Source organism: Prionailurus viverrinus, chromosome B3 (genome assembly GCF_022837055.1).
Source record: "Prionailurus viverrinus isolate Anna chromosome B3, UM_Priviv_1.0, whole genome shotgun sequence".
NCBI classification, from domain to species: Eukaryota; Metazoa; Chordata; class Mammalia; order Carnivora; family Felidae; genus Prionailurus; species Prionailurus viverrinus.
This window is the reverse complement of record NC_062566.1, coordinates 125,828,069-125,900,157: the sequence shown is the minus strand read 5'-3', so window position 1 is coordinate 125,900,157 and position 72,089 is coordinate 125,828,069. Positions and strand designations below refer to the sequence as shown.

The 72,089-nt window shown below is 36.1% G+C and overlaps 1 long non-coding RNA gene across 1 annotated transcript; it reads left to right on the top strand.

The window, feature by feature from the left end:
• The first annotated feature begins 43,842 nt into the window (after positions 1-43,842).
• On the top strand, positions 43,843-67,708 carry LOC125168440 (uncharacterized). Its single transcript, XR_007153138.1, has 3 exons — positions 43,843-43,871; positions 48,251-48,367; positions 67,607-67,708. It is a non-coding gene; the product is annotated as an uncharacterized LOC125168440 (long non-coding RNA).
• Positions 67,709-72,089: the final 4,381 nt, after the last annotated feature.

The window sequence follows — 72,089 nt, the reverse complement described above, 5'->3', positions numbered from 1 at the left end:
ATTATTCATGTTAGACCCCAAATACAAGTTTAAACAGTCTTTGTAATTTTGAGATTTAAATGAACTATTTATAATACAATCCTGCAGAAAATAGTCCATGTCTCTGAATCGAGATACCAGAGCAGACTTATGGTTGCCAAAAAATGACAGTTTTGGACATTCCACATGTCTGAATGATGGCTTCATCTGACTTCACAACATCTGCTTTTGGTAAAGGTCTTGTAGTCTTGTAGCACATTGCAGATATTTCAGGGAAGAGAGAGAATTCTTTGTCAAAACAGAATTATCTGGAATTTTGCTGTAAATTATGTTTAGGAGCCCAACCCTTTTGTGTATATAGTTATTAAGAGATTAATTATTAACTCAAAAATAATATTCTTCTATGTGCTGGCCTCCAAAATCCCTGATCTCAGCGGACTCACAGGTTAAGTGTGGCATTTCACAAGTAAACGGATAACTGGAATACTATGCTGCAATAGATAAGATAGAGCAATACACAAGATATCATGGAAGCAGAGAAAGAGAGTTCCCAGTCTAGATTTGGAGGCTTAATACATAGTCAAAAAAGTAATCTAAAATCAAGGAGCATAAACAGAAATGGACTAAAAGAAACCAAGCAACGGGCCTTTGGCAGCATCTAGTTCAGCCACATTTTGTATGCAAGAACACTGATGTGTAGAAAGGTAACACGTCAAGTAATCTAATATAGAAATTGATGAAGCTCAGAACTTTAATACCAACTTAGTTTTCCTTGTACTTCAGTGTACTTAGCAGTCAGTTACCTGAAGTTGTTCTGCCCAGGCCTAATTTCTGGACAGGTGACTCCATATTGTGTTGATGACTGGTCCAATCATCATGGATCAGGTGAGTGTGGAATCATGTCGTAGAAAACAGCTAGAGCCCGTTTTGCAGTTGGTAGGTGTACTTAGATAATCGAATGAACACATAGCATTGTCTCAGCCACGGAAAGGATTCTGTTACCATATTTGCCTTGAGAACTTTTAGTCACCAAGTCAGAAATGTCTCTGTCATATACCAAGAGGGCAGAAGTCGGGAGGACTTGTAGGCAGGATTGTAGGACTTGACCAAAGAGGGATAGAAACCCTTGATCGAAGACTTTTACCACAGGGCAAAAAACTGTTCAGGGCAGTAAATTACTCCATGGGTTGCAGAGAAGGAAGGTTTTGCAGAAGCACATGGTGATGTGTCAAAGGAAAATTCAAGTCTCACTTCATGAAATTTGCCTCATATTTCATGGCAGAGGGGACCACAAACAGGGAAGAAAGAAAGAGAGAGAGGGAAGAAGGAAGGAAGGAAGGAAGGAAGGAAGGAAGGAAGGAAGGAAAGAAGGAAGGAAAAGAGAGAGAGAGAAGAGAAAGACATACCAGAACGGCATTGTAAGGCTCTAATATAATAGATCTCTGAAGTGGTAAAGTGGTAGACAGATGGTTAAAGCAAGTGAAAGCTTATCAGAACAAAGGTAGGTGGGGGACAGTATCAGCAATTAACCTCTGTGGCTAGGGACTCCAATTTTTCTACACACCTCAGAGAAAGCACCTGAGATAATTTATTATCCAGACTTCTGAGATTATTATGTATCATATTGAGAGCATATTCTGGCTGAATGAAGGTTATATAAGAATTCATGAAGTGCTACTTCATTTGTAAATGAAATATTGATGAGTATATATAACAAAAAAGTAGATGCCATTTCTTGCAATAATTACCAGGAAAAACAAGCAACATAAATACCTTTGTATATTTTGCTGTTCTTTGCATGAGAAGATACCTGCAAGACATACTGCAAGATTCATGCTTGGAGTAATTTTTCTGAAAAAAAAAAAAAAAAACGAATGAAATGAAGGTACTCTTGAACAAAATTAGTAAGTAATGCACAAAGCCTGTTTTTTTTCTTGACTTTATTATTAGCATGTCATAATCTCAGCTACTGAGTGGTATTTCTAAAGAGAATATATTTCAGGTTGTAAACTTTACTATTTATTTCGGATAACATTACATAAACCTGATAATGATTTCAGGACTGATTATAGGACTCCATTTGCAAACTTGACTAGGTCTGTCATTTTATTAACAATGTCACTATTCCTTCACGTGATTACTATCTTATATTATATTATATTATATTATATTATATTATATTATATCAGTGTTACAAATAAAAATGAACAATTATTTAATATAATAATTTAAAGAAAAACAAACTATGGAGGTCTCATGAAAATGAAGACCATTTGGAGAATTAAAGCTTCCATAATCGTGGGAAAACTGGACAGTTATATGCAAAAGAATAGAACTAGACCACTGTCTTACACTGTACAAAAAAACTAAACTTAAAGTGGAATAAAGACTCAAATGTGAAACCTGAAACCTTAAACCCCCAGAAGAAAACAGGGTAGTAATTTCTTTGACATCAGGCATAGAAATGCTTTTTCTAGATATGTCTCACCAGGCAAAGGAAACAAAGCAACATTAAGTTATTGGGACTACATGAAAATAAAAAGCTTTTGCACAATGAAGGAAACCATCAACAAAATGGCAAGGCAACCAACTTACTGAATGGGAGAAGATACATGAAAACGATGTCTTTGATGAGGGGTTAATATCCAAAATATATACAGAATATATATGACTCAACATCAAAGAAACAAATAACCCAATTAAAAAATGGGCAGAGGACCTAAATAGACATTTTCCAAAGAAGGCATAGAGATGGCAACAGACACATGACAAGATGCCCAGCATCACTCATCATCAGGGAAATGCAAATCAAAACTACAGTGAGATGTCACCTCCTATCTGTCAGAATGGCTAAAATAAAAAAGACGAGAAATAACAAGTGTTGGCAAGGATGTGGAGAAAAAGGAACCTTCATGCACTGTTGGCAGAAATGCAAATTGGTGCGGCCATGTGGGAAACAGTATGAAAGTTCCTCAAAAAATCAAAAATATAATTATCATTTAATACAATAATTCTACTACTGGGTATTTTCTGAAAGAAAGTGAAAACACTAATTTGAAAAGATATATGCACCCCAATGATTACTACAGCATTATTTACAATAGCCAATATATAGAAGTAACCCAAGTGTTATCCATAGATGAATAAAGAAATGTGTAATGGGTATATATATATAATGGATATATAATGTGGTATATCTATATATCTAGTATAGATATATAATGTGAGGTATCTATATATAGATATGTAATGTGAGATATATATAATGTGATATATATCACAATGTGATGTGATAGAAGTTATGTGATATATATATCACATTATATACATATGTGGTATTATATACATATACATTATATACATTATATACATATAATGTGGTGTGTGTGTGTGTATGTATATGTGTAGGTGTGTGTGTGTGTGTGTGTGTGTGTGTGTGTGTATTTATAATTATTCAGCCATAGAAAAGAATGAGATCTTGCCATTTACAACAACATGAGTGGACCTAAAATGTATGATGCCAAATGAAATAAGCCAGACAGAAAAAGACAAATACCATATGAGTTTACTCATATGTGGACTTTAAGAAACAAAATAAATGAAGAAAAAAGACAAAAAAAACCCAGACTCTTAAATAGAGAACAGACTGATGTCTGCCAGAGGGGAGGTGGGTAGGGGTGATGGGTGAAATAGAGAAAGAGAATTAAGAGTACACTTATCCTGATGAGCACTGAGTGTGTAGGGAATTGTTGAATCCTTATATTATACACTTGAAACTAACACAGCACTATGTTAATTATACTTCAATAAAGTTCCCATAATTGATAATTATGGTTCAGTGCTTATGAACTCTGAAGTCAGCTTCCCTTTGTGCAAAACCTGTGGCATCTCTTCACAGTTCTGAGGATTTAGGCAGAAATTTCATCATATAATTTTTCAGTTTATTTTGCTATAGATAGAGCAAAATACAATGACCTACTTTGTGTGCTGATTAAATGAGATTTTTTTTTAAAGTACCAAGCAAAATACTGCTCATAGGAAAAAAAAAAAACAACAAGAAATCTTAGCTATCAATATTCTAAGATTAAATGTTAGGAGATAGGAGTTTCTAAATCCTAGCTTAATATTTACTAACCAGGAAATTCCACACATAGCAGGATTGCTTTGAGTTTCAAAGGTAATCTATAAATTCTTCGATGAAGTGTAGTTACTTTGAAATAATTCTGGGCTCACAGGTCGTAAGAAAGAAACTTTTAAATAACATCACCTGAATATCCAAATTAAAGAGGTGAAATGCCATACAAGAGTTGTTTCACTGGCATATTGGGGCTGGGCAAAATATGGTCAATTGAATATATGAATAATTCAAATTTATCACAAACATACTTTATTTTTCTTCCATTCATATTGTGGAGAAAAATTTTAGTCTTCGGTTATTTCAATAAAAACAGCCAACTAAGTACTACTGAAAGACTCTTGAGTGATTTTGTGATCTTATAGGGCACCTATAGGTTTCCCCCCGAAACCTGCATGCAAGAGGCACACCATTGCAACTAGAGATTTGTTATTAAATTGATGCACAGCTGAGATACAGGCAAATACATCTGAAGTAACAGAATCGTTAAGAATACTGAAGAAATCTCACTGAGTCCATTAATATATTCAGAGAAAATAACTTGTCAATCAGAAAAAAAAAAGAGAGAGAGAGAGATTGGTCAGGAAAGTGAGCCTTCAAGCATGATTTGCAGAGGCAAGTATCTGTAACATCAATTCAAGCACAATTCAGAGGTTCTTTAAGAAAGAAAATATTCACCAAAGTATTTGTGGTGCTATTGGTAAACCATTCCAGGAGAGAGGTAGACTACCTCAAGGTAATTCTATTAACATAGGTAACACATTCCTTTCAGTGTAGGAAATTCTAATTATAATAGAATCAGCATCAGAACAGGGGCATTTAAAGGATTAGCATAAGAAGGGTCCTAAGTAAAATTTAGTTCCATTTATAGAAATTCCTATTGTTTAAATATAGATGCCTTTCATTTCAAAATTATCTGGTCCTTACACTAATTAATAAATTATGATTTGGCTTCATATTTCAGTTTTGTGAACTATTGGTTTTTGTGTCCCTGAGGAAGGAATTGCTTCTTATTGTGTAGACCTATCAAGTTTCTGACCATGAAAATCTGAGCACCAGGTCTTGCCTGAGGTAAATCCCCCAACCCCCAAGGTAGGTATGCTGGCTCCTTCTGGAAACTTCCAGACCCCAATTAAGTTTCCATTAGACCATTCATGTAACTCTTGTCTTTATAGGAAATCTATTCTCAGAGACTAGTTGCTATTCAGTCTCTTGGTTTTAAAGCTTCTTAATAACCTGTTATTCCAAACCTCTACCAGCAGCTCAAGACTTTTTAGCTCTTGACTCATCTATCTGCACTGGGATATCTAAAAGCGTATCTAAATTAATCAGCTTAGAAGGGATCCACCCACCAACTGCATGAATGTCCTGTCTCTCCTGTATGCTTCCCCATTATGGTAAGTGGCACCATTTCATTTAATTGTTCAGGCTTAAAAGCCAGGAGTCTTGCTTTCTTACTCACCCCTGAACAAACTATCATAGCAATTGCTGTCAATTCCTCACTTCAAAACTGATTGCGTTGAATCTATTCACCTCACTACCACCCCGATCAGCTGTTATCCCCATAGTCTATGAACTAGTCTAATATCTTCCACCTTCCCTTTCTCTCATAGATGGGATGTTTGTACTCCCCCCCGCCCAAGCCACATTTATATGCTGAAATTCTAACCCCCAGTTGGATGTCAGGAGGTGGAACCTTTGGTAGGTAATTGGATCATGAGGACTGAGGTTTCATGAATAGAATTAGTGCCCTTATAAGACATTAGGGAGTTTCCTCTTTCTGTACTTGGGGAGGCAACAAGAAGAGGGCCATGTACAAATCAGAAAGAGGGCTCTCACCGTAACTCAATTTGGCCGCACCGTGCTCTCAGATTTTACAGCTTACAGAATGGTGCAAAGTACATTTTTGTTTGTTTTTGTTTGTTTAAGCAACCCAGTTTATTCTGTCTTAGCAGCCCAATCTAAGACTTGTCCCAGTGATTTTTTTTATACCCAGCCACCAGGGTTATTTTTTAAAATTATGAATCCCTTCATGCCATTATCAGACATCTAAGATTAAAATCCACACACTGAGGGGCGCCTGGGTGGCAATCGGTTAAGTGTCCAACTTCAGCTCGGGTCATGATGTCATAGTTCGTGGGTTTGAGCCCCGGGTCAGGCTGTGCTGACAGCCCGGAGCCTAGAGCCTGCTTTGGATTCTGTGTCTCCCTCTCTCTCTGCCTCTCCCCTATTCATGCTCTGTTTCTCTCTCTCTCTCTCAAAAATAAATATTAATAAAATAAAATAAAATAAAATAAAATAAAATAAAATAAAATAAAATAAAATAAAATAAAATAAAATCCACACACTGAATGCTGATTTATGAGGCAGTCCAAGATCTGCCCTCTGATGGCTTTTGCACCCCAGCATCTCCTCTTTCCCACCGGGTTCCAGACCCACTATGGTGTTCTCTCTTCCCTTAAAACAATTTTTTTTAATGTTTATTTATTTTTGAAAGAGAGAGGGAGAAAGAGCATGAGTGGGGGAGAGGCAGAGAGAGAGAGAGGGAGACGCAGAATCCGAAGCAGGCTTCACTCTCTGACCTGTCAGCACAGAGCCCAATGTGGGGCTCGAACTCATAAACCGTGAGATCATGACCTGAGCCAAAGTCAGACGCTTAACCTACTGAGCCACCCAGGCGCCTCTCTCTTTCCTTTTTAATTCTCAGTTCTTGCATTTTTTGTTAAGTAGCCGGTACGCCCATCATGGGGCTCGAACTCACCACCCCAAGATCAACAGTCACACGCTCTACTGAGCCAGCCAGACAACCCTCATTCTTGCAGTTGTTAATTCTCTGCTTGGAATTCTTTCTTCCTAGGTCTTTCCCATGGTTCAGCTCTGACTGTGAAGTATCACCCCTCAGAGGGTCTTTCCCACTGTAACCCCACAGACATTCTTTTGCAAAACACCATGCTTTGTTTCCTTCATGATACATGCCACTTCCTCATAGAATCTCATCTGTTTCTATGAAAACAGGGTAGCTGTGGGACAGATTCTTGGTTGTTTTCCCCACACCAAGAACAGGTCCTCCTAAGGATTTATTAAAGGAATAGATTTCACAGGGAACAGAGGTCAGAGGACACTGGGAGAAAATATATTTTGGGGATGACATAGTCCAATTTATTTTTTATTTTTTATTTTTCAAAGTCCAGAACTGTGTTAGTGATTACATTTGCCTACGGGCTTTCAACTGGTTAACAATGAGAGCACAACTCACACAAAAGTTTTCTGACTTCTAGTTCATGGTACATTTAACATATCACACCACCTGTTCAATAGCCTTATTCCTCTAGAAATACACATAGAAGTCACAGAACTTTCACTAACTTTGCTTTGCATTTATAGCCCATCTATTCTTATACACAGTAGGGCTTTGAGATAGTGGACAAAATTTAAACATAAATAAAACAGCACTGTGTTGAGACATACACATAGATTTTCTGTGTAATTAAAGGGCCATAATATAGTGTGCCATTTATTAAAGAATAGAGTAATAATTGTTGTAAACAGTGTTTCTCCCATAGACTAATTAATACGTTTAAATCAGCATTTCCTACTCACACACAGACTGTAACCTGATTTCCTTAATGTGGTATTTTTATTCTGTCTTCAATGGATTACAATATATTTGAGGGAAAAACCCTACATTCCATTCCTTTTCTCACAAATCATTTGGCATCGTAGTTAATAAAATGCTCACCAGACGGTGGAATCCAACTGCCATGTTCCAGAGTTCATTTCATTTTTCAAGAGGTAACCTCTGAGAACAGAAATAGTTTCTCAAGAGACCTGGGAAGGGTCTGTAAAAGGATATCATTTATGCCCAGATCGCATCGGTGCATTCCACCCAAATAGTCAAACATGAGAACAGGATTTGGCCAGAAGATTAAAACATAGCAAAAATAGCATTCCTGTTCCTCTGTGTCTGTGACATAAATTAAGAGGCACCGTAAAACCAACATCCACTCTAGACATCCTCAGGTCTAATTTTGTTATTTTTCTCATTAGTGGTCCAAACTGTAGTTCATCCTGAAGTGATCATGTTTCCTTTGCAATCTACTTTTATTTTCTACTTTTAAGAAGTCCTTGTCAGAGCCTGGATTAATTAAGCTATGGAGTCCATTTTATAAATCTGGCTGTAGAAAAAGCCTGAGCCCTGGCTCCAGCAAAATGATCATCTCTCAGACACAGTCTAGGTTCACCGGCAGATCCCACGCTTCTGTAAATAATCTGTATGGTTTTCGGTTTGAATACTATTTTGACCAATAGATTTGACCATTGTCTACATTTCCACGGTTTTGTGGTTAATCAAATGTCTTGAGTTTAAGAGTCCTTGAGGCTATGAATTGTTCAGCTTTTAAAGACTCCCTTGCTCACCAAGCTGAATTCAATACAGCAGAGTTGGTACAGGGCAGAGCAAAAAAGGAGGTTAACCACACTTGACTATATCAGGTGTACATGTTTTGTCTGCATAATGCCAAAATACTGGTGCAAAGGAGAGACAAGAAGAACTTTTATTTATTTCCCTCTCTTGTTGTGCTGAAGTTATTACCTCCTTGTCCCCTCTCCAAACACACCCCTATTTATTGGGGCCTCATCAAGTTGTAAATGTCAATTCATTATAGCAGAAATAATATAGGCATTTCTGTAAATGATGTACTTTACCCTCTCCCCAGGTTGTTTTTGAAGGAAATCATGGAAAACTCATTGCAGCCTCGAAAAATGTCCAGATAATAAATGTTTCTCTTTATATAAGTACATGGTATTCCTTGTAGAAAAATAACAACACATATTTGCAGATCATCTGTTAAGTTTGCTCAAGTTATATTTTCCTCTTTATTAATAGAGTTCAGAGTTGTAAGAACATAAAAACCAAACCAACTTGAGGGAAGGCTTCTGAATGTTACCTCTGTCATTATAACTTTTGTTTAAATTCTTTAAGAAGTAAAATTAAATTCAATTGGAAAGTTATGTATATACATATATCTATATGTGTGTATATATATATGTTATACATATATATATGTATAACATATATACATACAGCATTTTTCTTCCATATTTATTCAAATGTATTTGGAGAATCTGGATGACATTTTACTGTGTCCATCAATGTGCCCACTTCTCATTACCATTGCTAACAGGAAAAAAAAAACAATCTGTTCTGATATTCATAACTTTCAACTGTCCCTGCTTTCTGAAATCTTACAGCACCTTGAACTGTGCATGGCATTATATTATCCTGTTAATTTTAGGGACAGGTCAAATCACACATCTTAAAGTATTAGATCATAAAGCATGTTTAATGCATGCTTAATTCATCTTTGTACCAAATCCCAACCATACTGCGCTGCTTAAGAAATCTTTTCTTAACACGTAAACACGTGAAACCAATGCACATGGGAGCGCCGCACAGTTGCGAAGGGCAGGTGAACAAGCTGTGTGTGTGGACTCATTCTATCTGCATCTTTTTGTTCACTCTATTTGCTATACAGCTCTTGGGCTTCAGAACATATTTTGAGATTTCCCATCTTCCAAGCTATCAGCAATTTTCCGAATGATATTTTCAGCTTTTTTAGGGACAGACAATGAAACCAAAAAATGAGTTCCATGGGGAAGCTAATGGTGGGTAGTTATTCAGAGTCATGTCTGTACAGCTCCCTTTTTTGTAGGGGAATGAATTTCAATGATTCATCTATTTTGAGTCATGTTCATGCAAGTGTATTTCCTGGGATGGATTAAATTGACTGAAAACTAATGTAAGCAGAGTGAAAAATTAACAGGGTTTTAAAATCATTTTATTTATTGGTAGTGGGTAGTAAATTCAGAAGTCAATTTTCTATCCATAAATCAGGACAGAAGTTTATTTTTTTCTGAGGTTTATGAGTACATAGCGTGAGATGCATATATTAATATATTCAGTAAAGATGCAGTTACATTAAGTAACTGTCAGATAATCTCTGATGATAATTTATTCCTTTGACATCAACTAATGGTCATCCCACAGTATGTAACACCATGAAAGTAGCTTTTAGTGAATAACTTTAACTGATAACAGTAGATGGAAAGGACATAGTTTAAATATGCATAAACACACATTCACACATATATGCACACACATACATGTATAACATATATGTCTTATATAACATATAGGATACAGAATATGAGATACAAAACTGTAGGTGCTTATAGCTGGTCAATAGGGAACAACTGTCATATTCTCTTAAAGTAAGGAAATATTCTTTAGTCATTGATCATGGGGGGTTGAGGAGGAAGAAAAATATCCTACGGTTAAAGAGACGGTGTTTTGTCTGACATGATCCACACAAAAAGTGAGTTGGGGGTGGCTGCATCTTAACAATTTTAATCAGAAAGAACAGTATGTTATATAATACCAATCAAGGTTATATGTAAAAATCCCTCAAATTAATATAAAAGCACAATCTGGTTCCAGAGAATGTTATCTGGCTCACTTATGATGTGCTGTGCTAATAACAGGTAGTGGTATTGGCTGTGTTGGGTGTTCAGCAGTGCTGAAAACCTACTGAAAATGTGTGCCAACCGAACTACAGAAGTATGGGGTCTTGTTTTGAAAGTTTCATTCATAATACAGGAGGTTCTAGATTATCAGGAGATCGCCATTGCATGGCAAAATTTTTCCATAGGCTGTAAAAGGAAACACGTAGACCAGGAAGTATAATCTACAGTGCTGTCTGAAGCAACGATACATAAAGTAAAAGAAAAAGGCAAGGCACTTATTAGTAAATCATGAGAGGCTAAAGTAGAGCAAATCTTTACCAGAACTGTGTGAGCTAAAAATATGACCACATAAGTAACTGAAAAATTTTTCGTAGCCATTAGCAAGTAAAAAAAAAAAAAGTGAATTTTAATAATACATTCTAACTACAAAGATCCAACATATTTTGAGATGTATTCAATACACAATTACTGAGGTATTTACACTGTTTTTCATACCAAGTCTTGCAAATTTGGTATGTAATTTACACTTGGACTACATTTCAATTTTGACTAGACAGTTTCAATTTCAGTAGACACATGGGGTTAATAGCTTTCCAAATGGGACTGCTCGGGTTAGACAGAACTTCCTATAGTTAGCAAGAACTCAAAGGAAGGAAAGCTGATGTCACTCATTCACTAAAAAAAATATCATGATGTTTGAGGAAACATATTGAGTTAGATAATTCCAGGAACAGCCTCATATTCATGCCAGCTTCTTCTCATTTGGGGAGGAAGATTTCAAATTGAAGAAGAAAAGATGGGGAGAGAGGTAAGAATATATCCCTGAAAATGCAAGCTGAATTGAGGTAAGGGATACATAAGGAACCCGGAAACAAGGAGATATTTAATTTTTATTTATTTTTGAGACAGAACGTGAGCAGGGGAGGGGCAGAGAGACAGAGAGGGAGAGACAGAACTGAAGCAGGTCCAGGCTCTGAGCTGTCCTCATGGCGCCCAATGGATCCCAACGTGGGGCTCGACTCTGGAAGTGCAAGATCATGACCATGAGATCATGACCTGAGCTGAATTTGGAAGCTTAACCAACTGAGACGCCCAAGGGTTCCAAGAAGGAGATATTTAAAGAATCTGTCTGTGTGCTCTACTGAGCTGCTATTAAGTCTAGTGTCTTCTACAGACTTCACAATTTGGTGACCACCTGACTGATTTCCTGGGATCCAGATGATCTTGCAAGTAAAGACCCTCCCCTCCCCGTGTACCCCCCCCCCCCACTCTCACTCTCACTGTGGCACTGGAGATCAAACAACTATGCTATACAAGGCTCTGGTCTATTCTCCAGGATAGATGGGTCATGCGGAGGGTAAGCAGATATTCCAGCTGGCCCAGGGCAGTTCCCCACCATGCTTATTATGCCAGTGTAATTATCCAAAGTTCTTTCTGCCACTGTCAAACATCTTCGGATTTAGAAGATAAATTATATGTTCACTCCATGAAGCAGACCCAGAAGAGCTCAAGGAATCCCACATCCAATAATGGTTTGAAGACCACAGATGCATTCCCAAGGTCCACACAGATGGGGAAAATTGGATGCAAGATTGTAATCCGTTGAAAACAAGTTGATGAGAAGAAGGAACTAAGCTGACTTCTTTGTACTTAAGTTGGTTTATTTCAAATAAGTATATATTTTCTCTCTCCATGGCTCTCCTTTTCTATGCAGTTTTGTGTCCATTTGAATCCCAAACTTGCTGTCACCATTAATAAAACTGAGTCGTTTAAAGCCACATATTTATTAAGCACCTAGCTGTTTCTTGCTCTATCTAGAGATTTCCTTAAATTATTAGACTTGTTTATTCTGAACTTACAGTTTTAAAATATATTCATAATAAACAGCCCTAAATAAAGTGGTTTATTAAGACCCTCACCTTGTGTCCTATTTTTTTTTTTTATAATTATTATTACCTCTTTACTGACCTTTATATGGATACACTTTAGGGGACATTTCAAGTTTCCAATTAACTTTGAATGTGACTAGAGTTTTATAAATGAGGGATGATTTAGGTGCAAATTTATGGCATGTAAAAGATTATAGTTAACTATGTGCTAAAGTAAAAACCTAGCTATCTGGAAAGTATTTATTTATAGAGGAACATAAACAACTTGCATTAGAGAAATTTACAAGAATCTGAGGAATGATCAGAATGTATCTAATGCATTTATATGTGGATATAAAATATGTAATTTATTATATTGATTTTCAGCTATCCAAGATGCAGCAATCATAGTGACTTTACCTCCTTTTCCAAGATATCTTATCAAAATGATTTTATTTTACTGTGTGTCCATAATGACTACATGAGTCAGGATGCCTTGACTTTTATATTTTCTTCTATCTTTTCTGTTCAAGCCCTTAATAGACAAGGGACAAAATCCTCATTATCTACAATAAGAAAAAGCAATAATTTAATGAAAAAGGTACCTCCAATGCAGTAATAACAAGCAGATACCAATTCATAGTTTTGTTTTCTTTATTTTTTAAAGTAACTTCTTAATCCTGGATATTTACTAAAGTCAATCTTTGTTCAAAATTGTTTGGAATTTGAGTGAATTAAATTAGATGGCATTATAAAAATCATACCTTTTTACGACTTTCAAAAATGCACATGCACTCATCAATCTGAAAAGTTACCAAAATATTTCCTAACAAATATACTGCAAAATTGGTTCAAATAAATATACAGTAACTTTTAATACACATTAATCACCTGGATACTACTGATGATAAATCTACTGCTAAAGCATTTTATTAGTATTATTACTTGCATACCAAAGCTTTGTTATGTTTTTTAAAAATCTATAAATATAGATGGAATAACATAATTGAACTCCAACCTGAGATTAAAGAAATATCAATGTTTTGTCATATTTGCTTTATCTTTTTTTTTTGCTCAAATGATATTTAAAAGTAATTCCTAGATAATTCATTCCTAAATACTTCAGAATACATCTCTGAAAAATAATATTTTCTTAAATGACCACAATATTGTGATCACATCCAATGAATATTACATGTTAGAAAATTACATGTAAAATATATTCTTACATGATCACAATACTGTCAAAACATCTACCAAAATTAATTCAGCTTTTAAAAATATCATCATGGAATGCATATCTAATCATATTAGAAAGAATGCATTACCTAGTTGTCAATTTTCCTATTATTTTATTATTAAAGGAAATAATAAAATCATAAACATATTAAAATATAAATAAATAATATACATGTGTATTATGTAAGTATATATTTACATGTATGTTTGTATGCATATATGAACTATTTATATAATTGCAGTTTGGGTTCTAAAGTGTATTATGTATTTCAGTGAAATCTCTTTTGAGCCTCTCTAATACAAATATTATACTTTAACTTTTCTTTTGTTTTTTCCTTTTGGTTGGTGAAGCCAGGTTATTTTTCCTGTAGATTTACCTAATCTGAATACTGCTAATTGAATACATTTGATGTGTCTTATTATCATTATCTGTGTCATGTATTTTCTATAAATTGAAATCTAGATCTAGAGTCTTGGTCAGATTGAAGTTCAAATTTATTTTGGTAAAACTATTGCACATGTAGTCCCCATGAGACATATAAGGTGGGTGTTACATACTATATTTTGTGTGAATTTGTCTGTGTGGTAACTTGTTGTTAGTTGATGTCAGCCACTGATGAACTTTGGATAGACACGGAAATCCATTAAAGGGTTGGAAGATAACAATATACTAATTCTCTTGTGTATTTTATTAGCTAGAAAGCTTCTTTCAAGATAAATTTCCTCTCCTCAATTATTTGTTTACATGAGGTGTAGTTCATATAAAAAATATAGTTCAAATGTTTTTATCCATTTTTTTTTACTATGTGTCAACCCATGCAATTCTTTTATCCCCCATTGTTTTTATTTAAATTCTAGTTAGTTAGCATACAATGTAAAATTAGTTTCAGGTGTACAGTATACTGATTCAACACTTCCATATATCACCTGGTGTTCATCACAAGTGCACTCCTTAATTCTTATCACCTATTTTACCCATCTCCCCGACCCACCTCCCCTCTGGTAACCATCAGTTTGTTCTCTATAGTTAAGAGTCTACTCCTTGGTTTGCCTCCCTCTCTCTCTCTCTCTCTCTCTTTTTTCCTTTTGCTTATTTGTTTTGTTTCTTAAATTCCACACATGAGTGAAATCATGGTGTCTTTCTCTAACTTTTTTTGCTTAGCATTATACTCTCTAGCTCCATTCATGCCATTGCAAATGGCAAAATTTCATTTTCTTTTATGGCTGAGTGTGTGTGTGTGTGTATATATATATATATATATATATATATATATATATATATCATCTTCTTTATCCATTCATCAGTCAATGGACACTGGACTCTTTCCATAATTTGGCTATTGTTAGTAATGCTGTGACAAACATTGGGGTGCATGTATCTCATTGAATTAGTATTTTTGGGGTGAAACTTATTTAATTTTTAAAAGAATATTGATTGCTCCAAAATTATAATATAATTTCCTATCTCCAAAATGTATCAATGATTTTTGAACTCACATATAATGGGTCTTAACCCATTACAATCATTATGCTCTTTGGTGTTCAAATTGTCCCATCTCTGACAGGTGAAAGCTTTTTCAATATGTCTTGATTATTATCAAACTATACCAGAATATGAAGAAGAAGTATTCCCAATTGTTTTTATGAAGTTACAATAACCTTCATGTCTAAATCTTAACAAGGAAATGGAGAGAAAATACAATAAAAAATTACTACCCCTTGTGTACATAGATGCAAAATCCTTCAGTAAACATTAGGAAATCAAATCCACCAATATATAAGTAGCTAATACATCATAATTTATGCCAGGAATGCAAAGATCGTTTAACATAAAAAAAACCTGGGAAATTACATGATCATCTATATAGCTGCAGAAAAATCACTGGATCAAATTTAACACACATTCATGAAAAAAAAAACTTTCAGCAAGCTAGGAATAGAAAGACATTTTTGTCTGTCTCTTGAAGGACATCCACAAAGAGCCTACAACTAACAACATTCACACTGGTGAAATTTTGAATATATCTCCTCTAAGTTCGAGGAGAACGCAAGGATCTCTTCCTTCACCATCTTCATTCGGTCATTTACAGGAGAACCTATCTGATATCATAAAGCACAAATGAAAAAAAAATAACAAAAAAAAAAAACAGCAACAAAAGTATAAACATTGGAAAGGAAAAGTCCAACTCTTCGTGCACATTTGGCATGATTATTTACATTAAAATACAATGACAGGGGCGCCTGGGTGGCGCAGTCGGTTAAGCGTCCGACTTCAGCCAGGTCACGATCTTGCGGTCCGTGAGTTCTGGGCTCTGGGCTGATGGCTCAGAGCCTGGAGCCTGTTTCCGATTCTGTGTCTCCCTCTCTCTCTGCCCCTCCCCCGTTCATGCTCTGTCTCTCTCTGTCCCAAAAATAAATAAACGTTGAAAAAAAAATTAAAAAAAAAATACAATGACATATGCAGAAATCTGTTATAAATTATATGTGCTTTTTAACAAGGTTACAGACATATAATGTAAATATATAATAATGATCTTTCTAGGTAGCAATAATGAGCAATTGGGAAGTTTTTTGAAGATTCTCAATTAACACCAGAAGCACAAAATACTTGGGGATAATTTTATTAAAAGGAAGCAAGACTATCATAGCTAAAATTTTACAAAAACAGTGTAGAGAAAACTTAAAATAAGACCTAAGTGCGAATTGAAAGACTCATATTGTTAAGATGATTATTTCCCCAAATATGATGCATAGATTTAACACAATTTCATTTAAAATCATAAGAAGCCTCTTTTGTGTGTGTATAAATTGATAAGTGAATTCTCTACTGGAAATAAAAGGAAACTAGAATAGCAAAAACAATCACAGAAAAGAGTACCAAGACATGAATTCAGTTTATTTTAAACCACAGTAATTAAAATCATATAGCATTGGCATTGTATCAGTGAAAGAGAATAGAGTCCAGAAACTGATGCACACTTATCTGATAAATTGATCTTTAGAAAGGTATAAAAAAATTAAATTGTGTAAGAAAATTATTTTTAACAAAGAGTTTTCAAACAACTAGATAATAATTTTAAAATAGAAAAGAATCTCATACGTTACCTTACACCATACATCAATGTCAAACTGAGGTTGAACATAAACTTAAGTGTAAAGACTAAATAATAGATTCTAAATAGCCTAAATAGATTCTAAAATGTCTAGAAGATATCATAGGAGAATATATTTACAGTCCTCTATGAATGCAAAAATTTATTATCACTCAAAAAATGGGAATTATAAAAAATTGATGTTAGTTTATTAAATTTATAATTTTCTGTTCATTAAAAGACATGCTTACAAGATAAAAGATGAAGCATACTCTGGAAAAAATGTTTTCAATACACATTCTGAGAAAGAATTTATATTCAAATTATATAAAGAACTAAAACTCAATTTTAAAAAAGACTATGGGATAAAAATAAATAGGCACAATTTTGAAGACACTTCACAAATAAGTCTTATGTACAAATGATGATAACCCTTAAGCACTTTAAAAGATGCTCAACATCATTAGCCATAAGAAAAATGCAATTAAAACAATAATGAAATACGACAGGACACACACTAGAATGGACAAACTAAAAAGATTAACGCCAAGTTTTGATGAATTTATGGAAAAATGGAGATCTCAATCACTGGGAAAAGCAGAATATTATACAAAAAGGTGGAGTAAAGGTTTGGCAAGTTTTTACCAAAAAAAGTCACACATATACCTTTCCTATGACCCAGAAATTCCACTTCAGGAATTTACACAGGAGAAATTAAACAAATACTCACAAAAATATTGTATAGGAATGCTCATAAAAGTTTTGTTTATAATGGTCCCAAACTGAAAATAATCCAAATGTTCATAAACACAAAAATGGACAGGCAAATTGGGATATGCTGATTAAATGGAATATAACAGTAAAAAAAGAATGTACTACTTCTAAACTGACAACATGGGTGAAACTCATCAATGTAATATTCATGAAAGAAGCCAACTCAAAAGAATATGGGCTATATTTCTTCATTCGTATGAATTTCTAAAATACGAATAACTAAGCCATGGTGATATTAACCAGAACAGTTGCTCCTAAGAAGGGTAGGTGATTGATAAATAAAGCTCCTAAAGAAACTGTCTTAGAGGAGCACCTGGGTGGCTCAGTTGGTTAAGTGTCCAACTTCAGCTCAGGTCATGATCTCAACAGTTCATGAGTTCAAGCCCCCAATAGGGCTCTGTGCTGACAGCTCAGAGCCTGAAGCCTCCCTGGGATTCTGTGTCTCCTTCTCTTTGCCCTTCCCCAACTCCTGCTCTGTCTTTATCTCTCAAAAATAAATAAACATTAAAAAAATTTCAAAAAAAAAAAAGAAGCTGTCTTAGATTATGGGCATTTCTAAATCATACTTGGATATGTATTTCAATGTATATAAGTTATTCTCAATAAAGAAACAATAACAACTCATGCAATAGAAACTAAAAATATGTATTAAATCAATGACCATAGAAGTTTGTTTTCAACCGTTATAGATGTTTATTTCTCATACAGGTAACTTTAATTTATATCCTGTATAGAGAACATGCCTGTCCATGGATGCATGTCTGTGGGCAGCTTCTCTTCAAAAAGTGATTCAGGGATTCAAGTGTCTCCCATCTTAAGTTTCCCTGCCCATTTTATCTATGTTTCAGTTATCTTTTTTTTTTAAATGTTTATTTAGTTTTGAGAGAGAAGGAGTGTGAGCGAGGAGGGGCAGAGAGAGAGAGGGAGACAGAATCTGAAGCAGGCTGCAGGCTCTGAGCTGTCAGCTCAGAGCCCGACATGGGGATGGAACTCATGAATTATGAGATCATGACCTGAGATGAGGTCGGACGCTCAACCCACTGAGCCACCCAGGCATCCCTATGATTCAGTTATCTTTAACTTGTTGCTTTCATGTGGCTTATACTCATCTACACTAAACTAACAACAGAGATATGAGAAGGAATATTGAACATGGATGGTTTCTCTTCATCTGGTTTGAGAAGTGGTACCCATTAGTTCCGCCTATATTCCACTATTCAGAACTCAGGCATCGTAGTCAAAGAAAGAACAAGAGTTGCTGGGTAATGTGATCTCTCTGTGGTACAAGAAGAAGGGGAGATCAACTTGGTATCCGGCTAAACATCTCTGCTACATAATAAGCCAAATGTTCCCCGAGAAAATCATTATGATATATTTTTTTTCTCTGCTGACACACAGTAATAATAAATTCTAGGTTTGCTTCATCATTGGACTGAAATCTTAACAAGTTGCAGGTTTTTTAAATTGTGATATAAAAAACAAAATAGTAGCACAATGTCATATTTAAAAAATATTCAATTGTTTTGTGGTTTTACATTGAAATCATGTTGTCAATTTTTTCCCAGTTAATATTTTTCTAATTAAACAAAATATTAGCATGCTTTAGGTCTTCTAATGTGGACCTTAAAAGAAGTCTAAATAGATTGAAGATATTAATAAATGCTGCCTTGAATAATCTGTTTTGGGTATTCCATCAGAGGATAAGCCTCAGTTATGACTTCCAGACAGACAAAAGGTTCTTGCAGCTTCTTTGATCAGAGATCCACATAAACCATTTATTTCCACCCATTTACATATGTAGCCATTAATTTACCTAATACTTATCCAGCTGCCTTTATCTAGGTATATGTGTGCTTTTAATTTTAATTAACCATCCTTTTCCTTATGCATATAACTTCAGCTTTATCCAGAATGATACAGCATCCTGCTTCCTTGTCTTAAAAATGACCTGAACTTTAAATGCTAATTTTTCCTTCTTATGCCATCTATCAGTATATAGCCACCTTGACATTTGCACAGAGTAATTTCGTCTTGCCCCTTAACAACTCACTGCATCTTAAAGATGTATGCAGAGTTATCCACATGAGTTACACTGATAAGTCTCTGGGTTGGAACTTTGGCGAGAATTCTGTGCATGAGATTTTGTAGTGAACTGCTTTCATATAAGTATATAAATTCAAAGCTTGATTATTAATGTATTACTTTGTAGAAGACAAGGCATCTTTAAAAATATTTTCAAAATATTTTTAATCTTCCCTGTGAATCTCATTTACAATGTGGAAGGTGCTAGATCTTTTAAAAAGCTATGAACTAAGTTTGGGATGGAAGAATGTTCTCAATGAAGATCATCAAACTAGTCAGTTAAGTATGAGGGCTGACATATATACATTTTATAGATAAATAAACTGTGTAAGCATAGTAGGTTAAGGAATTTGCCATGGTAAACAAAACAATGTTGAGGACAGGATTTGAATCCAATGTTTCCTGAGTCCAAAGCTCCTGATCTTAATATTGCACTAATATATTTCCCACAGCAAGTGGTGTATTGTAATGAATTGCAAGTAATTAATAAAATAACACTTCACATGAAGTATCAAGATGTTCTTATTTCATACTTTTTTTGAATTTAATTTCTATCCTTTTTATTTTATTTAGAAGGACTTTAAACAATTAAAATGGCCCCTGACAGCTCATCAAAATTCTAACTGAACAAATAGTACCTTCGATTTGATACTTTCATTGCCTACAAAGTGTTTATAAAACTAAACACTTCTGCAATTTTACTGAGCATTTGAAAACAGCGCTGATCGCTAATAACTCTTCAGTATATACCAGACAAGGGGGGATTTCAACTTTTAAGCTTCAGCTATTTTTGAATTGCCTTTGTGCCAGAGAACTCCACCTAAAATTGCTTTTAAAGTAGAAAATATACACTGTCTCCTCTCACATAATTCAAAAATATTTTAAAGTTATATTTCTCAAAAAGAGTAAAATGACAAGGGAACTGTGATCAGGTCTTTGTAGTCTGTCCAAAGGAACATGATTTGAATTTTTTTTGTTTTTTTTTTTCTGAAGGGGAAGAAGGATCTACGGTACAAGTGTTTGGAGAAAGTTAGCTACAGTCTCTGCTGTCATAAATATAATGTTTGTGTGGTATTTGGAGATCCTGTAAAGGGCAACACTAAATTATAGTGTGAGGTGAAATGTAATAGCCAGAGAAGAGCTCGATCTTGAATGGCTGGGATCCAAGTTTCCAAGGTTACTATTACCCGCAAAATGTTACCCATTCAAGCTGTCTTCTTTGAGTTCAGGAGGCAAGTTAGATCATCATTTCATGAACTTCATGCATTCACACCTTGTTCGTGGAAATATTGCTATTGTAGTGACTTAGCATACTATCTCAATGAGGTGCTTGTCATTAGTTCAATTTCAGCAGAGGCCACTTAGTTTTACTGTGTCCTCTGGTCAAAGATTTAACCCATGACTCAGAGAGCCAAAGGATAGAATTTTGGGGGGAAGGTGCAAACGTTTCAATCTTTTGTAGTGGGGCGGAGGGGAAGCGGCTCCAAGTTGTATTTCCATCAGGCAGAACGCAAACGAGCACAGGATACGTGTCCACAAACACCTTGTTTATGAACAAAACCACACACCAAACGATAGAAACATCATCTGTGTGTTGAGCATATCTCTATTGAACACCTCTGACTTGCAGAGACAGATGAGATACAAGGATGCTTGTTTTATGTTCTCAAATTGTGTTTTTTGTTGAATAATCTATCTTTGGAGCTCAGGATCCTGGGGCTAAAATGATATGCAAAATGTTACTACAAATATTCTTGAAAAAATAAATATTTTGGAAGTGTAGGTGGGGAGCAATTAATTCTACCTGCGGAGAGCCACCAGGAAGCCTTCATATTAAAGGTAATGTCACTTCTGACAGAGGAGATGCACACGTGACATTGCATAATTAGAAGGGGGTTGCTAGACAGAGAGGAGAATGCAGCGGCATTCCAGACAGGAGACAGAATACACCCGAAGGAAGATGTGAGAAAGCAGGTTTCTGCAGGGCCTTTGGAGAAATTCAAGGTTGAGAGTCGTGAATTGTGTTTAAGAGAGGAGTGAGGAGAGGAGTAAATTAAAAAGGTACAGAGACTTAAGCTTCTGTTTTACATGAGGACAAAATGAATGAATTGGAGGATTATCAATAGTTTTTAAGATAAGGCTCAGCATGATCATATTTCTATTTTAAAGAGAATCCTGGCAGCAAGTGAGCGATGGGATAGAAAAAGACTGGAGGCAGCAGGGTCAGATAGGAGGTATCAGCTATTATCAGATGGATTCTATGTAGTGGGTTCCATATAATGTCCTTCAAATAGGAGTCCCGAGTTATATACAGTATGCCACAAGTGATATGTGGAAGATTAACGCATAAAACCTGGGTTCAAATGTGCAGACCCTTTCCCGCATCTCTTTCCAGAGTAGGACTGCTAGAATAGGCAGATTAGGGCAACTTAATTTTTAGACTGTATCATTTTCTAGATGTGTTGGAGGAAAAGAAACACAAAGTTGCAACTGAACATCTAAATTATACAAAAATGTGTAGAGAAAGGTCGGCACAAATGCCTCAGCTCTGCTGCTGGGTAGAAGAATAACATAATCTGGCTAAATGTGTGTGATAAATTGTGCAATAAATAAATTTCAAAATGAATGAGATTAGAGGTTCCTCTTCTACTATATAGTTTAACATTAGATAATGGATATATTAAGTACCTGAGTTGTCTATATTTTCTGGGTAAAGGCATTGACTTTTGGGATATTCAGAAAGATACACATGAATCCAGAATATAAAGCATGTTATTCACGCCTTTACTGAATTCTATAAATGATAGCCCCTGTGTCAGCTTTACAAACTGATGATGGTCATAGTTCAATGACAGAGAAGGGCACACCCTCTTAAGCAAAACACTTCCCACTGCTTGGAATGAAACAGCTTCAAGGTAAAATTCTTTCAAAAAAAATTTTTTATGGCTATTTATTTTTGAGAGTGAGAGACAGAGCATGAGTGGGGAAGGGACAGAGAGAGAGGGAGACAGAGAATCCAAAGCAGGCTCCAAGCTCCGAGCTGTCAGCACAGAGCCTGACGCAGGGCTCGAACCCACGAACTGTGAGGTCATGACCTGAGCTGAGTCAGATGCTTAACTGACTGAGCCACCCAGGCACCCCAAGGTAAAATTCTTTTAAGGTTTCTAAGCTTCAAGGCTTAAAAGAATTTGCCTTATGGAAGAAACTCTGAGAATCAGACTCAAGCTTTCAAAATGCTTTTCGTTTAGTAAGATCATTTTATTATAAATGACCATGTGCTTCTTTCCACCAAATAAAAGACGGTGAAATATTCTGAGTGGCTTAAGTTTCAATCTGAGCAAAAAGAAAAAGAGAAAGAAAAAGAGAAAGAGAAAGAGAAAGAAAAAGAAAAAGAGAAAGAAAAAGAAAAAGAAAAAGAAAAAGAAAAAGAAAAAGAAAAAGAAAAAGGAAAAGAAAAAGAAAAAGAAAAAGAAAAAGACTCCATGCTTTCAGTCAGGTAACAACAAAGATATACAAACCCTACCATCAAAAAAAATTTAATTCTAAGTAAAAACCCTAGAAGAATGTTCACCATTAATTGCATGTTTGCACCAATGAACAATTGTAAATTACATAAATCTGCATCATATGGAAAATAAATAAATCAGGGCATAGTCACATAATGAAATTCTAAAATGTTAACTAGATCTATGTGTACTAAACATATTCATAAAGCCACAACTTTTTTAGTGAAAAAAGCAACAGCCAAAATTATATATAAACTATTAAGTCAATTATGGATATATTAAAAGCAACAAAAATATAAGTTGTTGGAGATGCCTACCTATAAAAATATAAATCATAAGGACACTCAGTAAGTTGAAAATAATACTTACCTCCTGGGAGAAAGAGACACAATTGGGATAAGTTGAATGGGTATTAAACAATGTTTAGCTGGGCGCCTGGGGGGCTCAGTCAGTTAAGTCTCCCACTCTAGGTTTCCACTCAGGTCATGATCTCATAGTTCATGACCTTGAGCCCTGACAGTGTAGAGCCTGCTTGGGATTCTCTCTCTCTGCTTCTCCCTCTCTCTTTTTCTTTCTCTCTTTCTTAAAATAAGCTTTAAACAAACAAAACTATGTTTATCTGTTTAAGCAAAAATGATCTGATACATATATTGCAACATGATGAAATATATGAAATATATATGGTGAACATATATATAGTATAGTACTCTCATGTCAGTATAGTACTCTCATGTTTTTTCCATGTTTTAAGTATTTTGTAATAGCATGATTCAACCCACACTAATGAATCACTATGAGTATTTCAACTGATAAAACACAAGTACTCCTCATTAATTTTTAATGTGTTTAAAATGACCAAATGGGTGCTATGTTATAGAAATCACCAGAGTATGGGGCACCTGGGTGGCTCAGTCTGTTAAGCGTCCGACTTTGGCTCAGGTCATGATCTCATGGTCTGTGAGTTCGAGCCCCGCATCGGACTCTGTGCTGACAGCTCAGAGCCTGGAGCCTGCTTCAGATTCTGTGTCTCCCTCTCTCTCTGCCCCTCCCCCGCTTATGCTTGCTCGCTCTCTCTCTCTCTCTCTCTCTCTCTCTCAAAAATAAATAAACATTAAAAAACAATTAAAAAAAATAAATCACCAGAGTAATTTCAATTTGAGCATATTTGGTTCAACACTTATATGGTAATTGTTTCCGTGTTTACTGATTCTCTCCTTTACTTTACAGAAGATCCATGGGAATTCCAAGAGTCCAATTAAATCCCAAGGGTAAATAAATGCATATACATGAAAAGAAACACAGCAGAATTTTTGGCTCTAATTTTAATGTGCTAACTTGGCTACTTACAAATTCAGAGGGGAAAAAAAGGGGCAGTTAAAAAAGCTGACAAGTAACTTGTAAACAGCTAATATTAAACATCCACAAATACACCAAAAATTCCACCACATTGAGATTGCTCTGTTTTTGCTTTTACATTTTGATTTTGTTTGTTTGTTTGTTTTGCTCCAAGAAGCAAAATCTAGTCTGCATCCAATTAGTCAACTTTTTTTCCTGACAAAGAACTACAGCAACAAAGAATGCGAACGCATGATATTCAAATAATTCCTCTACTTTCCTAAGCATGCAGCCAATCTAATTTCTGATGCAAAATAACTGGTGTTTAAGTAGATAGACAAAAGAATATTGCATGGGCTTACCTTTGCTAAAAAATTAGCTCACCAATAGAAAGGTTGAACCATGTGGGAGAGAACCACAGATCTAAATAATTGCTTTTTGTAGCAGTTAATAAGAATGCAAACATCTATTGATTTACTGATAATTAGATATTAGAAACTATTCCCCCTACGGAAAAGCAGTAAACAACAAGGCCAAGTGGCTTAGAAAGTCCATGATCTATATTTTATCAGAATAAATCAGCTACAGTGTTTTAAATTACCTTATGTTCTAAAATACAGTATGCTGTGGCAGAAAGAACAGGCCTTCTTTGTCCCTTTTTATTATCAATGCAAAAAACCTTTTTAAAAAAGTAAGAAAATGTGCAAAATATAAATCTCCTATGAGCAATGGGAGAAATGACTAAATAAGGACTGGCTAAAAATAAGAACGGGGCCAAAATCACATTCTAGAAAAAGACTGTTAAATGAAAATCTATACCCAGAAATTGAAATGATCAATGCGAATTACACAAGTATGTTAGTTCAGTCAAGTAGGGTAGCATGGGAAATAGCAGTAGTTTATACACATGCAACAGTAGCAACTTTTGTGCATTTCAAAAATGTGACAGGGGCCCCTGTGTGGCTCAGTCGGGTAAGCATCTGACTTCGGCTCAGGTCATGATCTCACAGTCTGTGAGTTCGAGCCCGGCGTCAGGCTCTGTGCTGACAGCTCAGAGCCTGGAGCCTGCTTTGGATTCTGTGTCTCCCTCTCCTCTCTGTGTCTCTGCCCTCCCTCACTTGTGTTCTGTCTCTCTCTATCAAAGATAAATAAATGTAAAAAAATATATAAATAAAAATTAAAAACGAAACAAAACAAACCCAAGGCAGTCATTTAAAAAATATGTAATATAAATGCACATATACACCCCTAGGCATATATATGTAGGCAGACAAAAATGAGCAACTATTGGAATTTTTCATTTTCAAAATATCAGTTCAATTATGAAATTAAATTTAAGGGCATAAAACCAAACATTAAAAAAAAGCTATCAAAAAGGTTTAACTTTACATAAATTAAAAAAATTAACACACATGTCAAATAAACACACATTATTCAATTGGATTGAAGTGAACATGTTTGGAAAGGTAAAAAGACCACCTTATAATAATTCAGTGATTTTCTTCCACTTGAACTGGTCTTATGAAAGTTCTATGGGAAAGTTTCTTTTATTGTGGTTAATACAAGAAGAATTAGTGTGTGGCTTCATGTGGAAAAAATAAACCAGCACATTTTGGAAAAGAGGGAAGAAGTTGGGAGCTAGTTAGGTGCACTTACATTAACAAATACATGCTAAACCTCACAAATGTTTTCATTTTACATCAATTAGTTTTATGGCCCAGGAAACATGTCATATTATTTTATAGATTATGCAATTACTAGTATTGGATTGATAATGTTCACCCATAAATATCAGAGTAACTAATTAAACTGAGTAGAGAAGGAGTGGGTATAAAGATATATGTATGTTTGTAATATGTAATAAACTACGTACTGAAACATTCAGCATAGATTTATAACAAGTAGAGTTTTGATAAAGCACTATAAAATATAGTGTTACTTTGCAATCAGGGACACTTTTCATTTCTTGTAATTTTGCTCCTCACATTAACTTTCCCCTGAGGCTTAAATATTTCTTTATACATTTCTTATTTATGCACAAAAATCAAATTCACAGCTCACGGAGGTATTTCATTTTAAGTGAAAATATTTATATAAATCGAAAGGTACAAACTTTATAAAATAAACATCGTGTTGGGCGATTGAGATTGAAGCAATTCAAGAAAGAATCAGAGGGAAAAAAACATGTTGTATCCCCAAATTATTACAGCAAATGCTATTTCTAAGATAAGCTGATCTGGTCCTCTGTCCTATCTGAAAGGCAAAACAGTGACGGCACGGCTGCTGGGCACATAGATTGAAACAGAGAAAATACCAAAGCTTGTCCAAAATGAGACTGAAATTGTTTGCAATAATCTTGGAAAGGCGTCAGCATGAATGTGGTCAGTAATATTTTCTAGGAAAGCATCCCGTTCTATTTTTCCAGATTTTTTTTTTCATTTGTCTTCAGTGGAAGAAGTTAATGTGTACTGTCTTGAAAAGACAGCTGGCCTGAGTCACTGAATTAGCTTTAGTATCAGCTCTGAGTTTACCATGTGGCTTCAAATAGGTTACAAAGTTGTCTTTGAGCTGTTTCCTCATTTCTCAAGAAGGGAGTAGTAGGCTTCCTTCTGCTCAAAAACTCCCTTATTCTGAGTCTGTAGAGAAGCTATCTAATTGCATGTATGGAACACTCCTTACGGTGTTAATCTCTGAAGGAGTGTCATGGTACACACCGGAGGTGAGAACATATCAAAGATAGATTATTGAGTTTTTTATTTCAATAGATGTATGCATTTCACAACTGCCATACATTATGCTCAGTTCCATGATACCAGAGTTTCAGGAGAGACAAGTCAAGAGATTTAATGAAGATGGGCTCTCGTCTACATGTAACCAACTATGACCGTGGTGAGGCCACTTAACCACATTTCATCCACCCCTCCTTAAAACCAGCAAACAAGTAAACAAGTTGTGTTTAACTGAAAAGGGTTTCATATAGAGCAAATAGAACAGCACATGTGAAAATATTCTGAAAAACATAAGGTACAATAAAAATTCAAGTTATTCTGATGAAATCACAACTGTACAGTTTCTTGGTCAGTGTTCCCAAGGAATAATGATCAGGATTAATCCATCAGTGTCACCAATTGTACATGATGCCAAAACATGAGGCAGTTCCTACATCTATTTACAAATATCCAGATGTTTAGAGTTATTCGGGCACGTTATTGATTTTTTAAACAAAATAATCTGGATATGTTGGCAATATTGGCAATTTTATTCCACGCTGAGCCTGTACTTTATCCCTTAATGTGGTTCAGATGTTCCCAAGTGTTAACACATTCACTGAATTACACACACATAGTTAATGAAAATATTATGATCCCATAAATATGGCAAGTCAAACTAGCACCTTCTTCTCGTAGGCCCTTTTTTCAAATCAAGAGTGGTGAAGCACAACCAGTTAATCTAACATGTGTATGGATGTGGTGTGGTAGAGTCTGGCATTAGCCGATTCACGGCGGAGCAAGCAGCTCTTGGTTTAATGGCCCCCAGCCTGAATAGATTTCTCGATTTGGATCACTACAGATAGCATGAAAAGTCCCTTTGTTGAGTTTTAGTTTTTCTTGGCTTTCAGTAGCACAGCATGAGAGGGATAAGATTTGGCACTCGGTATCTAAGCTGTCATTTGGAAATTTCAGATTTGGATTCTCTTCCCAGCATTTAGACTTCTTAATTCAAACCATTCTATACTCCCTGAGCACTGATGCTGGATCCTCCTGCAGAGAAGGAAAAAATGACTCCAGAATGTCACCTGGCTCTCCACGTCCCCCGATATTCTTGACGCTATTAATGGAGTTTTCAATAACAGTATTACGGGGTTTTTCAAAGTGCCAATGAATCTTACCAATATTTTATGACTAAAAATTGTACTGGTCTGTCTTATTTAATGTCTTAAGTAATCATGAAAATATTTCAGACATACTAAGCACTCTCTGGCCACTAAACTTCCATAATATGTGGGAATGTTTACCAGAAAATCATTAAAATTCTAAAAAAAATATGGCTCTTTGTCCACTGGAATATCGTCAAGGAATATATTCCTGACACTTTTGCTAGTGACATCTATCAAGAAAGTATGTAGTTTGTTAAAATAAAAACAAATTCTGAAAAAAACAAAAAACAAAAACAACCTCGTAATTTTAGTCGAGGGAATGTCTCTACCTCTAAAATTTTCTTCTGCCAAGGACAACCTCTTCTTTTCCAGTATTAAAATATTGTAGTGGGGTTACAGGTTTGCACACTTCACATTTTATTTATTTTACTTTAATTAGTATGCAAGATATGTATAGAAAAATGGACAAATCATAAATGTATGGCTTGAAGAATTTCTTAAAATGAACATCTTCATAAAGCTGGCACTAAGATTAAAAAAGAAATAGAACACTGCAGAGCTTTAGAGACCATTTTATGCCCTGTCCAGGATGTTACCTAGCTGCATAGGTAACTATTATCTTCATTTCTACCATAGATTAGTTTTAACTATTTTTGACCTTGACAGAATGTATGCTTTTCTGAGTGTTTTTTTTTTCAGCTCAATATCATGTTTCTGACATTTCTGCATGTTTATGACTATAATTCATTTTTATTATTACAGAGTATTCCCACTATGGACATACCATGAATGACTTAATCATTTAACTGCTGTTGGACATTTGAGTGGTTTCCAGTTTGTGACTATGATAAAGGGTGCTGCTATGATCATATGCGTATTCATCTCTGGCAACTACGGATGCACATATAGTAAATATGACTATATACTTAGATGCGGAATTGGTAAGGATAAGGACATGAACATATTCGGCTTTAGCAGGTAATGCCAAATGGTTTTCCAAAGTGGTTACATCAAGTTGTACCTATAACAGCAGAATACAAGAGTGGTAGTTGATCTAGTTGATTGTATATTCAGTTGGAATATATCTATGGTTCAATTTGCTTTTCTCTAATAACTAATAAATGTGGTCACATTTCTATGTATTTGTTGTCCTCTTGGTCACCTTCTTTTAAGAAGTCCCTGTTCAAGTCCTTTTTCCCCTAATTTTTATATTTTTTTAACTAAACATGCTATGTTGTATCCACAGATAAGCGGCATTTAAGTAAAACAGGTACAGCTCAAATAACTTACTAAAAATCTTTTAATATTTATTTTTGAAAGAGAGAAAGAGAGAGAGTGAGAGAGAGAGAGACAGACAGAGAATATGAGGGGGTAGGGGCAGAGAGAGGAGACAGAATCTGAAGCAGGCTCCAGGCTCTGAGCTGTCAGCACAGAGCCTGACATGGGGCTTGAACTCACGAACTGTGAGACCATGACCTGAGCCAAAGTCAGATGTTTAACCGGCTGAGCCACCCAGGCGCCCCTCAAATAACTTTTAAAGATAAGTTTAGCTTATTTATTCAGGCATCACCTAGTTATGAGTCAAGAATCATAATATCATCAGCACCTCTTTCATCATCTTCTGGTCTACCAACACCCAATAATAATCGCTATTATGACAGCTAGTAGAAATTACTTCTGCCTTTAAAGAATTTATATAATTACCTTGTATGTACTTTTTTGTGTCTGCTTTCTTTGATCGGCATTATATATCATGGCTTTAAAATAAATCCATGAATTCTTTGTTATTCCTCCCTTGAGAATGTGAAGCATAATTTCTCTCTACCTTGAGTGTGAGAGTATAGAGTGGATTCAGTGACTGACTTTTAATAATAGAATAGAGAATTACAGTCTTAGTAGTCAGAAAAGCATGATGCTTACTTACATAGTTAACATTTTTTAATCTGTTTATTTGTAAACAACTCCATGTCAGCTACATTTCTCAAATATATATTCATTGACATTTCCTTTCTTTTATTTTGTTAAAGACTTAATTTTCCTTGTTTGGATTCAATCATTTCTACTAAAAGATGAGCTATCATCACTTCTGATTCCATGAAGGTGGAGAAGACTCATTTTCCCATTTTTCCCACAATAACAACTAAAACCCCTTTTTACTGCATGTGAAACAAACATAAGAATATTCTGAAGCATTGAGAGAAGAAGGCACAATGGCTACAAACTTTGGGACCCAAGGAATGGCATAGCATTGAGTTCTCTGGGGTTTCTTTATGTCTATAAATCTTAGACTTAGAGAAGATAAGAGTGGCAACATGAGTGCAGATAAAAAATATTTCTGGAAAAGCCTTCTTTTTCTAGACAAACTCCATACAAGGGACAACCTAACAACACAAAGAATTTTCAGCTAATAGTCACTCCACTCTAAAAACACCGTGGAAGAAGGCTGTGGCCCCATCTCCACCCATACCAGCAAAAGCTGAACGGGAAAGCTAGATTTCTTCCCTTGTAGGCTGTAACAAGATCCCTCAACACCACCGGTGGGGTAGTTTCAGAGAAGTCAAGCAGGGAGCCAGGACATTCACCACTGCCCAGTGGTAATGAGGCAAAAACACTTTCTTCCACTTCTGTCAAACAGACCACTTGGGGAGCAGAATCAAGGCACTCCTCCCTATCCCAGCAGAAACGTATCAGTGAAGCCTTATTGAGAAGCCATAACATTTATCCCCAACCAGCAATAACAAGGGGCCACTTCCCTTAGATGTCAGTGGAGGCCAAACGGGGAACCTGGCCTTCTCCCCAGCTTGACAGTAACAAGGTGATACCCTCCTCTTGTCCTGCCAAGTAGTGTCATAAAAGACCAGCTTAAACAGAAGTTGTAATCAAATTCAAAGTCCGGCAATATACTACCTAAAATGTCCAAGTGTTGGTTAAAAAATTCTTTCATCATACTAAGAAACAGTAGGGCCTCAAACTGAAATAAAAAGGACAATGTGTGTCAACACTGAGGTGGCACAGATGTCTGAACTATCTGACAAAGATTTTAAAGCAACCGTCATAAAAATGTGGTAATGTGCAATGACGCACTTGAAAAGTTGAAAAATAGAAAGGATCAGAAAATAAATAGAAAATCTCACCTAATAAATAAAAGATATAAAAACTGCCAAATGGAAATGTTATAACTAAAAACACAACTGAAATAAACTTAAAAAAAAATCTCCAGAAATGGCTCAATAGCAGCAATGAGATGACAGAGGAAAGGATCAGTGAACTTGAAGATGAAACAATAGGAATTACTCAGTATGAACACCAGAGGGGAAGTAGCTTGTAAAAACAATGAACAGAGCCTCAGGTACCTGTCAGACTATAACAAAAGATCTAACATGTGTGTCATCAGAGAGCCAGAAGACAAAAATTATGATCGGAAACTTCTCAAACTTGGCAAAAGACATAAATTTACAGGTTCAAGAGGTTAAGGAAACACAAACAGGATAAACCACCAAGATTCACATCAAGACACATTTTACGCAAGCTTGTGAAACTAAAGAAAAAAACCTTGAGGGAATGAGAAAGACATTTTATCTATAGGGAAAAAATAAGTTCAAAATGACAATGGATTTCTCATCAGAAATCATGGAAGTCAGAAAAAAAAATGGCACAAAGTTTTTCAGCTGTTGAAAGAAAAAAAAAAAACCTTTCAACTCATAATCCTGTAGCCCACAAAAATATGTTCAGGAATGGAGAGGAAATCACAATATTCTTAGAAAATGGAAAAAAAATAAGAGATTTGTCACAAGTAAATGAACCTATAAGGAATGGCTAAAGAAGTTCTCTAAACAAAAAGGAAATTATAAAAGAAAGGATCTTAGAATATGAGAAAGGAAAGAAGAACATAGAAAGCAAACGTGGGTAAATACAAGAGACTTTCCATTTCTTCCCAGTTTTTCTAAATTATCATTGAGGATTGAAGCAAAAATCAGAACTCATAAGGTTCTAAATGTATGTAGAAGACACTGTGAAGACAATTATATTATTAATGGAGAAGGGTAGGGTCTACAGTTTACTTGAAATGCTAAAATAATGACACCCATACACTGTTATGTGTTATGGATATGATATACATGTGATGTAGATATAAATATGCAAATATGCTGTATATATAATACCCAGAGGAATCAGTACAAAATCTATATACAGTGAGTGTTATGGGTAGAGTTGGTATTCTAATCTGCCTTACTTCAAACTGTGATCTATTTAGAGATAGGGTTTTTACAGAGATAATCAAGTTAAAATAGGGCCATTAGTGTCAGTCCTAATTGACTATGACTGCTGTCCTTATAAAAAGGGGAAATTTGGCCAGAGACACCCATAGAGGGGAGATAATGGAAGGAAAACAAAGAGCAGATGATTATTTACAAGAAAGGAGAGAGGCCTAGATCAAATTCTTCCCACTCTGCCCTTAGGAGACACCAACCCTGTCTACACTTTGAATTTGGACTTCTAGCCTCCAGAACATGACACAACATGTTTCTGTTTTTTAATCCCGGCTTGTGGTCATTTTTTTTGTGGCAGCCCAGTACCTTTCAGTTATAAACTAAAAAAACACTAAAGACATAAGAAGGGAATTCTAAAAATAAATAAATAAATAAATAAATAAATAAATAAAGTTCATTTTGTGTAATCCAATAAAGAAGAAAAATCACATGAACCCATAATTTTATAGAAAAAGAATTTCACAAAATTTGGTACCCATTCATGAAAAAAATTTTCTCTGCTGATTGTTTCCTCTATTCAATACAGTACTGAAAGCACCAGCTAAAGAAAGTAATTAGGCAAAAAAAAAATCTAATTTAGAAAGAACAACATGAAATTCTCTGTTTGCAGATGACATGATCTTGTATGTAGAGAACACTAAAGACTCCACAAAAATCCCTGTTAGAACTAGTTAACAAATTCAGTAAAATTGCAGGATACAAAATCAACATATAAAACCCAGTTGCATTGACAGGCATTAACAACAAACTATCTGCAAAGACAACTAAGAAAACAATCTAATTTATCATAATATCAAAAAAAGACCACTAAAATACTTAAGGATAAAGTTAATCAGGGAGGTGAAAGAATTGCACACTAAAAACTACATAACACTGATGAAAGAAATTAAAGAAAACACAAATAGAAAAATCCTGTGTTTGTGGATTAGAAGAATTAATACTATCAAAATGTCCATACCTCCCAAAGCAATCTGCAGATTCAGTGTGATCCCCATTAAAATCATAATGGCTTTTATTATATTTAGAAATATTAAAAAAAGGACTATCCTGAAATGCATAAGGAACCACAAAAGACCCCAAATAGTCACAAAAAAAAAATCTTGAAAAACAACAAAGCTGGAAGCATCACACTTCCTGATTTCAAACTACATTACAAAGCTGTAATAATCAAGACAGTATGATACTGGCATAAAGACAGACACTTAGACCAATGGAACATAATAGAGAGCCTGGAAATAAGTACAGTCATATCCTGTTAACTGATCTTCAGTAAGAATGCCAAGAACACATAATGGAGGAAAGAACAGTGTCTTCAACAAACAGTGCTGGGAAAAGTGGATATCCACTTGCAAAAGAATCAAACTGGATCCCTATCTTATAATATACAAAAGCCAGCTCAATATATATCAAAAATTTTAGTGTAACACCTGGATCTATATCCTAGAAAAAAACATAAGAGAAAATCTTCATGACACTGGTGTAGGCAATGATTCGTGGATATTACATCAAAAGCACAAGCAACAAAACAAAGTAAAAAAAAAAACAAAAAAAACCCCCAAAAAACCAAAAACAAACAAACAAACAAAAAAAGACAAGTGGGACTACATCAAACTAAGAAGTTTTATCCACAGGAAGCAATCAACAGAGATTAAAGACAGCCATCTTTTTCTAATGAAATTATTATTATTATTATTATTATTAATTTTGAATGTTTGGGATATATGTATGTCCAGCTTAATTATACAGTGTATTTTCATAGAAAATGTCATTTACCTAAGTTCTCATGTCATTTAAAAAAATACTTATTTTGTTCTTCATATGAGAAGGGAATTTGCAAGGACTGCAGAGTAATATATCTATGTGTCTTAAGTCAAAATCCCAGACGCAGAGTTTGAGGCTGGGATTTCTGTCTATACGACTTATTCAGGGGGTGCTCATAGACTCGACCTTGAGAGGAGCTGGGCAGGATACAGAAAGAATTCACACACGGATGTGGTTTCAGTTGAAGTCAGCTTTGAGCGTGATCCTGCAGGGAGCTTTGGAGCAAAAAAGTTTATAGCAGAGTTTGTCTTGTTTTGAGGAAGGTGGAGAAGTTTTGTGTCCCAGGTGATACCTTCAACAATGCAAAAGAACTCCTTTGGGAAAGGTTCTGTATGTCAGTTAATGAGCCAATAACCAAGGCACTTATAGTTGCCAGGGGATGAGAGCTATATCTAAGTGAGAAAAGGGATCTCAGAGAGTCTGAGCAGATATCAACCACATTGACCAAAGCAAAAGAATCTGTGACACAAATGAGCCTATCATAGACTGGCCTAATTTCTTCATCTCTAAGCCAAATTTAAGGGGCAAGAAAACTATTTTTAGTAGCTCATTTGCATATCAATTTAGGTTATTATGGCAATTATGAAGCTCTATTATAGTTTCTGGCCTCATTCTCTCCAATCTTTTCCATTATTTATTGGAGTAAACTTATTGGAAATATATAGGTAGCAACCCACCATTTTGACTTACCCATCCTATTCCTTTCACCCGACACCACACCCACTGTGAAACCACCCCCAGTCTACCTTCAACTGTACTCTCCAGCCCTCACAGAATTGTTTTCGGTCCTCTGTCACAACTCCATTTTTGATATATTTCTTTACACTTTTTGTTACTGTTATTCTCCACTGAGTCAAACTGCTGTTTGGCTAATTTCTATCCCCCTCTCTAAACAGTAAATGCCATGAAAGCAAAACATTTAGATCTTTGTTGCTCACTGGCACAAAAAATCTGAACACAGTTCTTTCAATCCCAAAACATAGAAGGTACTACAGAAGCACTGATTGACTTTGTGAATGGAGAAAGAGTGAGAGAGAGACTGAAAAAATTAAGACTCATACCCTATCTGACTTGCCCAAGGATTGAGAAACTGGAAACAAATCCAGATTTTTCTCACTCCATATTCATCAAACTTTGATGTTCCTTTTTCATGCTAAACTGAAACATGCCTCTCTTCACGTCTTTCCTCCAGAGCAACCGAGAACAAAATGACTACCTAATATTTTCCTTTTCTTAAGAATAACTACACCTAGTTCTTTCAACTATTTCTGATGAAATCCTAAAACCTTTACTTCATCTTTACTTCATTCACTTATTAGTGCTTTTGTTCTCTTCATAGTTTACGTGATGTAACTTCAAATATAATGAAATCTGTGGCAGTAACATTTTAAAGATGTTTGTGTGAATTTTTTCTCTCTTTGTTTTCCCATTTTGCTTTTCATTCAAGCAGAGCCATGTTTTTATGCTTTCTTTCCCAGCGAAGATTTGTAGCAATGCAGAAAGCAGAAGTTGTCCACAGACAATTCCCGTTAAGGCATCTATGTTTCTCAAACATCTCAAGGCATTGAGGAGATGAAGCTGAATGTCCTGTAAGGTGCTAAGAGGTAGGAAAATTGTGAAGAGAGAGAAGTTTCCTAATCAACAAATGCCTGGGATACTCCTTGTCCCATTATCTCTCTGCCTTTGCCCTGGGAGAAGTAATGTCAGGAGGGATTTTTATGTAGGTCCAGGCTTGTCCACGATTCCTGGGCTCTATCTAAGGCACAGAAGCAGCAAAGCCAGCACTTGAGGGAACACTGGGACAGTTGGGTCTCTGTGATAACTGGGAAAGAAAGATGCCTAAGGACTGAGGTGAACTCCTAGGAACCTCCACCCGTCAGGTCATTGAGGAATTGCACTATGCTGGGGTGGAAAGAGAACTTCAGAATAAATAAAGTTGCCTTTCATGGCTCCAAGGAAGGTTGGGAACTGAGAGTCAAAATTTAAGCAAATTTAAGACCAGGAAGTAATATGTGATACTCTGTATCCCTGGGATTATAAACTGGGATTCATTTTTCATACAGCCTATTCCTCACAGAAAGATGACCTGAGGACTGAACTTGCTTTTCTCATTCACAAATGTTGTATTTAGTTACTCTGAGGAAGCTTTCAAATGAGGAGAAACATGACAGAGGCATCAGTGAATAGGCTGACTAGACTCTGATGATAAGGTCCAAAAAGGCTGGTGATGACACACAAATACTGTAATAAGGCTCCGATGCTGACAATCTGTGCAGAAACTAGTTAAAGTTCAGTTTTCTTTAAATAATAATACTTTGGTCTTTCTGAAAACCAGAAAACATAACAGTATTTGGCATATTCTTGATCAGATGTTACATTTGTATGTAATATTTACTGAGCACTTAATGTAAATTTTGGAGTTAGAAATCAGAAACAATCTGTCTTCGTCAATATTAATAAAGAGGAAAGCCTAGCCTATAGAAAACGCTAATATCTCTAGAACATCTATAACAATACCTCACATCTCAAGAATTCACATATTTTATCACTGCTGCCTCAGAATACAAATTTTCTTTTTCTTCTAGATTATGAAAAAGAAAAAAAAATTGTTTTCCCTACAGAACTCAGATTCTAGTGGATATATATAGTTGGGGGTGAGGGGAGATGAGATATAAAATAAATAAATCATTAAAATATAAATTATTTCCCCCAAGTGCATCGGGAGAAAGTAAAACAAGAAAGGGAGTAAAGCATGGGAGTTAGGGATGGGTCTGTTATCTTGTATTTGGAGGTCACAGATAGCCTCACAAAGAAGGAGACATTTGAGTAAAGGTCAGAAGAAGGTTAGGGAATATATCGTGAGAATGCCTGGGGAAGGAACATTCCAGGGAAGAAGGAACTTCCAGTGAAATGTCTTTGAGACAGAAATATACCTAATATGGTAGAAGAAAAGCCACTGAGACCTGTGCGGTGAAAGGAGAGTGAGTAAACGATGTAGGCACGTAAGTCAAAGAGGTAGTGGTGGCATGGGGGAAAGTGCTTGGGAACCCAATCATTTACTGACCCATGAGCTGTTTTATTGTTGGCTTTTACCCTGAGTGAGACAGAAAGCTACTGGAAATCTTTGGATTGAAGAGTCACATCATCTGATTTCATTTTTAACATTGATCACTCTGGCTATTGCACCATGGAAACACTATAGAGGGTTGGAAGTAGAACAGAGGTGGAGTTTCAAACGAGGGGTGGATAGGAGGCATTTATAGTCCCAGAAACGGAAACTGGTTGATTGTAGTGCAGTGACTATAGAGGAAGTAATGAGAACTGCTGGTCGGAATCTGGATGTATTCTGAAGGAAGGGCCAAGAGTTTGTAAATGGGCTAGATAGAGGGTGGAAAAAAAAGTGTTGAGTTCAGAAGCATCTGTCTTAAAGACCTGGAAGGATGGGGTTGCCAAGACTTTATTTTAGGGGATTGGTCCAGGCTAGAACTAAAAATATGATCATCATCTCATGACTTTAAATATTGAGACAAGATGAAATAACCAAATGAGTGAGTGTTATGGACAGAATTGTATTCCTGCAAAATCCATATGTTGAAGTCCTAAACTCCAATACAGTACTCAGAATGTGATTGTATTTGGAGATAAGGGTTTTAAAGAGGTGATTAATCTAAAATTATGCCTTCAGGGAGTCTGAGTGGTTCAGTCTTTAAACATTCGATTTTGGCCCGGGTCATGATGTCATGGTTCATGAGTTTGAGTCCCACACTGGGTGAACTTGAGCCCCACATCTGGCGAGCTCAAGCCCTGGTGTGGGTGAGCAGGAGCCCTGCTTTGGGTGAACCCCCTTCTCTCTCTCTCTCTCTCTCTCTCTCTCTCTCTCCACCTCACTCACTTGTGCTCTCTCTCTCTCAAAACAAAACAAAACAAAAAAAGAAAAGAAATGAAAAATAAAGAAAATAAATAAAATTAAGCCTTTAGCTTATGCCCTAATCCAATTTGACTGATGTCCTTATAGCAAGAGGTTAGAAGACAGGGAAACATTAAATGCATGCATGCACACAGGGACAACTATGTAAAGAAGCAGCAAGATGGTGGCCATTTGAAAGCCAAGGAAAGAGGCCCCAGAAGAACCAATCCTGCTAGTATCTTGATCTTGGACTTATGGTCATTACAACTGTAGGAGATAAATTCATGTTGTTTAAGCTACCCAGACTATGGTATTTTGTTATGGTAACTCTAGTCAACTAATATAGTAAGTGATGATAAAAAGAAGGAGGAGGATGAGAAGGAGAAGGAAAAGAAGAAAATTAAGAAGGAAGGCCCTATTTCAATTATTCTAGTAAGACCAAAATCTAAGGTTTACTGACAGAAAATCTTCATTTACTTCATTTAGTAACATTTACTAACCTCAACAAAGGGGCAAACACTTTGAAGAAACAGGGGATGTAACTATAAATTATGGTTCTTTTCTCAAAGGTAGGCTAGTTTAGTAAGAGGACTAAATTAATGATGATGATGATGGTGATGATGATGTTGATATGTACTTAGATAGTTGCATGAAGTTTGCTTAAAAGATGGAAATGTATTATTTATTAACATAGTTTATTGGTTTTCTTGTTTTAAAAGCTATTGTGTGCCCAGTATTAAAAGAGATTCCAGAAATATAAATATAATAATATCAAGTGATTGATGGTAATGATGATGATGATGATGATGGGGAGTTAACAACAGTCAACCTTTAGTTTTTCTGAAGGACAGCAGCAACACTGGTGAGGCCAGTTACAGAAATGGTGAGTCTGAGCATGTTGAAGTTGAAGTATTTGTGGAATATAAAAAAGAAAAGAAGGCAAAACAATTATGGGATGAGAAAGTCAGATTTCAAGGGGACCATCAGGGATCTATAGATAAACTCTTCCAAGTAACATACTTGGAATAAAACATAGTGGATCAATGAAAGGATCATGGGTAAGACCTACCTTTAGGAATTTCATGAAGAAGGCCAGAAAGGAATGGTCAAAAAGTAAAAAGAATGTAAGAGAGTCTTCTTAATGATGGCCAAGTAACCAAAAAGAAGCACTAGAAGGGTGACTGGGTGGTTCACTCAGTTAAGTGACCAACTTTGGCTCAGGTCATGATCTCATGGTTCATGGGCTCAAGACCTGCATCAGGCTCTGTGCTGAATGCTTGCCTGGAGCCTGGAGCCTGCTTTGGATTCCGTGTCTCCTTCTCTCTCTGCCCCTGCTCTGCTCGTGCTCTGTCTCACTCTGTCTCTCAAAAATAAATAAATGTAAAAAAAAAATCAAAAAGAAGCATTGGAGAACAAGCCCATATGTCCACTAAGATAAGGAATGAAATTTATCATTTTAATTTGGCAATAAGGACATTAAAGGCAATATCTGCCAAAACAATCTCAACAGAGTAGAGGAAGAAACTATAATGCAATGAGCTTAAAAAAGAACTGAGAAGAAAAGAATCAGGGAGTGTTAGTGAGGACTTAACTTAAATTTTTTTTTAATGTTTACTTATTTTTGAGAGAGAGAGAAAGACAGCATGAGTGGGGCAGAGAGAGGGGGAGATACAGAAACCAAAGAAGGCTCCAGGCTGTGGGCTGTCAGTACAGCTCAAACCCATGGACTGAGAGATCGTGACGTGAGTCAAAGTCAGGGTGCTTAACCAACTGAGCCACCCAAGCACCCCAAGACTTAACCTTTTAAAAGCCCATCTGAGCAAGGAAGGAGGGCAATGAAGCAGTATCATAGCACTGGGAAGCATTTGTGGTGACTGTTCAAGAGCATACCTAAGGTGAAGGAAAGAAGTCACTGGCAAGCATACACAATAGTATGGGTAACTACTGCAGAAAATGGAATAGCAACAATAACAATAATTACAACAGGAATAACAATAGAATACAACTCAATCTCTTACATTAAAAGAAAGGAAGGGAGAATACATTTAAAAATTTCAAAGTTGGGCTGGTCAGAAATAAAAAGAATTAATACTTTATAAGGTCTTAAATTAGTCTAAGTTGGTAGAATACATTTCCTGAGAATAAGGAAGATAGAATACAAATTTGTAAATATGTTTCCACCAGGAGCTTACATACCTAGAACAGCCAGGATGTAGGAATAAGAGAGGAGACAATATTTTGATGAGATAGTTCAGCACCTGAATTGAGCCATGTTCAAACTCAGCTGAACACCTAAATTCTGTCATTTGAGTCAATACCTTTATGTACTTTGTAATCTAGGATTGCTAATAATTGAAAAAATAAACTTTTGCTTGAATAATTTGAGTTTGGCTTGTCTTCTTACAAATAAAGTGCCACTACTTGTTCAAGGTGGAGGAAGAAAATATGTTAGGGCAGGAAAGGGATGACAGATTAAAGAAAAGGGGATGAAGGAGTGGAGGTCTATGAAAGCTCAGGGTAGGTGAGGTAAGGATAAGAGCGTGAAAGTGTTGGAACGATAAAACATTCCAAAGTACTAGAAATATAGTGCTGGAATTCTAATGTGAAGCATTTCCAAGAGATCATGCCCAGTTCTGGAGTGGAACAGAAGCCCAGAGAAGTGCAAGGAATTGTAAGGTTACAGTGTTGAGTGGGTTATTCTCATGTAAAATAAGCTTCCCCAGAATATGACGATATTAAAAACAGTTACAGCTCCCACATCTGAGTTTAAATCTTGTCTCTTTCACTGGAGATGTTACTTACTTTATCTGATATTTAGTTTCCTCATACATAAAATGAGGATAAGTAGAATACCCACTTCATAATGTTCTATAAAGATTAACAAAACCCACCCTAAACCACAGAATATCATGGTTACCCATAATTTATCATTCAACATTTAAAATGCTGGCTTAGAGAATACAAAGTCACGTAACTATATGTTGAATGGATATGGGAGATTCATTAAAATATGCCTTTGGAAGTCTGTAAAGATACTAATATTAACAGTAATCAAAATAATAAGAAAAACAAACAAAAAAAACCTTCTGCATTTGGAGTAGCTGTTTAAGGGTCCCACTCAAAATGGCAGAATACATCCATTCATTTATTCATTAATTTATTCATTCATTCATTCCCCAAATGTTACTTAAATTCTACAAAGTGTCAGTGACTGTTCTTGGAATCCCTTACAAAAGAGTTAAGCCAGATAAGAAGGTTGGGGAAAATAAGAAAAACAGGGAGATGAAGATATAGTTTTAGGGAAAAGTGGCCTTCCAGACTTTGGTAATGATTAAGTTCTTTCCATTTTGGTAAAGAGGTCATTGCTGATAAAGGAAAATTTATTCATTTCATTCAGAAAACATTTTGAACATTTTGATTACAAAGAACTGCACACAGCACCTAAAATACAAGAATGGATAATTTATAAATTTTTTTTTTCCAACATTTATTTATTTTTGGGACAGAGAGAGGCAGAGCATGAACGGGGGAGGGGCAGAGACAGAGGGAGACACAGAATCGGAAACAGGCTCCAGGCTCTGAGCCATCAGCCCAGAGCCCAACGCGGGGCTCGAACTCCCAGACCACGAGATCGTGACCTGGCTGAAGTCGGACGCTTAACCGACTGCGCCACCCAGGCGCCCCAAGAATGGATAATTTAAGTAGGATGGCAGCCTGTTCACACATCTTTGTGTGGTCTGAGGTTCAAAGTCCTCGGTACCGACTCTCCTGTAGCCTGCTCATTCGTGTTTTTCAGCAGAAGGTCCTTCGGTGTATATGAAAATAGAGCACTTGGTCCTTAAGCAGGTTGCTTTTACAGCTAGGTCAAAGCCTGACTCTGTCACGGAATTTAATTATAGAATATATAGGAGACAAATTAGTATGCAAAAATGCAGAGTGGTGTTTGTTCCTTATTTCTACAAATCTACAAGTGTCCTTGAGGTATCCTTCTAGCATCTTGTTTAGAAATAAACAATCAGAGAATATTGTTGGGTCAAATTATTTTGTGAACATGTTTCTTCTCTCTTCTTTTTCTCCAATTGGCTGTTTTTGCTGCTGAATATTATGCAGCTAAGGGCAGAAAATTTGAATACTGATTTAAAAAAAAATGTTGCTTTTTGTTTTTATTTGTAACTGTGGAGTTGGTTTTGTTATAATCATCTCATGACCTGCCCTTGCTTTTCTTTAAATGTCGACATATGCAAAATTATTTTCACATCTCCAGAAAACTTATAGAATCTCACACGTATTTAAAAAAAAAACTAACCTAAAATGCCTAGAATAAACTGACTAATACTATTAGTTGTTTGATAATAAAACAACATTCTGCAAAAGGATTCTTTCTAGAGAAACATTGACAAATCACTGATACTTGTATTTGTGGCTCTCTCCATATAAGTAATTAGTATTCTCCCACATGTATAAGGATGACTCCAAAAATTCATTGCTCCATTCTACAACTCTCTACTGAATTGCAGTGTAATTGCTTATAATTGTAATGCTTTGCTGGCTACCTCTATCTGAAGGCCACATGGATCATTCAATTAAAAATTGAAATATTAAAAAAATACGGTTGTAATATCCAAATTAAAACTGTTTCTCTTTCTGACTCCATTTTCTAGGTTACTCACACTGGAAACCTGAATGATAGACAACTTGATTTCTGTTCTCTCTACCCCTCTCCGTGAAACCATTCACTAAACTATGACATTACCTACTACAATTTTTTTTTCACATTGATTCTTTGTTCTTCAAACACTGATCTAAGTGATCATTATGTGACTTCTAGTGTCCTTCAACAATCCCCTGAGATCTGATACCTGAATTTCTCTAACCTACAATTTCTTCACCCTGCTGTCACTAAAGATATTTTGTGAAAGCAGGTTTTATGACAGGTTCTTGCTAAAAAGTCTGGATGGTGTCCAGTTGCCACAGAACAAAGAAAATTTGTTTCATAACTTGAATTAATTCAATTTTATTTTCTGTAGCTGATCCTGGAGACAAGTTCAAAAAGATGGGAAAGTAGAGTAGAAAGTTATCCATGAAAACGTGAAAATATACATCCAAGTGAAGTCTTATCATACTAGAAGCATTGTAGAATTTTTTTGTCACCTCCAAACAGTCACAATAGGAGTAGAAAACAGTAAGATGGTGAGAGAGTAAAAGAAATGATGTGTACAGAGGAAACAATAAAGTATTGACAAGCCAATAATGGTGAAGGAGAGAAAAATGAGGTGACCCAAAGGCCAACTCACATCATCAAGTTTGAGGACAGAACAGCAAAAGTGAAAGATTCCAGAGACAGAAGAGTCATTGACTAGAGAGAACAAAATGAATGATTCTAAGAACATTTGAGTCATCATAAGACCAAGCCAAAATAAGACAGGCATTGACTGAGAGATCAAGCAAAAGAATGGGAGGCTGGTAAGGATTTGAGGCACAATATTTTTAACCGTATGGGTATCTCTTTGCTTATCATCTTCCAAGCTAGTGATGCCAAAGATATTGAGGGGCAGGTGAGTGGAGGATGGATATAAATAGTCATTACCATACATTTGTGTCCAAATAATGAGAAAATGCAAGAGTCACAGAAAGTTATATTTCATATTAATAAGAGCAATACACTTACTATGATCATGACTAAAACAGATTTCATATATATCTATATCTATATCTATACATACATATATATCCTTATATATTTATATAATATTTCTACCAACAAGTGTAGTTGATAATGCTGGCAATATAAGAAAACCACATAGAGAGCCACAAATAAACCTGTGCATATATGATCAACTGATCTTTGACAAGAGTGCTAAGAACACACAATGGGGAATGGATAGTCTCTTCCACAAAAGGTATGGGATAAACTACTGAATATAAAAAAAAAAATACAAGTGGATTCTTATCTTACACAAAACTCAACTCTAAATGGATTAAAGTCTTAAAAATGTAAGATCTGCAACTGTAAAACTCCTAGAAGAAAACAAAAGGAACACTTTTCTTGACATAGGTGTTGGCAATGACTTCTTGGTTCTGACATCAAAAGCTCAGGCAACAAAAGCAAAACTGACAGGTGTGACTATGTCAAACTAAAAAAAAAAAAAAAAAAATTCACAGCAAAGGAAACAACAGAACGAAAAGGAAACCTACAATATGCAAGAAAATATTTCCAAACCATGTGTCTGAAAAGTATTTCCAAAATACATAAAAATCTTCTGCAACTCAGTAGAAAGATAATATTAATAATAATCCAATTTAAAAATGGGAAAAGGAACTGAATAGACACTTCTCCACAAAGGCATACAAATGGCCCACAAGTATAAGAAATGATGTTCAACATCATGTATTACTGAGGTAATGCAAATCAAAACTATAATGAATATCATCTCACACCACACAACTTAGGATGGCTATTATTAAAGCAATAATAATAATAATAATAATGATGGAAACAACAACAACAGATGTTGGTGAGATTATGGGAAAACTGGAACCCTTGTACACTACTGCTAAGAATGTAAAAGGTTGCAGCTGCTTTGGAAAGGAATACAGAGAGTTCTCAAAAAACTTAAAAATAGAATTAATATGATCTGACAAGACAAAAGAACTGAAATCAGGATATTGAAAAGATATAGGCACTCCATGTTGCATGCAGCATTATTTATAATAGCTAAGACATGGGAACCAACTAAATATCTATTGATGGGTGAATGGATAAAGAAAATGTGTATATCGATTCAACAGAATATCATTACACCTTAAAAAAAAAGAAAATCCTTTAATTTGTGAACATGTGGATGAACCTGGAGAATGTATGCTGAGTAAAATAAGCCAGAGGCACAAAGGACAAATACTGACTTGAAAAGAATATTTGAATTGTTTTGGCGTAAAAGAATTACTAAACAACACCTGTAAGATATCTCTTCCCATGAAGAAATAGGTAAATACATCAGTAAAAGCGTAAAGGATATGAACAGCTAAGACAGAAATGAAAACCCTGCAGTTCCATAACTATATTAATACATGCTCAGTTTCTAATACTAGGTAAATTAAAATTAATACAAAAATATACTACATAAATTGATAGAAAAATCTAATTCTGGAAAAAACAAGTAAGACTATATTGCTGTAATGTGTACTAGAGTTCAACTATTAGTATTTAGTAATACTGAAAATTCTCCCAACCCATCAATTCCCATGATAAAATTTCTGCATTTGTTAAATTTTAGTAGTAGGTGCATAGATTTTCTTTGTGCTTGAAATTTTTCATAATGGTACATTTATTTATCTATCTATCTATCTATCTATCTATCTATCTATCTATCTATTTATTTATTTATTTATTTATTTATTTCTCTGTTAGAGCACAAGTAGGGAAGAGGGGCGAGGGAGAGAGGGAGACAAAATTTTAAGCAGGCTCCATGCTCAGTGCAGAATCTGATGTGGGATTCGATCATCCCACAATTATGGGATCTGGGATCGTGACCTGAGCCAAAATTAAGAGTCAGATGTTCAACTGACTGAGCCACTCAGGTGCCCCCATAATGGTACTTTTTAAAAAAATAACTTTTACTTGTTTTTAAATATATTTATTTAAATTCAAGTTAGTTAACATACAGTGTAGTATTGGAAAAAAAACAAACTTGTAGAGCTTATGAGCCATTAGATTGAGGAAATGCAGTATTCTCTTGACTGAATCACGTATTAACATCAGAGAGAGGGTGTATCTCAGGTCTCATGACTATCCAGTGGGAATTCTATTCCCTGAATTTTAATTCCTCTTTGGAGACATACCAAGATTCTCATGGAAATGACTCAAAATGTCTCCAAGCTTATCAAACACTCTTTAAAGTATTAGAAATTGGTATGTAATTAACATCTGCCCAAACAGCCATTTATTACTTGATGTTTGTTCAAATTGTTTACCATCTTTCTACTAATCTAATGTTTACACCCTTATTAAAAACATCCTCTCATAGTATGAAAGTATCCCTATTTCTGAGACAAACATAGTATGACTGGAATGACTTTATGGTTTGCATTTTCAAACGAAACGGATATAAAAAACAGATACTTTTAGCCCAATCTTTGCCACTCTTCCTATGACTTCCAGTTTGTGATAATGCATTTACCAGGAACGATATTGGTCACAGATTAATTACTACCATGAAATATTTTAGAAATGCTATCCTCATAATATGTATGGGAACAGACATTCAGCTCCACTCCTTAGCCAAAATATAAGGCTATTAAAGTGATCAGTGATGGTACACTGACTTTTCCAGGACAATCTGGGTGTATTGCTATCAGCCTGGGATGCCATTCGGTTTAGCATCTGTTCTGGATTTTTATTTCCTTTAAATAAAGCATTATTAGTGCACCATTGCATTTTGCTTATGATTACACAATGATAAATTAAGATGGGTTTGGTAATACTCCTAGTTTCTCGCGTGGTCTCCATAATAATTTAGGAGAATCACATGCACTTAACAGAGTTCTCACTGTAAAAGGTGCTTATATCTAAAGGATGATTACCTATATCTATCCCTATTCTCTCTGCCCTTTACCCAAAGCACTAAACTCTTCTTGAAGCACACTTGAATAAAATAACTAGTACTCTGAGACACCAGCAGTGAGGGGGAGTTAACTCTTGTGCTCTCCTTGGAGGAAGGGGGCTGAAATAACTTCTTCACCCTGGCTGGCCACTTGCACCAGCTGGTCACATCACTGTCCATGCTTCAGCCTGCAGTAGGCACAAGTTTGCCTGGTCACCATTTGATGGCTCAGTGCTGAGTCTGAAGAATTGTAGATTTGGTTTCTCCGTGATATGCGTGGGGATGCAGGCTTGGCTGTTGAGCCGTCAAACAGAGATAGCTGTCTGAACACACTTGCTCTGGAGTTTTTTTGGTCATTATTTACATGACATCATTCTAAAGCTATTTATTTCATTGTGAGGCAACACATTTTTTTTAAAGAACTCTTTTGATTGCAATGAATTCAAGAAAACAAAAATAAATATTTGAGAAAAAAATTAGACACTGCATTTTCTGTTTCTCTGGAAAGTTGACAATACGTGTGTTTTTGTGCAAATGTCAGTTAACCTTTTCCACACTCCACAAGGAGTGCGGTGACACCTATGCCAGTTGAAATCTAGAATTTTCACATTTTCATCTACTTTCAAAGTTAGAGTGCTAAGCAAAATAAGTCAGTCAGAGAAAGACAAATATCATATGACTTCACTCATCTGTGGCATTTCAGAAACAAAACAGATGAACATAGGGGAAGGGAAGAAAAATAAGATAAAAACAGAGAGGGCGACAAATCATAAGAGACTCTTAAATGCAGAGAACAAACGGAGGGTTGCTGGCAGGGTATTGGGTGGGGGATGGGCTAAATGGGTGATGGACATTAAGGAGGACACTTGTTGGGATGAGCACTGGGTGTTGTATGTAAGTGAACAAGCACTAAACTGTATTCCTGAAATCATTATTACACTATATGTTAACTAACTAGTATTTAAATAATACAAAAAATAAATAAAAACAAAAAGTTAGTAGTTGTGTTTCCAAGTTGGCCTAGCCTCTGTGAAGGTGCCCAGTGACCTCTGTCTCCTGGTATTCCTACCCAAGTATAGTCCCCTCCATACAAAGGCTGGTCAGTATGACAAACAGCAGAAATGATGGCATGTCACATTCAACATTAGGTTAGAAAAGATTATGATTTTCATCTTGAGCACCTACTCATTCTCTCTCTTTTTTCCTCTCTCTTTCTCTCTCTTCTTGTTCTGGGGAAAACAGCTGCTATGAAGAGGCTCACATAGGGAGAGACTAAAGCCTCTGGCCAATAGCCAGACAGGAACTGTGGCCTGCCAGCTACTATGGAAGTGAGCACGCTAGCAAATTCTCCAGCCCTAGGTGAGTCTTCAAATAATTGCAGACCCTGCCAACAGCTTGATTACAACCTTGTGAGAGATCCGGAGCCAGAACCACCCAGTTAATCTGTTCCTAGACTTTCAACACTCAAAAACTGAGCTGTTTCAACTAAAATTTTGAGAAAATGTATTCTGCAGCAAGACATAACTAATACACTATTTAGGAGACTATGACAATCACAGCTATTAAACACATATAGCTATGGAAAGTGCATTTACATACCATCCTGTGAAGCTTGACATTTCATTTACATCAAGCGACTGTTCTAAATTAACGTCTCTTACTTTCTGCTTCAAGTTTTCCTGGGAATGCACAAGAAAATAAAACAATCTCTGTTAATGTGTTCGACTGTTAATAGGACTTTGCAAATAGTTAGATATGCCAGATTAATGTCACTGTAGGAGATGATTTAATTAGAAAATGGACTAATTTCATAACGGTTTAACGTTTTTAATTCTATTAATAGAATTAAAGTCTTTGATGTGCATTTTGCTGAAAACAAAACATTGTGAATGCTGTTGCAATTCAATTAAAAAGTTCAATAGATGATAGAATTATTTGGTTTTGAGGTGACAATATGCATGTCAAATTCAGTTTAAAGTAAAAAAAAAATCAGAAACTTAGTTTGATAACAATGGAATATATAGAAATTAAGAGATTTGGAGCAGAAATGTACTTAAGGGTTGTTTATTTTGTGTGTAGACATAACTTATAACTGTGTCCATGACATAGGGATGCTCTAGTTACTATAGTTGCCTATATTTATAATTATTTGATATACATAAGTCTAGGATAACTAAATAAGAGAAGTCTGAGATGAAGCTGACCTTGAATGCCAAAAAGTACTTCAAAAATACATACATATTTTCTCATATTTTCACATTCTTTTGCTTGTCTTTTTTTGTTGTTCTTTGTTTTAGGTTGTCAAATGATCCTTTGAAATATTATTTTCATTTCTAGTTCTTAACTAGCTGGGCATTCCACTGCACCACTATTCAGGTCTCCTATCATATCATGAGGGTCACAGTCATCACCATTGCAGCCACAGATCGGGGAGTCTCCAGGATCTCTTAAATGGTTCCAGAGAGTTCTCTGGCTAAAGATTGGTGCTGCCTCTGTCAGGCAACGTTGACAAACTCATCAAAAGTGATTATTTCCACCGTGCTTAATGTTTTTCTGCTTCTTTCTGTCTCTTGGCAGTTCCTTGAGGGCTTTGATAATCAGGGCAGAGGCAGAAGGTAGCTCTTCAATCTGGACCTGTCTGTTCTGAACTGTCAGTTTCACTGTCATCCTCAGATCCTTCCAATCACCAGTTGCCGTGGCGATGTCATCACCTACCATTTTTTTTTTAATTTTTTTTTTAAACGTTTATTTATTTTTGGGACAGAGAGAGACAGAGCATGAACGGGGGAGGGGCAGAGAGAGAGGGAGACACAGAATCGGAAACAGGCTCCAGGCTCTGAGCCATCAGCCCAGAGCCTGACGCGGGGCTCGAACTCACGGACCGCGAGATAGTGACCTGGCTGAAGTCGGACGCCCAACCGACTGCGCCACCCAGGTGCCCCTTTCACCTACCATTTTTAGAGACAGACCCAGTGGCCTGGATCTTGGGGCCAGGGCAGACATGGCATTATGACTTTGATCTTCTTGGGGTCGAATTTAGGCAGCATGGTGTCGATTCCAGAGGACCAAAGAGAGTTGCACCTTGGCCTTCTCCCAACCAAAAGCCAAAAGCTCTTTTGCTTGTCTTTAGTTTGAAATTGAGAAAGCCTTTGGTAGTGCAATATCTATATTTTGCAAAACATTTGAAAGAATAAATGGCAATAATTAATTTGGCAAGTCTTCCTTGTAAAATTAATTATTGTAGGATTTAATTTATATTTAAATAAAATTTAAAAGGAGAATATTCTCTCAGCAAAACGTGCTGTGAGTTTGGTAAGTATCCTAACACCTACAGAGTTAAAAACATTATGATCTACAGAAAACAATCAATTGAAGATTTATTTGTTAGTTTATTCATTTATGTATGTGGTATATATATACCTACGTACGTATTTATTTAGTAGCCATAAAGTTCAATTTTGAAGAAAGTTGCAAATAATTTTACAAAAATATTAAAATAATAAAACCATGTCAACATGTATTCATTAGAAAAAATTCCACTGAGATATTTCTGAATGGCTAAGAAACTAAAATATGATTAAGACTCTGTTTTAATTGTAGAAATAAGACTCAAGAGCAATTAACCAACTTATTCTTAAATGTTGAGAATATCAATATAAAACCATAAATACAAAAATAATATTAATATAACATATAATATGTAATTATATAGTATACATTATATATGTACATATCAATATATACATGTAATGTAATATGATATAATATGAATATGGATATCAATATAATGAACTTTCTTGTTTTTCTTTATAATAACTAATTATGTTATGGGTATTTTTATTTCTGAAATGAAAACTTTATTAAGACTAATTTATAGATCTACCAACATATTAAAATAATTTTTGGATCACCAAATGTTAAAAATTATTTTATTTTATTATTTATTATAATTTTTTAAATTTTTTAAATGTTTATTTACTTGTGTGACAGAGACAGAGAGACAGAAACAGAGACAGAGTATTAGTGGGCAAGAGGCAGAGAGAGGGACACAGAATCCGAAGCAGGCTTCAGGCTCTGAGCTGTCAGCAAAGAGCCCAGTGTGGGGCTTGAACTCACAAACCATCAAATCATGGCCTGAGCTGAAGTTGGATGCTTAACTAACTGAACCACCCAGGTGTCCCCCAAATTATTTGATTTTAAATATTTTTAGTGATCCTATTCATTTTAAAACTGCTTTGCTTTAGAGAAAAAATAAAGGATCACCCCAGTTATTTTAGACCTATTTTACAAGTCAGACTGTAGGCCAGTTCTGTTGACCAAAGATAAACACCTCCCCACTGAGTGATAAGAATTGAATGGTAAGTAGTAATCGGTATGAGATTAATACCTTCTTCTTTTCAAATATTGTCTATTTTTATAAAATGTGACTTAAGTTCCTGTAGCAGAAAACATTTGAAATTATTTATATAAGTATAGAAAATAGTCAAAACTTGGGTTGAAATCAATTTAGGTATAAACATAGCCAATATAATAAGCTGAGATCTAGCCTTGTTTTTCAATCTCATGGAGTGAGCTTGAATTTATATCTAAGATTCATCTTAAATTTCACTCAATCATTATAGGAAATGTCCTGATTTCTCAAAAAGATTCACATCCAAGTGTGAACACTATTTTTGGAAGTACTGTGGAATGGTAAAGGCAAAGTCAGTTAAGCAATCAGGAGGAAATTCAAAATCCTGAAACAATCCAGAAGAGAAGTGGATAAACATGGGAGAAAAAAATAAAGAGACTCTTAGAAATCTGGGACTTGATTGTTTGCCCTTCCAGGGAGCTTTTGTCTTGACAGTTAAGTGTGGATGCCTTTGATAATATTTTAAAATATGAATCTTTCCATGGTTGTGAGTTTCCCAGATTGTCTACAAACTGACAGACCCCACAGACAATTTATAATCATGGGTCCAGAAGGAAAGGCTCACTTTTATTTATCAGTAATTGACATTTCTTTCTCAACCAGTGAAAGGCAGTGCGATCATTGCTTAAGATCATCCCTTGTTCGGTAACAGAAGAACTGTAGCTGGGAGCCCACAATTCTCCCTAGTCATCCCCCTCTCTCTCCTCTTCCCCAATAAATAGAAGGTTTTCACATTATTCTTAAAAACTTGTCAAGGGGATAAATCCAACATCAACAATATATCTCAATGGGCCATCCTCAGTTCTTGAGGTCTTCTGGAAGACTCACATTAGGGCAACATAGCTTGTGGCTAATGCATACTTCATTTGCACTGCATTTCCTGAACATGAGAATGAATTATTGCAAGACAAAATGAAGCAAATTCTTCCCAAATCCTTGACATTCTGTAGGGGAGTATTAGGAAGAATAAATGAGTGAGATCTTTCCTTTGCATCTGGTGAAATTGATTTCAAGGATGTAAGAAAAGGCAGGGTCCTTTCAGAGGTCACTGATACAGATTTCACCTGAACCAGTTTTGGCTGACCTTTCTGTCCCTTTCCAAGTCAAACCTGGGGCAGCCAAATGCAGCTTTGTGAGTGGGAAAGCAGTAGAATAGCAAGGTGAGAAATAAGGCAAAATCAGACCATAAGAGCCTCTCGCAAAGGAGAGGTTTGAGTCTGAGTTAGACCTGAGGAAGTTAGACCTGAGGGAGGCACATGATTTCTAGGTTGTTCATTTAGGTTGACTAACCATCCCAGTTAGTTATTCCAGGCTTTAGCACCGAGAGTCCCACATCTCAGGAAACTCCTCAGTTTTGGGCAAACCTGGATGTTGCTTACTCTAGCAGCACTAACATTTTGTTAAGTGAAATGATAAGAAAATATATGAGAATTGGTATTTCAACCAATGAGGCGAGAGGGGGGAAAGTATATGTGGTCAGAAGACTGAATGAAGAGGATGGGGTTAAGCATGAAGTCATAAGAAAAATAAATTTTTTTTTCCGCCTGCACCCGCACATTTAATAGCCCATCCCACCTGTCTTGTATATCCATTTGCCAAACATCAGTTATCAACCATTCTGGGAAGAGTATAAGAAAGTTTATAACCAGAAGTAAATTTTGTATCCTGGATATATATATATATATAAACAAATGTGACACTATTGTCTGTCCTTTTACTCATGTTTTTGCCCACAGTAACATTAGGATATGATTTAAGATAGAATTTAAACATTATAGTATTTATTCTGCTTAATTTGATGCCACAGACATAAAATCAAGACTGCTTTAAAATAAACTCAATATATCCTAGGAAGAGAGCTATCTTTCAAAAGACGAGATTTAGTTAGAAATGATATAATGAGTATCCATATATAAATCTGTGCTTGCATGCCTCTGTAACATCTTTGTGTTTTTTACTATAGCTCAAAGTCAAATAGAAATCAATAAAATCATTCTTATGTATAAATTCTCTGTTTCACATTCTAAAACAAACATCACAGGGAAAGCGCTCTTTTTCCCAGAGTTTTGTGCCTGACAAGGTCAACCTCTAGATGATGGTGGAGTATGAAATTAGGTTATCAATAAAAATGTTTATGATGCAAGGATACATACATCCCCAAAGAAGTTTGAGTATGAAAGGAATCACGTGCTTATGTTTTCCCTATCACACTATTTTAATTTTTTTTTAACGTTTATGTATTTTTGAGAGACAAAGAGAGACAGAGCGTGGGCAGGGCAGGGGCAGAGAGAGCAGGCTCCAGGAATCCGAAGCAGGCTCCAGGCTCCAAGCTGTCAGCACAGAGACCGACAGGGGGATCGAACTCACAGATTGCGAGTTCATGACCTGAGCTGAAGTCAGAGGCTTAACCGACTGAGCCACCCAGGTGCCCCTCCCTAGTACATTATTTTAAAAACAATCATTTGCTTTTAAAAAACAAATCATTGAAAATTGATTTAAAACAATTTAAAAAATCATTTAAAATAGTGATTATTTCTTAAGAAAAGTTACCAACATATCTTAAAATATTGTTACAATATATCTTACTTTTAAAACTAAAGTCTATATTTACCTGCCCTATTATTTCAATAATCATGACTTTATATGAATCCCATTTCTTTAACACTTATGGCCATTTACTTGGTTATGCCATTGATAAACCTAATAATTTGTTAGTAAGGAAGAGCATATCTTACATCAACAGAGCAACAACAGAAGAAACTAATAAGTAACACACTTCTCCTATTTTTCTTTTTCATGATCTAGGAAACAGAGCTTATAGGGAATTATCTGGTGTTGCCTTCCTGCTGTGTAATTTTGAGTCCCTCTTAATAGACTCTAAAATATCACTGAAGCACCCTGTGCAGGAGATTCAAACTATTAAGGCAGGTAACGCTTCATTTTCCACCAGCTCTTGTTGAAGAGAGGTCATTGAAAGAAAAAAAAAAAAAAAAAAGGAGGAAGCTCCATCTTCCACAATGTAGTTAACATTTGACATTAAGTGAAAAATATCCATTCCTTTCCTATCCGGAGCATAGTGAATGATGTCAATAATGCAGCAAATGCAAACTATCATCCAGAAAACTTGTCTAGAGCTCTCCATGGCTACCCTTTGTGTGGGACAAACTGGAAAGGAACTGGGTATACCAGTGAGAGCCTCCAAATGCTCACCTTAAGTTTACCCCTGTCCCCTGGGACATTCGGGTTTGTCTGGAAATATCATGAAGGCCTGGATCTCTTGTGAGAATTTTCAGCACTTCAGGCTCCAGTCTCAGCTGGAAATCCTATGAGCAAGGTCTTTCATGTGGTGTTTGAACATTTTTCACTCCAGACTCTGAAAGAAATGGAAATAAACCTTGCCTATGTTTATTAAAGCCCTAGAAGGGAGGTTGAATTTCAAGACTCCTCGTTCAGAACGGTGAAAGTTCAGTTTGGGAGTGAAAAGAAATAATAAAAATTATTCTCGCCCTACCTGAGTTCTTCAAGCTGACCTCCTCATTCCTAATGGGGATCCGTGATGCTGGCAGCATGATATTTGTGCGAGTGATTATTTTTCCATGATTATTTTCTTTACATTTATTCATATTCTTCATGACAGGCCACGACAGCTTTTAGGAGACATAGAATCCTCCTAACAGTAGCTCTTGTTTATAAGCAGATCATATCCATCTGCAAATTACTGTATTCCAGGGCATTTTCAAAATCACATTGTCATTTCAAGTACATAAATGCAACTAAATATTACAGTATTATGCACTGGGACACCATAATAAGAGCCAGCTCTTATTCCCAGTATGAGCTTTAACTTCTTAACTTGGCACATGTTTAAAGTTTAAAGTACTTTCATCTACATTATATTCATTCGAAGTTGCAGAATGAATTATTTTTATTTATTTGTAAGACAACAGAAATTTTTATTTTTTATTTTATTTTTTATTTTCTTTGTAGAATTCAGTGATTTATTCTTTACATAAAACACCCAGTGCTCATCACAACAAGTGCCTCCTTAGTACCCATCACTCTTCTGGCCCATCTCCTACCCATCTTCCTCTGTCAACCCATAGTTTGTTCTCTATCATGAAGAGTCTCTTGTGGTTTGTTTCCCTCTCTTCTCTTTCGCCCCATTTACATATATTCATATGGTTTGTTTCTTAAATTATGCATGTGAGTTAAATCACATGGTATTTGTGTTTCTCTGATGGACTTAACTTCACTTCTAGCCCCATCCATGTCACTGCAAATGGCAAGATTTCACTCTTTTTGATGGCTGGGTAATCTTCCATCACACGTGCGTGCGCGCGCGTGCGCACACACACACACACACACACACACACACAGCACCTCTTCTTTCTCCATTCATCAGTCAATGGACATTTGGGCTCTCTCCATAGTTTGGCTACTGTAAACAACGGGGTACATGTACCCCTTTGAACCTGTGTTTTTTGTATCTTTTGAGTAAATACCTAACAGTGCAATTGCTGTACCATAGGGTAGTTCTAGCTTTAGTTTAAGGAACCTCGATACTGTTCTTCAGAGTGGCTGCACCAGTTCACATTCCCACCAACAACGCAGGAGGGTTGCCCTTTTTCTGCATCCTTGCCAGTATCTTTTGTTTCTCATTTTGTTAATTTCAGTCATTCTGACAGGTGTGAGGTGATACCTCATCATGGTTTTGATTGGTATTTCCCTGATAATGAGCGATGTTGAACATCTTCTCTTGTGTCTGTAGCCATCTGGATGTCTTCTTTGGAAAAGTGTCTATACTATGTCTTCTGCCCATTTCTTAACTGAGTTATTTGGGTTTTTTTTTTTGGGGGGGGTTGAGTTTGAGAAGTTCTTTATAAATTTTGGATACTAACCCTTTATGAGATATGTCATTTGCATATGTCTTCTCACATTCCACAAGCTGCCTTTTAGCTTTGTTTATTGTTTTCTTCACCATGCAGAAGCTTTTTTATCTTGATGAAGTAACAATAGTTCATTTTTGCTTTTGTTTCCCTTGCTTCAGAAGACATATCTGGTAAGAAGTTACCCCAGCCGAGGTCAAAGAGGTTGTTGCCTGTGTTCTCCTCTAGGACTTCGATGGTGTCCTGTCTCACATTGAGGTCTTTCATCCATTTTTAATTTATTTCTGTGTATGGTGTAAGAAAATGGTCCAGTTTCATTCTTCTGCATGTTACCATCCATTTTTCCCAACATCGTTTGTTGAAGGGACTGTATTTTGCCTTGGATAATCTTTCCTGCTTTTCAGAGATTAGTTGACCAAATAGTTTGGGGTCCCTTTCTGGATTTTCTATTATGTTCCATTGATCTGTCTGTTTTAGTGACTGTACCATACTGCCTTGATGAGTACAGTTTTGTAATACAGCTTGAAATCTGGAATCATGATGCCTCCACTTTTGTTTTTCTTTTCCAGGATTGTTTTGGCTATTCGGGGTCTTATTTGGTTCCATACAAATTTTAAGGTTGTTTATTCTAGCTCTGCAAAACTGCTTGTGGTATTTTGATAGGGATTGCATTAAATGTGCAGATTGCTTGGGGCACCTGGGTGGCTTGGTTAAGTGTCTGACTTCAGCTCAGGTCATGATCTCATGGTTTGTGGGTTCCATCCTTGCATTGGGCTCTGTGCTGACAGTTCAGGACCTGGAGCCTGCTTCAGATTCTGTGTCTTCCTCTTTCTCTGCCCCTCCCCCGCTTATTCTCTGTCTCTCAAAAATAAATAAAAAACATTATTTTTTTTAATGTGTAGATTGCTTTGGGTAGTTTAACAATGTTTTTTCTTCCAGTCCATGAGTACGGAATTCTTTTCCATTTGTTTGTGACCTCTTCAATTTCTTTCCTAAGTGTTCTATAGTATTCAGAGTACAGATCTTTTACCTGTTTGGTTAGGTTTATTTCTAGGTATCTTGTTTTTGGTGCAATTGCAAATGGGATAGATTCCTTGATTTCTTTTCCTGCTGCTTTGTTTTTGGTGTATTGAAATGAAACAGGTTTCTGCATGTTGATTTTATATACTGTGACTTTGCTGAATTCATGTCTTAGTTCTAGTAATTCTTTGGTGGAGTCTTTGGGGTTATCTACAGAGGATCATGTCATCTGCAAACAGTGAAAGTTTGACTTCTTCCTTGCCAATTTGGTTGCCTTTGATTTCTTTTTGTTGTTTTATTGCTGAAGTTAGACTTTAAACACTATGTTAAATAGTAATGGTAAGAATGGATATCCTTGTCTTGTTCCCGACCATAGGGGAGAGTCTCTATTTTTCCACATTGCGGGTGATATGAGCTGTGGGTCTTTTGTTTATGGTTGTTATGATGTTGAGGTATATGCGATCTATCCCTACTTTGTTGAGAATTTTTATCAAGAATGGATGCTGTATTTTCTCAAATTATTTATCTGCATCAATTGACAGGATCGTATGTTTCCCATTCTTTCTTCTATTAATGTGATATATTGCGTTGATTGATTTGTGAGTATTGAACCAGTCCTGCAACCCAGGAATAAATACCACTTGATCATAGTGAATAATTATTTTTAATGTACTGCTGAATTCGATTTGCTACTATCTTGCTGAGAATTTTTGCATCCATGTTCATCAGGAGTATTGGCCTATAATTCTCCTTTTTAGTGGGATCTTTGTCTGGTTTTGGAATCAAGGTAATTCCAGCTTCATAGCATGAGTTTGGAAGTTCTCCTTCTATTTCTATTTTTTGTAACATTTTGAGAAGAATAGGTAGTAACTCTTCTTTAAATGTCTGGTAGAATTCCCTTGGGAAGCCTTCTGGCTCTGGAATTCTGTTTATGGGAAGATTTTTTTTTTAATTTCTATATCATTTATTTTGAGAGAGAAAGAGAGAGAGAGAGAGAGAGAGAGAGAGAGAGAGACAGAATCCCAAGCAGGCTTCACACTGTCTGTGCAGAGCCTGTCATAGGGCTCAACGTCATCGTGCATTTTATTATTCAAATCCTAACAATAACTTTGTAACACAAGAGCAGTGTTATCTTTGTTTTACAAATATGTACATCGTTATGCTTCAAGAGGGCAGTGGTGTACCCAATATGCAACTAAAGAGTAAAACTTTAGAACTGACTGATTCTATAGCATGGAATTTTAGCTATAGTATATGCTGTCAGGTGTGATGGAAACAAAGTAGAGATAATGCGAATTTTCCTATTAAGTTTAGGTTAATAAAGCTGAGAGATCTTTCCAGGGAGTCTATAGTGCTCAACTGAAAATAGATGTTCATAGTGGCAGTAAGCAAGCTTATCCTTCAAAGCTTCTAGGATGAAACAGAGACCATCTGGAGAAAAACAGTCTTTCCATTTTAAGTCAAGAGCATAATGCTTGGGAAATAATTTAATCTGGAACCATTTTATTTGCTATAATAACTTAATTATTAGATATATTTTTACATTGTACAAATCTTACTGTTCTTAAAAACCCTAAAATGGGTCCAAGTGATTATCCTTAATTAACTGTCGTTTTTACATGCTCTGTGAGCCTCTGAAAGGAAAATAGAAATATTTTTCTTAAATTACTCTTCAAGATTTTGCAGCTGATCCCAGAGAAAATTACTGTCAAATATGTAAGAAAAATTTAAAAAGGTACGAGATCTCTAGTTCTGGTTCTGCTTATTTCTTGTATTAGCCTGGCTAAATTTCCTACATAATCTCCCTCATTTGTAAAATGGAAGCAATATTAGATCATGCTTCATGAGACATGAGATAAGGGAGAATGAATTTATTTTTCCCTCAGAGGAATATTATAAAGTAAGTCATAATATCCACGATTCTTTTCTCATTGAGATATAATCTGCCAAAAAGAGGATGAAAATAGGTCCCTTACACAAGGCTTATGATGGAAACAGGCTACTGTGTAAGCCAGTGTGGCAGGCAGGCTTTTCATCCTCTGTGCGCATTTCTAGAATAAACATTCTCCTCTGTATCTTCAGTGAAAGCATTTTGACACTATGAAGAAAATCTAATGTTTGACTGACAGGAGTCTTTGCTTTTCAATTAGTTTCAGCTGTTTTGGAAGCAGGCGGACACAACTATATTTTAACAACATCATTTGCCAAAGGGATCAAAACCACAATATCCATAGGGATTAAAGCTGACTTAATGCATAAATTTCTGTTGAACCCTTTCTTTAATGCTTCTTCTCACCAACCTTTTCATTTTAGCAGTTCACCTACGATCGTTTAATTTTTCGATGGGAAAAATAGGGAGGATGAAGCCATTTTGGAAACTTTCCATATATTTAGATAGAAAGTTAAAAGTGTATGGAGAAGTAATTCAGAAGATATTATTCTGAGGACTATCTTTAAGTGTTTTGTCTACCTCAGACTTGAATTCTCAAGCTCTTTAATTATATACCTTCTTAGGGGATTTATAAATCAATTTTTCTTCAACACATTGATAATTAGATAAAGCAATAATGTAACTATTTCGTGAAAAATACTTCAAGCTATTTGATTCTCAAAATAAGGAGTTAATGATATAAGAACTTACAAAATACCGTAGGCCATTTAACTAATGAGAGGCAATCAATCAACTATTTCTTCAACAAGTGCCTCTTCTCTTTGATTAAAAGAGTTAAACTTGCTGAGAATATTTTGAAATTGGGGAGATATCAATGTCCCCTTTGTATACTAAATTAATGGGGGAAAGGAAAAAAAACTAAGAAAATATTTTAGATGAAAGCATTGCAAATAAATAGTGCACTTGGATGATCATCGAGTAACCTTTCCTGTGCCTTTCATGTGTAGCTGTGGGAATGTATTAATCTTTAAAGCCCTCTTACATTATAAATATTGCTTATGGCACAAATCATGCAAATTTATCCCCCTTTCATTACTTCAGAGCTTCTCAGGTCAAGAGTTATCATTCAGACAACATCAACTATTTCCACTAAACCGTATTATATATCTATGTCAGTTCATATTCAAATGCATGATGTAGCACCACGATAAATCCTTCCTGGCCTTTGGCAAAAGTGGTAATGTGAGGCCCTGTTTAGAAGAGAGGGGTTTATGGTTTAAGTGCACAGTTCCCAGGGAGTTAAGCAAATAATAAGCAACCCTGTCGACCAAAGAACTTTTAAAATATCAGGAAACAACGCCAATGGTGTTAGGACCAGGATGCCTTGAAGAAAACTGTCCTATGAATACCTATTAGATAGGGTAGAATTTTCCACTCAGCTTTCAAAATGTGCAGAAAGAAACAACATACTAGAGCAAAATTTATGATAAAATGGAATGTAAAAGTACCATCTAGAACTGCTACTAAATAAATTTATGAAACCTCAAGAGTCAAATGTTCTCTTATGAACATTACTCCTCCCTGGCTTCCAAAGATGCACACACCCGTATCACATACCCAGTGTAGTCACCCAACTCCTTCATTAAACATTTCAAATCTGTTTAAATCCTTTGTAGATTGTCAACTCTAAGAGGGCAGGGAAGCCTCCCAAGCAATGAGAAGTTGTAACTTAAAACAAACAACAAACAAACAAACAAAAAAAGTTTAAAGCATTATCCAGTATAACTATTATGTATAATGAATGCTATCCTTTTAAGGACAATAATCTGGGAAGTTCATATACTTGTTACAATTATATAACTCATTTTGGGGATTATTCTTAAGAAGTTCCTCTAATTTATAAGATAATTCAAGGATTTAGGAGGGAAGATGGCGGCGTAGGAGGATGCTGGGCTCACCGCGTCCTGCGGATCACTTAGATTCCACCTACACCTGCCTAACTAACCCAGAAAACTGCCAGAAGATTAGTAGAACGGATTCTCTGGAGCCAAGCATAGATGAGAGGCCCACGGAAGACGGTAGGAAGGGCCGCGAGGCGGTGCACACTACACGGACTGGCGGGAGGGAGCTGGGGCGGAAGAGCAGCCCGCGGGCCAAGCAGAGTCCCCGAGTCCAGCTTGCAAAAGCGGAGGGGCCGGATGGAGTGTGTTCCAACAGCAAGCAGGACTTGACATCTGGAAGGTTATAAGCTAACAGCTCTGCTCAGAGAGCGGGAGGGCTCGAGGACAACGGGAGGGAGACTTGTTGAGCCTCAGACGACAGAGCTCAGCTTGGCGGGGAACAAAGGCACTCACCAGCGCCATGTCCCTCGCACATCCCCAGCCAAAATCCCAAAGGGAACTCGCTTGCACCACGCAAACACCCAACGCTGTGCTTCTGCGGATCCATCCCTCTGGCGGGTCTGACTCACTCCCAGTGCCACAGGGCCCCTCCTGAAGCAGATCACCAAAGGATAAGCGAGCTGAGCCTGCCCCTTCTGCCCCTGTGCACCTTGCTGATCCACCCCAGCTAATACGCCAGATCCCCAGCACCACAAGCCTGGCAGTGTACAGGTAGCCCAGACAGGCCAGGCCACCCCACAGTGAATCCCGCCCCTAGGAGAGGGGAAGAGAAGGCACACACCAGTCTGACTGTGGCCCCAGTGGTGGGCTGGGGGCAGACACCAGGTCTGACTGCAGCCGCACCCTCCAACGCAAGTTATTCAAGACAGCACAGGGGAAGTGCCCCGCAGTCCCGCACCACACCAGGGACTATCCAAAATGACCAAACGGAAGAATTCCCCTCAAATGAATCTCCAGGAAATAACGACAGCTAACGAACTGATCAAAAAGGATTTAAACAATATAACAGAAAGTGAATTTAAAATAATAGTCATAAAATTAATCACCGGGCTTGAAAACAGTATAGAGGACAGCAGAGAATCTCTTGCTACAGAGATCAAGGGACTAAGGAACAGTCAGGAGGAGCTAAAAAATGCTATAAACGAGCTAAAAATAAAATGGAGACAACCACAGCTTGCATTGAAGAGGCAGAGGAGAGAATAGGTGAACTAGAAGATAAAATTATGGAAAAAGAGGAAGCTGAGAAAAAGAGAGATAAAAAAATCCAGGAGTATGAGGGAAGAATTAGAAAACTACGTGATGCACTAAAAAGAATTAATCTACGCATAATTGGTATTCCAGAGGAGGAGAGAGAAGGAAAGGTGCTGAAGGTGTAGTTGAAGAAATAATAGTTGAGAATTTCCCTGAACTGGGTAAGGAAAAAGGCACTGATCCAAGAGGCACAGAGAACTCCCTTCACGTAACTTGAATCCATCTTCTGTGTGACATGTCATAGTGAAACTGGCAAAATACAAGGATAAAGAGAAAATTCTGAAGGCAGCTAGGGATAAACACGCTCTAACATATAAAGGGAGACCTATAAGACTCGTGAACGATCTCTCTACTGAAACATGGCAGGCCAGAAAGGAATGGCAGGAAATCTTCAATGTGGTGAACAGAAAAAATATGCAGCCGAGAATCCTTTATTCAGCAAGTCTGTCATTTAGAATAGAAGGAGAGATAAAGGTATTCCCAAACAAACAAAAAATGAAGAAATTCGTCACCACTAAACCAGCCCTACAAGATCCTAAGGGGGATCCTGTGAAACTAAGTACCAGAGACATCGATACAAGCATGAAACCTACAGACACCACAATGACTCTAAACCTGTATCTTTCTATAATAACACTGAATGTAAATGGACTAAATGCTCCAACCAAAAGACATAGGGTATCAGAATGGATAAAAAAACAAGACCAATATATTTTCTCTCTACAAGAGACTCATTTTAGACCTGAGAACACCTTCAGATTGAAAGTGAGGGGATGAAGAACTATTTATCATGCTACTGGAAGTCAAAAGGAAGCTGGAGTAGCCATACTTATATCAGACAAACTAGACTTTAAATTAAAGGCTGTAACAAGACATGAAGAAGGGCATTATACAATAATCACAGGGTCTAGCCATCAGGAAGAGCTAACAATTATAAATGTCTATGCGCCAAATACCGGAGCCCCCAAATATATAAAACAATTACTCATAAACAAAAGCAACCTTATTGATAAGAATGTGGTAATTGCAGGGGACTTCAACACCCCACTTACAGAAATGGATAGATCATCTAGACACACGGTCAATAAAGAAACAAGGGCCCTGAATGATACATTGGATCAGATGGACTTGACAGATATATTTAGAACTCTGCATCCCAAAGCAACAGAATATACTTTCTTCTTGAGTGCACATGGAACATTCTCCAAGATAGATCACATACTGGGTCACAAAACAGCCCTTCATAAGTATACAAGAAATGAGATCATACCATGCATACTTTCAGACCACAATGCTATGAAGCTTGAAATCAACCACAAGAAAAAGTCTGGAAAACCTCCAAAAGCATGGAGGTTAAAGAACACCCTACTAAAGAATGAGTGGGTCAACCAGGCAATTAGAGAAGAAATTAAAAAATATATGGAAACAAACGAAAATGAAAATACAACAATCCAAACGCTTGGGATGCAGCGAAGGCAGTCCTGAGAGGAAAATACACCGCAATCCAGGCCTATCTCAAGAAACAAGAAAATTCCCAAATACAAAATCTAATAGCACAACTAAAGGAAATAGAAGCAGAACAACAAAGACAGCCTAAACCCAGCAGAAGAAGAGAAACAATAAAGATCAGGGCAGAAATAAACAATATAGAATCTAAAAAAACTGTAGAGCAGATCAACGAAACCAAGAGTTGGTTTTTTTAAAAAAATAAACAGAATTGACAAACCTCTAGCCAGGCTTCTCAAAAAGAAAAGGGAGATGACCCAAATAGATAAAATCATGAATGAAAATGGAATTATTACAACCAATCCCTCAGAGATACAAACAATTATCAGGGAATACTATGAAACATTATATGCCAACAAATTGGACAACCTGGAAGAAATGGACAAATTCCTAAACACCCACACACTTCCAAAACTCAATCAGGAGGAAATAGAAATCTTGAACAGACCCATAACCAGAGAAGAAATTGAATCAGTTATCAAAAATCTCCCAACAAATAAGAGTCCAGGACCAGATGGCTTCCCAGGGGTGTTCTACCAGACGTTTAAAGCAGAGATAATACCTATCCTTCTCAAGCTATTCCAAGAAATAGAAAGGGAAGGAAAACTTCCAGACTCATTCTATGAAGCCAGCATTACTTTGATTCCTAAACCAGACAGAGACCCAGTAAAAAAAGAGAACTACAGGCCAATATCCCTGATGAATATGGATGCAAAAATTCTCAATAAGGTCCTATCAAATCGAATTCAACAGCTTATAAAAGAATTATTCACCATGATCAAGTGGGATTCATTCCTGGGCTGCAGGGCTGGTTCAACATTCGCAAATCAATCAATGTGATACATCACATTAATAAAAGAAAAGATAAGAACCATATGATCCTGTCAATCAATGCAGAAAAGGCCTTTGACAAAATTCAGCAACGTTCTTAATAAAAACCCTCGAGAAAGTTGGGATAGAAGGAACATGCTTAAACATCATAAAAGCCATTTATGAAAAGCCCGCAGCTAACATCATCCTCAATGGGGAAAAACTGAGAGCTTTTTCCCAGAGATAAGAAACACGACAGAGATGTCCACTCTCACCGCTGTTGTTTAACATACTGTTGGAAGTTCTAGCATCAGCAATCAGACAACAAAAGGAAATCAAAGGCATCAAAATTGGCAAAGATGAAGTTAAGCTTTCGCTTTTTGCAGATGGCATGATATTTTTCATGGAAAACCAGATAGACTCCACCAAAAGTCTGCTAGAACAGATACATGAATTCAGCAAAGTCGCAGGATACAAAATCAAAATCAAGGTACAGAAATCAGTTGCATTCTTATACACTAATAATGAAGCAACAGAAAGACAAATAAAGAAACTGATCCCATTCACAATTGCACCAAGAAGCGTAAAATACCTAGGAATAAACCTAACCAAAGATGTAAAAGATCTGTATGCTGAAAACTATAGGAAGCTTATGAAGGAAATTGAAGAAGATATAAAGAAATGGAAAAACATTCCATGCTCATGGATTGGAAAAATAAATATTGTCAAAATGTCAATTCTACCCAAAGCAATCTACACATTCAATACAATCCCAATCAAAATTGCACCAGCATTCTTCTTGAAGCTAGAACAAGCAATCCTAAAATTCATATGGAACCACAAAAGGCCCCAAATAGCCAAAGTAATTTTGAAGAAGACCAAAGCAGGAGGCATCACAATCCCAGACTTTAGCCTCTACTACAAAGCTGTAATCATCAAAACAGCATGGTATTGGCACAAAAACAGACACATAGACCAATGGAATAGAATAGGAACCCCAGAACTAGACCCACAAACGTATGGCCAACTAATCTTTGACAAAGCAGGAAAGAGACAGTCTCTTTAACAAATGGTGCTGGGAGAACTGGACAGCAACATGCAGAAGGTTGAAACTAGACCACTTTCTCACACCATTCACAAAAATAAACTCAAAATGGATAAAAGACCTGAATGTGAGACAGGAAACAATCAAAACCCTAGAGGAGAAAGCAGGAAAAGACCTCTCTGACCTCAGTCATAGCAATTTCTTACTTGACATATCCCCAAAGACAAGGGAATTAAAAGCAAATTAAAAGCAAAAAAAAAATTAAAAGCAAAAATGAAGTACTGGGACCTCATGAAGATAAAAAGCTTCTGCACAGCAAAGGAAACAACCAACAAAACTAAAAGGCAACCAACGGAATGGGAAAAGATATTTGCAAATGACATATCGGACAAAGGGTTAGTATCCTAAATCTATAAAGAACTCACCAAACTCCATACCCAAAAAGCAAATAACCCAGTGAAGAAATGGGCAGAAATCATGAATAGACACTTCTCTAAAGAAGACATCCAGATGGCCAACAGGCACATGAAAAGATGCTCAACGTCACTCCTCATCAGGGAAATACAAATCAAAACCACACTCAGATATCACCTCACGCCAGTCAGAGTGGCCAAAATGAACAAATCAGGAGACTATAGATGCTGGAGAGGGTGTGGAGAAACGGGAACCCTCTTGCACTGTTGGTGGGAATGCAAATTGGTACAGACACTCTGGAAAGCAGTGTGGAGGTTCCTCAAAAAATTAAAAACAGACCTACCCTATGACCCAGCAGTAACACTGCTAGGAATTTACCCAAGGGATACAGGAGTACTGATGCATAGGGGCACTTGTACCCCAACGTTTATACCAGCATTCTCAACAATAGCCACATGATGGAAAGAGCCTAAATGTCCATCAACTGATGAATGGATAAAGAAATTGTGGTTTATATACACAATGGAGTACTAAGTGGCAATGAGAAAGAATGAAATATGGCCCTTTGTAGCAACTGGAACTGGAACTGGAACTGGAACTGGAGAGTGTGATGCTAAATGAAATAAGCCATACAGAGAAAGACAGATACCATATGGTTTCACTCTTTTGTGGATCCTGAGAAACTTAACAGAAACCCATGGGGGAGGGGAAGGAAAAAAAAAAAAAGAGGTTAGAGTGGGAGAGAGCCAAAGCATAAGAGACTCTTAAAAACTGAGAACAAACTGAGGGTTGATGGGGGGTGGGGGGGGGGTGGGAGGGAGGGGAGGGTGGGTGATGGTATTGAGGAGGGCACCTTTTGGACGGAGCACTGGGTGTTGTATGGAAACCAATTTGACAATAAATTTCATATATTGAAAAAAAAAGACAATTCAAAAGGTAAAAATATGTTACTCAATCTGAGTATTACTGGGCCTACCATGTATTACCTAAACTTGACTTAGAATAAGAGCTAACACTCATTTACTTTGATAAGACACAAGTCACTGTATTATTGATCCCTAAGGCTTCATGAAGTTAGCTATTCTCAGTGTTTTCATTTTGTAGGCAAGGAAATTGAACTGGGGGGTGTGAAGGTCACATGTACATGTAGCAACTGTGGCTCGACCCCAGGAATCTGAAGTCAGGGAGCTGTCTCTGATTTCCATGTCTATATTGCCTCAAGGGATCCATACTGGAATACAGATTAAAGACAAAAATTTACCCTCTTTGAAGAAATTAAAAATAATTTATTGAGGACAATGACCCAAAGCAGAGTTCCAGAGCAGGAACAATTTTATTGGAATCAATGTCTACTTTCAGCCAGTCAGGGGGAAAAAGAAAATAAAATTCTTGTTAGGAGACGTAAAGCTTGGCATATTTGCAAAGGAAAGAGTTATATGACCTTATATGTGCATTTCTTATAGATCCTAGGCTGGCCTCTGACACAAGTCAGTGTTAGGAAGACTTGCTTTTTTTCCATGATGATGATATAATGATGATGCAAATGAAGATGAAGAAAAACAGCTTCCTCTCGTAAGTTATAAACTAAACATAAACATGGTTTGTTAGATGACATGAAACAAAAACAATGGCAGATAATTAATCTTTGTATATTCAGGTTTATGGAGGAGAAAATATGCAAAACTGGAGAGCTAAGCTGAATTAAAGGTGGTCCAAAATACACAACATTTTAATAACTGGGTGACCTACTCTGCAAAAGCTTATCAGTGCCCTTAATTTAATTTATTGCAAAGAAGATAAACAGGGTCGAGTGCGTCACTCTACCTTTAGAAGCAGGACTGCATCCCACCCAGAGGAATCCTGCAGTTTTTTTTAAGCATGATTGTGTGGCCTGGGAAGTATTTATGGCAACTCCTGATGAAGTCCAGAGATTAAACACAAAACAAAGCAAAAGTAATAATGAGAAGAAGCTTTCAATTAGTGATGACATTTGACAGGGTGGCCTCATTTTCAATTTCTGTTCCTACATATGGGCCAACAACACAAACGGGGGTAGCATGTAATTTAAACCTGAAACAACTGATCGAAACACTGTAATTATTTTGAGATACCTCTATAATCCATTGCTGAATTCAGGTAAGGGGATTTCAGTTACAGTTTCTAGTTTGGTCTAGAATACTGTATAATTTGAAAATGTTCTGGAAGCTTTCTGCAAAGATTCCTCTTTAAATTATCTAAATTATGGATAGCACTGATGACTTCCCAAACTTATTTGAAATAGTAGGGCCTGATCATCTTTCAACATGAAAGCTGATGTTCGTATCATGCGTACATATGTGTAGCCTTAAAGGGCCCCAGGCTTTAGTCTCTCTGACTCAGGGAACCTAGAGAGAGGACACAGCTGAAGGATGGGGACCGGCAGTCTCAGAAGGTCCATTCTGGGCCTCCATCCTCTGTGCACTGATCCTTGTTGAACAAAGGGCACCTTAGGACCCCTGCCAGTCCTTATTATCCAGTAGAAACTATCCCCACTTTAATCCATATCTCAGACCCCCTACCTACAGACTTAAAGGCACATATCCTTGGTCGTATGACTCAGCAGCAGTTTAAACTGTAAGAGTAAAATCTCAATAGGCATTAAATACTCATCTTTCATTTCAAAACATGAAATTGAAATATAGGATTCTAGTATCAATGAACTTCTTGATTTTACATATAATATATACACATGCTCTACATTAAATATATATATATATCTTTTTGCACTTAATACTAGCACAGGTACATTCTTTCCCTTCCATAATGCTTTTAAAACCAATGAGTCAGTAAAGCAGAACTTAACCGATACTTTTGAGTTTTCAAGGCAATATCTCTAGCTTGGATGCCCTAACGTTTTCCCTCAACCTGTTTTCCTTCCATGGAGATGCCAGCACAGACCTCTACCTAAACCACTTCTCCCTTTAACATTATAAAAAATGGCAACAACTTAAAATCCCTTTAACTACATTTAGTTTCAGTGAATGTTAATTCTATAGACACAGTTCTCTAAAGCATGTGTCTGGTCACTTAGAAAACATGCACCACGTGTTTTTGTTTCCTCTTGCCTTGTTATATGGCAGGAATATTTTTCAGTACCAAAATTAACTACATTAAATCCATGGAAATTAAACTTAGTGAAAGAGAAACAAAAAGGAGGGAGGGAAAGAGGGAAGGAGGAGGGAAGTTAAGACGTTTTAATATGCTGCTCAGGTATGTCAATAATTGCTGAGCTACAACTGACATTATATGTTCCACAAATGCTTAGCGATTGGTACAAGTCTACTGAATTACCTCAAATAAAGGAGGCTTGGGCTAGAGATGGGTAGTTAGCAGTGTCAGATAACACCTGTGAGAAGTACTCAAATCAACGCTATTTGTATTTATAACTTATATACATAATATATATATTATATTATATATGTATATATTACGTATATAAGTTATAAATATAAATATATAATATTATAAATATATTTATTATATACAATATATTTATAATATATATTTATACTTATAATATAATATGTTTATAATATATAAATATATTTTATATATATATATATATATATATATATATATACACACACACACACACACACACACACACACACACACACACACAATTTTCCCCCCTCATTCTCCCCTACTTTTTCTTGGGCTATTTCCTGTTTCCAAAAGAGAAAAAAGTTACCCTGAATATACTGGGTGCTGTTAGTTACTGAAAACAATGATTATCATAAGAATGGGGAGAACAAAAACAAAGTTTTTTAAAAAAAAGTCTCCTAACAAATATGTTTTGATTCAATTAATTATGCAGGAGAATAATTCCCAAAAATATATATTTAAGAGGTTGTTGTCCGTCTTGAAATAATATAATTGATTGCTACCAAAGACATCTTATTGGCTTATCAGGAGATCAATGTGACAGAAATCCCATAAATATCATTTGGTAAAGGACTTAGCAAAATCATTTCTGTTTTCTTATTCATGTATTAGGATTTTAAACATCTCAGATTTTTACTTGTTTTTTTAAAATTTCTATTTATTTTTTATTTATATTTTGAGTCTTGAGACAGACAATGAAAATGATTTCTTCTTCAGAAAAACTGTCCTAACCTTCCTCCAAGTGATCTTAGAATCTCAGGGGATAGTTGCAGTGAGAGATAGCCTGGATATTAGATGCTCCCTCGTGTAATATTCACACAGCTTGGGAGCAGTCTTCTGAATTTCATTCCATTTACTGAAGATGTTGAGTCGGCAGTTCTGGTTGGCTGTTTGCCATTCAGTATTCTTAGTACTCAGGGCTTGCACCTGTGCTGAACCAAGGTGCCCGCTTTGTATTTTGCGTTGCAAGTCTATCTCTCTTCTGCCTTCAATGATTTTTATGGATGAACAGACCAAGTCAATGAAGATAAGCCACTGTCACTTTCCACTAAATCTTCCAACTTTTTAAGAAATGCCCCAAAACTGAACTTCTTCTAAGAATTTCTCATTAGGACAGGAACACAGGACCATATTTTTAGCACTGTTTTCTTGCATCAAGGAAGTAAGTCGAGGTTGTCAGTTTCAGCTCATTTACCATCTCTTGACCATGAGGGAGTAACTAACTTCTCCAAGTCTTAGGTACTTGATTAAAAAGCTAGAATATCAATGTCACCCTTGCCCACCTCCCTAGGTCCTAGGGAGACTTAAGTGAAGTTGTGTATGTGAACACACCTATAAACTGTGAAGCATATAGGATAGAGATGGCGTTTTTCTTCTTTCTGATGAAACAGACATGGCACAATAAATCTTACTCTTGAAAAACCTAATACACTTTGTAGTTTTAAAGAGTTTCTTTAATGTTTGAAAGAATAAATGTTTGAGCATATACTGATATCCTGGTTAAAAGGAAGCGGGGGGGGGGGTGGGGAGTAAAACCTGGATGTTGAAAAATAATAATAAATCCTTTCTTTGATTCTAGGGACAAAGAAATTACTGGGTTTTAAACATGTCCTCCCTACCTTCATTCTGTATATCCTCTACTTACATTTTTTATTATTATCAGGGAACCCTAGAATTTGTGCTTTTTTGATAGAAAGCCTCTTTCGTGTCAGACTGTGGTGTCAAAGCTAACCATGGGACACAACGTCAAAGAATCTTGTTATGACTGTGGATATGTGAAATACAAATAATTCAGTTAGGAAAGATGGGTTACATCAATAGAAAGATAATGAAAATATTAATGATGCACATTCGTGAAAATATTAATGAACATATTAATGATGTAACTGATGCCCTCCAAGGTAGCTCGACAGTCACCATCTGAAGATATCACGATGACATGATAATTTCCATCGATACATGTTATTTTGTTTACTGTTTTTAGCATCTTTATTTAGGTATAATTGACATTTAATCAGCTTCTCATGTTTAATATTTGGTAAAATATGTCATGTATATACACCTCTATAAAGAAAATGTACATAGAAGATGTATCTTTGTTTCTCTATCTACATAATCTTAAAAATCAACATAGGCCTTAGTGAAATACACATTGACATGAAAAAGATTTCCTTTCTTCTTTCATCTTTACCAGTGACTTTTTAATCCCTTTTTTCCACATTGCAAAAGAGCCACTTGTAATTACTTGTTAGTTTCTATTACAGATAGCCACGGAGATGACTTACTTTTTTCCAAATCCATTTTGCAACAGTTAAAAACACTTTATCAACTCATTTTAGCCTGAGAAAAGAGGGGAAAACCTCTGAAAGCCAACTCATGATGTATTGTTTGAAAATTTAGGACTAAAGCACAAAATCTAGGAATATTCCATCCTTTGTTTTTTTTTGTTTGTTTGTTTGTTTTTGTTTTTTCCTATCCAACCAGACTGTTGAGTTTCTTCTCAGGATTGTTCTGTGTCCAGTC